This window comes from Ziziphus jujuba, chromosome 3 (assembly GCF_031755915.1).
Source record: "Ziziphus jujuba cultivar Dongzao chromosome 3, ASM3175591v1".
Classification (NCBI taxonomy): domain Eukaryota; kingdom Viridiplantae; phylum Streptophyta; class Magnoliopsida; order Rosales; family Rhamnaceae; genus Ziziphus; species Ziziphus jujuba.
The window spans coordinates 20,812,415-20,873,362 of NC_083381.1; the positions used below are offsets into that span (position 1 = coordinate 20,812,415).

At 32.0% G+C, this 60,948-nt stretch overlaps 5 protein-coding genes across 7 annotated transcripts; 1 reads left to right on the plus strand and 4 right to left on the minus strand.

The window, feature by feature from the left end:
• Positions 1-19,776: 19,776 nt before the first annotated feature.
• On the minus strand, positions 19,777-22,936 carry LOC107422467 (auxin-responsive protein IAA13). Its single transcript, XM_016031920.4, has 5 exons — positions 22,042-22,936; positions 21,054-21,376; positions 20,820-20,937; positions 20,421-20,482; positions 19,777-20,306 (listed from the first exon to the last, which is right to left on the minus strand). The coding sequence occupies exons 1-5, from the start codon at positions 22,476-22,478 to the stop codon at positions 20,257-20,259; spliced, it is 990 nt and encodes a 329-aa protein (XP_015887406.1). The 5' UTR covers positions 22,479-22,936; the 3' UTR covers positions 19,777-20,256.
• A 9,580-nt stretch (positions 22,937-32,516) lies between these two features.
• On the minus strand, positions 32,517-34,781 carry LOC107422469 (uncharacterized). The gene has a single exon (XM_016031923.4). The coding sequence runs from the start codon at positions 34,647-34,649 to the stop codon at positions 32,964-32,966; it is 1,686 nt and encodes a 561-aa protein (XP_015887409.3). The 5' UTR covers positions 34,650-34,781; the 3' UTR covers positions 32,517-32,963.
• Positions 34,782-34,786: 5 nt separating this feature from the next.
• LOC107422466 (uncharacterized) lies at positions 34,787-39,072 on the plus strand. Of its 2 annotated transcripts, none has more exons than XM_025075744.3 (7): positions 34,787-34,833; positions 35,753-36,581; positions 36,872-37,044; positions 37,233-37,308; positions 37,400-37,534; positions 38,264-38,436; positions 38,705-39,072. In XM_025075744.3, exons 1-7 carry the CDS (start codon positions 34,802-34,804, stop codon positions 38,796-38,798), a joined length of 1,512 nt encoding a protein of 503 aa, XP_024931512.3. In that variant the 5' UTR covers positions 34,787-34,801; the 3' UTR covers positions 38,799-39,072. The 2 variants fall into 2 exon arrangements, with proteins under 2 accessions (XP_024931512.3, XP_015887405.3); XM_016031919.4 differs by lacking the exon at positions 34,787-34,833 and adding an exon at positions 35,365-35,525.
• Positions 39,073-39,223: 151 nt separating this feature from the next.
• Positions 39,224-44,493, minus strand: LOC107422464 (nuclear transport factor 2). Of its 2 annotated transcripts, XM_048476663.2 has the most exons (10): positions 44,350-44,493; positions 44,017-44,120; positions 43,786-43,920; positions 41,929-42,241; positions 41,243-41,505; positions 40,922-41,129; positions 40,558-40,682; positions 40,385-40,450; positions 40,054-40,135; positions 39,224-39,842 (listed from the first exon to the last, which is right to left on the minus strand). In XM_048476663.2, the coding sequence occupies exons 2-10, from the start codon at positions 44,053-44,055 to the stop codon at positions 39,625-39,627; spliced, it is 1,449 nt and encodes a 482-aa protein (XP_048332620.2). In that variant the 5' UTR covers positions 44,056-44,120; positions 44,350-44,493; the 3' UTR covers positions 39,224-39,624. The 2 variants fall into 2 exon arrangements, with proteins under 2 accessions (XP_048332620.2, XP_060671205.1); XM_060815222.1 differs by lacking the exon at positions 44,350-44,493 and having other exon boundaries at positions 44,017-44,282.
• A 1,573-nt stretch (positions 44,494-46,066) lies between these two features.
• On the minus strand, positions 46,067-48,658 carry LOC107422473 (30 kDa ribonucleoprotein, chloroplastic). Its single transcript, XM_016031928.4, has 4 exons — positions 48,013-48,658; positions 46,985-47,086; positions 46,588-46,860; positions 46,067-46,476 (listed from the first exon to the last, which is right to left on the minus strand). Exons 1-4 carry the CDS (start codon positions 48,499-48,501, stop codon positions 46,423-46,425), a joined length of 918 nt encoding a protein of 305 aa, XP_015887414.3. The 5' UTR covers positions 48,502-48,658; the 3' UTR covers positions 46,067-46,422.
• Between the last annotated feature and the right edge of the window lie 12,290 nt (positions 48,659-60,948).

Consider the following 60,948-nt stretch of genomic DNA (forward strand, 5'->3'; position numbering starts at 1 on the left):
GCGGTTAGTAGATACATGGCGAACCCTGGTAAAGAACATTGGAAAGCAGTTCAGTGGATTTTCAGATACTTGCGTGGCTCTTCTGATGTTTGTTTGTAGTTTGGGAGGACTAGAGATGGAGTCATTGGGTATGTAGATTCTGATTTTGCTGGAGACTTGGATAAAAGAAGATCTCTCACTGGGTATGTGTTTACTATTGATGGCTGTGCTATTAGTTGGAAAGCTACTTTGCAGAATACAGTTGCATTGTCAACTACTGAGGCAGAGTACATGGCTATTACTGAAGCTTGTAAGGAAGCTATTTGGTTGAAAGGATTATTTGGTGAGCTTAGTGATGATTTGCAAATTACCACAGTATTTTGTGATAGTCAGAGTGCAATCTTTCTCACAAAAGATCAAATGTTTCATGAGAGGACAAAGCATATGGATGTTCGGTATCATTTTGTGCGTGATGTTATTGCTTGTGGTGATATTGCTGTTCGCAAGATGAGTACTCATGATAACCTGTTGACATGATGACTAAGACACTTCCAGTAGCTAAGATTGAGCATTGCTTGGACTTGGTTGGTGTTACTTGCTAAGCTTTGGTTTTGTGTGGAAAAGGATGGCAACTGTTATCGAAGATTGGAGTTTTGTGTGTTTTATTTCTTATATGGAATTCGTGTCAAGGTGGAAATTGTTAGAGTCGGTGATCCGAATTCTTGTTAACCCGATCCGATAGCTCGCGGTGCGACCCGTTTGATGAAATCTATTTTGAGAGAAAAAATGGGTTCTGTGGTGGTAGCGGAGGTCGAGGGCAGATAGGCCCGAGATTGTAGCGCACCACTGAACCCGACGGGGGTGCGGGGGCAGCGCCCCTACGGTACGGACCTTTCTAATTTTTAGTTTATTCCGTCCATACAATATATATATATATATTTCGGGGGTTTTTTTCGGTTGTATTTTTTAAGGTTTTAATCACTCTATTTTGCTCACCTTTTGTACCAATCTTTATTAACAAAAGTTTGCCTCTCTTTGCCTGTAGTTTTTTTCCCATCAAGGGTTTTCTACGTAAATCTGTGTGTTCTATTTTATTTTTCTATTGCTATTGTTTTATTTTATTTTTCGTAACACACACTTTATATTTCTTTGGGTTCTTTGCACCCGAGCAAATTCTGAAGCTACTCACTTCCTATTTCCTGGAAGATTGGACAGTCCACCTTTTCAACTCCCATTTTCCCCTCAATTGCCAAGAAGCAATTACATAATTCCTTGCCCACTCTACGGAACAAAATTCCCACATTGCTTACTACGTCAATTGTAGCATTAGAATTCAAAATCCAACTCAACTTGTCCATAGCTCCAATTACCACTTTTGATTTCCATGCCCATTAACGCAGTAAATTTATTCCATTCGCACCACAAACATTTAAAAAAATCACAGAAAATTCCCAAAAACCAACAAAGCAATTAGAAAAACATTGACCAAACATAAATTGGAAAAAAACAGAGCAAATAATACCCTGAGTTAGTGTAAACCCCAACAGACTTATACATTATATATTGACATTTGATAAAATCATATATGAAGTTACCAAAATATGTAGAAAATAATTACTATAAGAGTCTCTGCAGAATGAATTAATAGGTAGTTGTTCTATCTATTTAACAGTTCCACCTCAGCAGGAAGGAATCCACGCTGTAGAGTGAACAACCCCCGAATGATGGTTGTAGCCTCATTTTAAATTTTAAACAAGAACATCCAAGGACACAATGTGTAGAATAATTCTAATTTTCCTGCAAAAACAGTAAGGTTAAATACTTAATTCCATTCCCCATTGCCAATCATAAAGGCGATACGTAAGTCGGCAGTGAATGAAAAAAGACATGCAAAAAGCTTCATATATATATAAACTAACTTAGATGCCTATCGAGATGAGCCAAATACATAATTGTAGCACATTTATGCTACACAACTCACATACTCTGATTGCTAATAAGTAAATTGAATGAGGCGAATACCTCTTCAACAAAACCAGTTAGGAACTTCCACTAGATAACGAATGTACCTAAAAATTCATCCAAAAATGTTGCCTTTATTTAAAATGACAAACTGCAGGAACTCTTTTTTCTTATTCATGACAAATGCTCCATTACCTACTCTGTAAGTGGCATTTGCAGGAAGAGTATGATGACTTTAAAGAATCCAATATACAAGCAAAGAAATAATGATATCAATCACTAAATAATGGACTAACATGTAAATATAACTTGATTAATAATAAAATTCAAAAAAAAAAAAAAAAAAAGCTATAAACATGAGCTCTCGTGAATAATCATGAATTAATATACTAGTACATAAACCAAACCAAGACAACAAAATCAAAAAACCACAATATAGAATTAACAACATAGAATTCCATTTTGATAGAATTTTTCAAAAGAATTCCAAAAACCGATAAAGATTTAAGCAATTTTTTCCTGTATCTTCCAATGTTTTCCGGAGAAATATCTATATAGTACATCAGAAACCACAAACCCAACAATGGCATTGTATAATTAGCCAGAATATTAGCAAATTTTTCATTTTTCATCAACAGTCAAAGAAATCAGAGGGAGTAGAAACGAAATTCAAAGTGTAAAAAAGGGGAAAAAAAAGAAAAAAAAAAAAAAAAAGAACCTAGCTCGAAGAGAGAAGAAACAGAGACGCTCTGCTCTGGCGAAGATAGACTGTTGGACGGTTGTTGGATTGAGATTGATCGTACTAGGAGAGCGAGGAGGCGGTTTTGAAGGCTAAAGGTGTTGGAGTTATGGCGGATTTGATTGACCCGTCGACGAGTTCGAGCTTAAGGACCAAAGGAGAATGCGGTTTTTCTGGGCTTCTGAATTTGGGGAGGTGTGGAGGTGAGATGGTTGTCAAGGTGATGCGAAGAGATGGGTTTGAAATTCTTCATTGGATTTTCATAGGTTGGGGATACTGAAACCATGTCGTTTTGGACTTAAAACAAAATAGTTGCAAATTTGTTTTATTTTTTATTTTTTATTTTTTGTTATCACTGTTAGTGATTGATCGATCAACGTGGAAATTATCAGTGACAAATTGTAGCCGTTGGTCACAAATGGATAGAAAATAATTAGGGGGTGGGGGAATTGGCGCCAAAAAGTTTTCAAGTTTCCATGTCAATATCATGTGATGTGACAACATGAACACTGTCACTAAATATATGGTTAAAACGTAGGGATGTGCATGAAACCGGTAAAACCTGAAAAACCGACCGATCGACCTGCACCGATTGAAAGTTTTGGGTGACTGACTGCTGGTCGGTCGCTTAATCACCACTGAAGAGGAGAAGTCGGTCGGTATTGGTCTCCGATATTCCACTGACTGCTGGTCGGTCACTTAATCACCACTGAAGAGGAGAAGTCGGTCGGTATTGGTCTCCGATATTCCACAACCGACGGTCACTGAAACCAACCAATTCTCTTTCTCCCATATATATTTTTACCAAATATTGATTGCCTTTTGCTCAGCATCTTCGAGTATCATCAAAGAACACATTGATGCTCTGCATCTCTACAGCTAGGACTTAGAAAAGAGGACATGAATAGCACAAAAAAAAAAGGACTTGCGAATTTCATCAAAGAAAAAAACTGAATCGTGATAATGCTCTGCATCTCTGTTGAATTGCAGCTAGTATTGGCGATTCGTTACTGATCAGAAAAGGGTTGGATCGTGGCTGAGACTTGCATCTCTGTTTATCTGAAAAAGGGACTGATGATGCTCTGCACGTTGATCATCAAAGCTGAAAGAATTGTGACTTTGAATAGTGAGTCTGAAAGGAATCGTGATTTTGAAACGTATGAAAATCATCCTTTTGTTCGCAGTGGAGTTTTTATTTTGCAGTCAAAGAAGCACCATGAAAACCAGTGATTATCAATGATAATGAATATTACTATCTCGGTTGATGGATATTCAATGACAATTTTATTAATGTCAACTAAAAATTTGTAAGTATTGCGGGTTCTATTTGTAGTGCCTAAACTGCAATACATTTATACTAGAAATCTATATTGCGATAAATAGTAATTTAATATTTGTCAAATATTACGTTAGCTAAAAAATTTAATTGAATCAAAATATAATAAATTGAAATTTGAAAGTCAAAATAAAGACATATTTTAAATTTAAAAAACCGAAAAATGTAACTTTGCCAAAACTATAATACACTAAAATGTAATTAACCTTTTTTTTTTCTTTTCTTTGGAATAATATTATATGATCAAAGAGGAAAATATAGGAGTTTATTTAGGGACGCAATCTAAACTGAGGAATATCATCATTCAATAGGATCTTACATATCATCAAATCACAAGCAATATATTTAGATTATATAGCGTGAAAATATATATGGGTCAAAAGAAAAAAGAGTTCTAAATATAATATAGCATGCATTTTATTCGACTACCACATAATGAGACATGCACTTCCAATAGCGACTGCATATTGTCCGATGATATATCTGAATTGCTTCCTCGACTTTATTCTGAAATCATAATGACGGCCAAAAATATTATTAATCTTTTTATAGTTTTGAGAGAATAAATGGAACTCAAATTAATAAGGATGTTTTTCAACTGAAAACAAATATATATATATATATATACACACACACACATGTACTCCAACAATTCTAGATAATCAAGCATACTTATCCTCGGAGCCTGTATATAAATATATTTACTTAAGACCAAACAACCAATAAGCAAAAATTTTCTCTTCATATTGGATCAAATTCTTACTTAAGCCTAGATTGTAACTTTTAACTTACTAGTTTAGAACTGCGCCTAGAGCCTCCTTGCGTACTGGATCTGGTTAACTGAGAGGAACTTACCTGCATTAAAGCATCAATTTAGAAATAGCTCCATTGAGTGCTAAATTCAAAAACTATACAATTTAGAAAATTGTTATTTTTTTTCAACAGATTTTTTTTTCCTTTTTTTTATCACTTACAATAATTTTTCTTTTGGTGTTTTAAATCCATAAGCTAGGTGTGAATTACATATCAACTGAGTCAATTTTATTTACTTTAACAGAAGTTATAATTACTAATAGATTTTACAAGTTGGCATGCATGACAATTTAATTAAAAACTATTTGTTACTATCAATTATCATCACTTACGAAAATCACAGTATACCTATGTGACAACCTTATTATTTGGTTACTTTTATGAATCCACTTTTTTTATGTTTTTAATTTTAAAATCAAAACAAAATTAAATGCAACCAATTATAAATTATCAAGTCAGCAATAAATTTTACTATTATTAGATGACAAATAACAATGCTTATTGGGTTGTTTTTAGCTTTAGAGAAATGGAAAACTAATTAGTAAAGGTAGGTGTCAGTTCGATTCAATTCATTCTTTTACTTTTTTTTAGAAACCGAATCGAACCGAATTAATGAAGGAAATCAAACCAAACCAATCAAGTTTTGGACAATTTTTTTATTACTTTTTTTAGTATAAGTATTTTTTAAATAATTTGAATTGAATATTATTAATATTTTAAACTAAATAGTTAAAAATAATAAAAATATATATTTAAAATATAATTAATTATAATAAAAATATTAAAATTTATTTTTTTATGTATGGTTGATTCAATTTATTTAGGTTTGGGTAAAAATTTGTCCAAACCAAATCAAACAATTTGATTTAGTTGGTGTGGATCAGTTTATGTCTACTAATTAGTAGCAAAGAATCCCAACTCTAACCATTAATGACAAATAAGAATGCCTTATAAATAAAGCAATTTAGAATTTAATAAACATGTGAATGGTGAAAAAGATATATCGTACTTGTGTTTAACTTGCTCTGACCTTGTTATAACCTGCCATGCAACGCAACAACGTAAAATTATCCAAAAGTAATGCATGGTTATGGTGATAATTCTTGTTGTTGAAGCAGGAGGGGTAAAGATCATAAGTATTCTCCGGACCAGAGAAGCATTCGAGGCAAGAAAAATGGAGTCCCTTGAGAAAAGCTCCACATCCATGGCTGTCACAAAAGACCAGTCTCCCACTCGTTAAAAGATAGTACAAGCAAAGAAACTCCTCAAAATCAAGAATTCCATCTCCATTTCTATCAAGCTCCATGAAGAGGCTTGGCATGGAATTACATGATGAGAAGCCCAGCTGAACAAATTCTGAGTGTATTCGTCTAGGCTTACCTTCCCATCACCATTCAGATCTGTTGTGGAATTCAGAGAACTAAGAACAAAAACAGTAAAGAACACACAACACGATTTAACGAGGTTCAGCCAAAGAATTGCCTACGTCCTCGTGCTCAGGTTCTCTGAGCTTCTGCTATTTTATTATCTGTTGAGGAAATTACAAGCTTGCAGGTTCTCCAATGGTGATTCACACAGAGAACACCCAAAAACCAACCCGTTAGCCCCTTTCACACCCTCTCTCATATTATTCACAAGGTTTCACAAAGAAACTTCAATTGCCCTTACAGAACTCTTTCAGGAATTGAAACAACAAAGAAAGAACAGATCCTTCTCTCACAAACCCAGAAAATCAACTCACGAAGAAGGTTCTGCAACTCTGCATTTTTCTACTCTGTACTAAGAAGAAGAAGAAGTTAAAATCTGATGTGTATTAACCAACCTAACCACTGCACCTGTTTTGCACGTGTTTCAGTTAATTGAAAAACAAGCTCCTAAACGCCGTCATTCCTTTTGATATACTTAAAGTCATTAAAGAAACGATGCCGTTCCATCCTCTTCTTTCTTTATCTGAGAACACAGGTTCAATCTCTGAAGCATAGCTGGACTTTATTTCCTCAGCTCTCGAGGATTAATTCCTCACAAGATCCATTGATAGGAACATTTTATAGGCATTATGCTTTTGCTCTTCTGTCAAATTGTTGTAATATGCTATAGCAATTCTACGTATTTCTTCCATGTATATATTTGGAACTCTCTCTCTCTTCCCCTATATCTCCCTTAATTTCTCTTATAATGAGCAAGTATATGTCACTTTATTGAAGTATTTCTGCTGGAGTTTATAACCAATTTCCATGCATCATCTTATCATACATAATTAATATATATATATATATATATATGAAAAATGTAAGCAATAATTCTCTGTTATTTGGTTTGGAAGTTTATAATAGCTTGGGCATAAAATATAAATTAGTTATGTGATAATATTAAGAACAAATTTGCTTCTTAGATGGTAATTTGCCAACGAACTTCCATGATTTTGAAAATGTCTAACTAGAAAGTGTGTGGACTTTTCCAATTCGTAGAACATTAATTAAACTGCCTGGCCAGGAATAAATTTATAGTGTTGACTTAACAAGTATATAATATAAACCAACTTGTTAGATACTGTATTAGCGATAATTAAGCTAGCTAGGTAGACGTTAGATTAATAGTCATATTGACATTAATGTTTAATTACTTAATGTAGTTAAAACCAGAGACTTCTAAAATGTTAAAGTCAAAGGGTATCTTATATTAGGATATTATGCAGTTTGAAGTCTATTTTAATTAATTAGTTCAATGTGTTGATCTATTTTAAGTAAAATAATGATATATTTTGCCAAAATATCTCAATTATGTCGATCAATATTTGACCCATTAAAAGGTTACATTTCTACTCCATATTATTGATTTTTACCCTTATTTTTTTCAGAGCACGCTATCAAAATTGAAAGCAACTAACCTACTGTTTTACTCGTTTCTTCATTTATTTTGTATTTATGGTTCTTAATTTCAATGTCATAATTAACCATAGTCAAAATTTCGGAGTTTTGTATACATATATAGGAACCAAATTCGTGTGTCATGTCTATTGATCCTTATTTAGTATAACTTTTAATATATCAATGGGATAACTTAGTGGCAATGTTCACTCCTCTCTAAGATTTTGGGTTAAATCATTCAATAAACAATAATAAATAATAAATAACTTTTCATATGTACAGAAAATTAATTCATAACATAATTAATATCAAACCAAATTTAGATCAAGTTTATGTTCTTCCCAATTCTATCAACTCATCATCTACTTATATATCACGAAGAAATGAGAAACTAATAAATAAATATTAGATATTAACTTACGTGAGTACTATGCAATAACAATATTCCATTAGTATTAATAATAATAATAATAATAACAATAATAATAATAATAATAATAATAATAATAAAAAACTTAAAATAGAAAAACCATTAACAAAAAAGCATTTAATATATTAAAAAAAAAAAAAACATATATTACCAAGGATTAGGAACCATCCAAGAGGCTTAAGTTCCTATCTACCAACCCATCTTCAAAACCATATATACCCTAGTAATTTTTTTCTCTTCTTATAAATTCCAATAGAATCATCATCCGGAAATTGAATTTTCTTGCAATTTAATCTGGAGTTGATAGTGAAGTGGCTTCATTATCACCGATCAACAGGGCTCGATCTTTCAAATTTCGCAAACGTACACATCCTCTTATCTCATCTTGATCGTTCAATTTAAAGATGAAAAATCCAAATGTTGACAATCTCAAGTAAACATAACCAAGCGTTCTAGTATTTGATCTACTAAAGTTTACTTATCTTTTTCACAATCAAAATCTCACCAGATGATTCCACCAAATAATGTTTCCAACCTATACTGATCTTTTTCATAGTCAAAATCTCACCAGATGATTCCACCAAATAATGCTTCCAACCTTATCTGATTAGGCTCTAATAAGTTGCTCATGAGTTCAAATATTGCATTTACTACCAAGTCAAGATTTTCAATATCTATAAGTATCATCAAAGTTCCATATATATATATATATATATATATACCTTACATCTTCTTTGGGATAACGTATATATCCAACCACTGAGACATATAATATCTATGCTTATAAAATGCGAGTCGTCTATCTTTATCCTCATCATCGTATAACACCTTAGCTGAGAAATTATTAGATGGATCCAAAGAGAGGACTAGTTTGTAAATAGGATAGTGCAAGGTAGACCAAATATCAATTGAAGCACTTGAAATCAGATTAACAAGATAGGGTGCTTTTACTTCTAAGTCCAACATGGCCAACCAACCATATGAAAGTCTGATCATGGTGAGATGTCAACCGAGATCTGATGTCAACCGAGATCTGATGGTCTGAAGACATTGTTGAGTTGTAAACCTTGCAATTTTTTGCGAGATTGACGAAACAGCAACCTAAGCTTTTTGTTGTACATTCTGAAACTAGGAGCATGTTAGATTTATGTTCCAGAAGTAATCTAAACCATTGATCAAGAGCCTTAATTAATAATGGACAGTAAGATCCCCAAATTAGCTCATTAAATGACAGAGCACATTTAACTGATTATTAAGATACAAGAAAAAGCCCATTAACTGCGCTCAAGGTGTTATGAAACCATAGAAGGATTAGGGTTAGCAGTGTATAAATATACTGCTTACTAGCCTCCAAAAAAAAGTATGTTTTTAAGTATTATTTTCTATAGATTGAGAATCTCAGTAGAGAATCGAAAACACCTTGAGAGAAAAACAGAAACTGTGAGTTTCAGAGTGTTTTTTATATTAACCTTCTTGTATCTTTTATGATCAGGTACGCCCATATGCAGATCTATCACTAAAGAATAGTTTAGAAGGTCCTGCGCATAAAGGTTAGTAAAATAATGGATAGTGACATTATTTATCATATGCTTTATTTAGTATCGATCAGACTTCCGATGTGTATATGATATTAACAATTGGTATCAGAGCCGTGATTGAATCGGTGTGTGATAAATTGAATCCATTTTTTTTTACAGTTTTATTTTTCATGTATATGTGATGTATATTAGATATATGGCACCTAGGATTCTATTATTCATGTTATTTATAATTTTTTTTTTTTTGTATTATAAATGAATGATTTGGTTTTGGCCTTAATCCATGGTAGATTTTTGCTTGTACTTTTTTTTAGGATGTAACAAGGAGGCTAATCATAAGATTAGGGTTTCCTCCTTGATTGATTTACTTATTTATTTTTCCCACAATTTTTATTTGAATTTTTATATATAAATTTGGATTAATTGGAAAAATATGTAAAAGTACCCCAAAAAACTATATATACGTTGTTGTTCGTAATTTTTCGTGCAGATTGGAGCTGTGCCTTGACAAATAAACACCATAAGAAGTTGAAGGATACGAAGGAGGATCAGTGGAAGGATAATAGTGGTTGGAAACACTGTCACACTCCCCCACATGCCACCCAGAGTGATTGAGAGTGGGATTCACATGCTTTAATTCATCAGATGCGTGGAGATGTGTGCATAGTCGTAATTTAATGATTTTTGATGAGCTAATTCCTCCTTTGGGTATCTACCTCCTTGTAAAATTCATGGTGATCCGAGTTTTGTGTAGCGGCTGGCGGCGGTTTTGGTACTCGAGATCAATAGGGGACATGTTAGGATTTTGTGTTTTTTAGGCTAAAAACCCTAGAAACCAATTCTAACTTGGCCCACACCCCATAGACTTGCAAGACCTGAAGAAAAGAAGAAGTACAGACCAGATATCAAGTTGGGCCTCTTGGCCTTTTTGGGCTTGTAATTTTCTTTTCTAGGAAACCATGGATTAGAGCCTATTAATTATTATCTGTTTATAATTGTTTAAATTATATAAATATAACATGTGATATGTGCTTAACATGCCATTTAGAATAGATAGTGCCATATAATTGCATCATTTGATATATATATGTGCATAATAATATTTGTTTTATCTAGATAATATTATTATGGAAAACCGTAATTAATTAATGTAAAATATTGAATGGGTGAACGTTAAAAATTAATTCAATTAATTTGAAACCTGCGGGCTCCATTAAGGGTACAATAATAAAATAGTTATGTGATGCCCCAACGGATAAGCATGATCGGATTTTATTGAATTGAATCTAAAATAATTTCAAAATTTTAATAAGGTTGTACAACCCAACGTCGACAATGCTTAGATATTAAAGATAATTTTGAAATTAAAATTAATGGTTATTACATTCAATTTTAGTGACATTAATAATTCTCTCAACGAGGCTCTGTTAGTGTTATTAAAAGTTCAAAGATTATTGAAACAATGGTTGATTTTTAAAATTAATTTTGAATAATGTGTGTTTGTGTTATCTGAAAAGGCTCTGTCTAAGGAGGTAGATTTTTAAGGAGTCTTTGACCCACCTCACATTTCTTGGGAGCTGACTTGGTAGGACACTATACATATTGGGTTCAAAAGTTTTAATTTTTTTTGAGTGGTATGTGTTGGTGTTATCTAAGAAGGCTCTATCTAAGGAGGTAGGTTTTTAAGGAGTCTGAGACCCACCTCACATTTCCTGGGAGCTAACTTAGTAGGACATTAAAACATACCATGTTCAAAGTTTAATTTATTACAAATGTCTTACCTAACATAAGTATTTGTAATGGAAATTAAATTATTGTTGCAATAAACATTAATAATAAGTAGTTTAAGGGATCTACATATTTGTATGTTTGTTGTATTGATTACGTGTTAATATGTGTACATTTTAATTTTCAGAAAATGGCATCCTTTAATCTTCTAGCTACAATTTTGAATTAAAAATCATTGGATGGAAATAACTACGACCTATGGGAAACTAATCTCTACATTGTCCTTGATTTTGAGAGAATAAAATTCATTACAACAACTCCAAAATCCCAAGAGCCCACTACTAATGCTTCAGAGGAAACTAAGAAGCAATTTACAGATTGGTAACGGACGAATACAACAGCTTACTGTTATATTCTTGGCAACATTGCAGAACATTTACAGAAGCAACTTGATAGTCTGGAGTATGTATCGATTCAGACTCTAGATGGGATGTTTGCTAAAAGTAGCAGTACTGCTAGACAAGTAGCTATAGGAAAACTAATGAACACTCGTATGACTGGAGGAAGTGTGCGGGATCATTATCTAAAGATTATGGGGTCTAAGCTCAAACAAGAGATGAAGATAGACATGATCTTGGAATCTCTACCTGATCGCTTTAGTTAGTTCGAAATGAATTATAATATGAACAAACTGAAGTTCACTCCTGTTGAACTGATGCACGAGCTTGAGAGTGCTAAAAGGTCTCTCGGGAAGTAACGAAGTGCTTATCATGCTGAAAGTTCTTCAAAACCTAGAGGGAAACCTAAAAGTGGAAAGAAGAACAAGAAGCAAAAGGGAACAGGTCCAGCTGTCAAACTTGCTGCAATGAAGAAGTCGAAAGGCAGGTGCTTCAAGTGCGGACAGAAAGGTCATTGAAAGAAGGATTGCCCTATATCAGATATAGGTAGTCTAAATGTTGTTGAGGCTTGTTTAGTGAAGAATTACAATGATAAATGGATCATTGATTCAGGAGCCACTAACCATGTTTGTTATTATTCGCAGTGGTTCAAACAAAGCAACCCACTCAGTAAAGGACAAAGAAGCTTGAAGTTGAGAAATGAGGAATATGTTTTGATAATAAAATTTTAAGTTTATCAAACTGTTTATTTGTTCCAGATTTTAAGAGCAATTTGGTTTCTGTTAGTTGTTTAGTTGAACATGGTTTAACAGTTCAGTTTAATTCCTCAGTTTCAATAAAGAGTAATAATACTTTTATTTGTTCTGGATTATTGATGAATGGTCTATATTTTTTAACTCCTTTGTCTTATAGTATAAATGCCATTGAATATACCGACGATGAGCAACCTCCTTTATCTAAGAAAAGGAAGGTTTCAAATGAAAACCTATCTATGGCATTTGCAATTGGATCATATCAATTCTAGCAAAATTCATGGTTTAGTTAAAAGTGGAATTTTAAATTACTTAATCTTTGAACCTATACCAGTATATGAATCATATATAGAAGGTAAAATGAAAAAGAGGCCTTTCAAGACCAAAGGAGATCATACCATCATACAATTAGAATTGGTACATACTGATGTATGTGAACCAATGAGCATTCAAGCCAGAGATAAGTATGAGTATTTCATCACATTTACTGATGACTACGCAAGATATGGTTATGTTTACTTAATGCGCCATAAGTCTGAAGCTTTTGATAAATTTCGAGAGTATAAGACTAAGACAGAAAGGCAATTGGATGTCCATATCAAGCAACTTCGGTTTAACCAAGGTGGTGAATACTTGTCTGGAGAGTTCAAGTCTTACTTGGCTAAAGAGGACATAATTTCTCAGTTATCATCTCCACGAACGCTCCAACAAAATGGAGTCTCTGAAAGGAGAAATAGAACCCTTTTAGATATGATGAGGTCAATGCTTAATTATTCATCATTATCTAAATCATTCTGGGGATATGCCGTAGAAACAGTTGCGTACATACTAAACTTGATTCCATCCAAATCTATTTTAAAGACACCCACAGAATTATGGAAAAGGCACAAATCCAGTTTCAACCATATTCAATTTTGGGGTGCCCCAACACATGTCTTAGCACAGAAATCTCAAAAATTGAAATCTCGTACAGAAATGTGTATGTTTATTGACTACCCCAAGGGAACGAGAGGTGGAATATTTTATAATCCAAAGGAAAAAAAAAAAAAGTGATAGTGAGTACTCATGCCACTTTCTTAAAAAAGGAATATATGAACAATTTTAAACCTAAGAGTAAAGTGGTTCTTGAAAAGCTTGGCTTAGCTCAAGATCCACCAGAAACTTCTAGTTTTCCACCCATGTTTCCTATTGATGTTCAAAGAAGGAAAAATGTATAAAATGTACCCAAAGGTGAACAAACACAGGAAACAGCTCAGGACCAAATTCAAGAAATTCAAGAATAAGAATATAATGAAGAGATTGGTAATCCACCTGAACCACAAAACTTAGATCTTCCTATACATGTACAACAATCAGTGCAGCAAACTCGTAGTGGGAGACTGATACGTAAACCTACAAGGTATGCCTTGTTAGGAGTGTAACACCCCGCCCCAAAGTATGTCGGAATTTTTGCACATTGAGCGAGGTTGATCGTTGACCGAAAAGATCAAAATTTTGACTTTTGTTCTGGATGGAATTGCATTGACCAAGGCACCATTTCAAAGTACGTATCTTTCCGAGTTCATAAACTAGTAGCATGTCAAAATCGGAGCTACCGTTTGAAAGTTATGCGCAAGGCAAGTTGCGGTCTAAGTTGTCTAAGCGTGCCAAGTTTGACTTTTCATTTATGTAAAACTTTGATGTGACTCTTGTATATTTGTAAAGTACTCGTCATACGAGTCTATAGACTAGTGGCACGCCTAGTTTGGACACCGGATTAAAAAGTTATGGACTTGTAAAGTTTTTCGAATACCGTAATATTTTAATATATTTTGACTTGAGTGAACAGTGTGTGCCACATGTCGTGTTTTCAGCCAATCCCATAAGTGAACAATGTCACCTATGGGTGGCTTTTATTTTGGCCAAAACACATGTGGGCCAAGGGGGAAGAAAGAGAAAGAGGGGAGGAGAGAAAGAGGGAGAGAAGCCACCACCACTGGCCACCACCGTTGACCGTTGTCCGGTCATTTCTAAGCCACACGCACCACTCCGGCATGAAACCCACCTGAAAACCGACCAATCAGCCAAAAATCACGGCCAGATCGCCCGCGACGAGCCCGGATCGAGGAGTTTTCCGGTGAGTGGTGGATTTCCTTCTATAGCTAATATCTCCCAAACCAGACCTCTGTTTGTCTCACTGCCGATCCCATTGAGTTACCCATCACTAGATCTACCACTTCACCAAGTTTCACGGCCAATGGCCACCGGACGCGCCGTCGGAGGTGGGAGATTGTTGGATTTATGCTCGAGAAACAATCTAAACTGTTGATAAAGAGCCTTAATTAATAATGGACTATAGGATCCGCAAACTAGCTCATTAAATGACAGAGCCAATTTAACTGATTATTAAAATATAAAAAAGAGTCCATTAACTGGGCCCAAGGTGTTATGAAAACCTAGGAGAATTAGGATTAGCAGTGTATAAATACACTGTTTAGTAGCCTAAAAAAAAAAATACGTTTTTACGTATTATCTTCTAGAGATTGAGAATCTCAGTAGAGAATCGAAAACAGCTTGAGAGAAAAACAGAAACTATAAATTTCAAAGTGTTTTTCAGATTAACTTTCTTGTTTCTTTTGTGATCAGGTACGCCCACACGCAGATCTGTCACTAGAGAATAGTTTGAAAGGTCCTGCGCATAAAGGTTAGTAAAATAATAGATAGTGGTATTATTTATCACATGCTTTATTCAGTCTCGATCAGGCTTCCGCTATGTATATGATACCAACAATGCAACCACCAGGAATAAGCTGCAAGCCTTTTGAGGATTAGCTTTAGCAGTTCTCTTAGGAGTGCTGACCAATTTGCTGCCACGGCGACCATTGTAGTGGCTATAGAAGAAGAATAGAAAAGAAATTTCGATAAATAGATAACCAAATTCAAAAGCATAAATAAAAGAGAATTTATGAAATTGATTAAAATATTATTCCAAGTTAAAACCCTAATTGGACAGTGTCAAACATAAAGTTTTCTATTGGATTTTCAGTCAGGACATTTGTTATTATCTTTAAACTATTTTAAATGTTGAGATTAAAAAAAATTTATTGGACATCCTTAGTATTATTCTTGAATTTATATGAGTCTATCAAAATAATAAAACCCTAATAAGACACAAAAAACTCTATCAAAACTTATATATATTTTAAAATATATCTTTCAATCTCAACATTAAAAACATTCAATGGTTGGTAAAGAAAAATTTATGATTTTTATTCTGAATAGTCCTAATATGTGAATTATTTTATATATGCATATTAGGTTTTTAGTGTCTTATAAAATCAAGACAAACTTAAAAATTAACATGTAAAATTAAATGAATTAGTCAATATCATCAGGATAAACGGAAAGATAGTTTTCAAAAAAATCACACACACACACACATATATATATATATATATATATAATTTCTCTAAAGATATTAGAATTCTTCATTTTATTAAATAAGTTGTGTTTTTCATATTTGATTTAGAATTTTAGATTTAAATTTGAATAACTGGATAATGTGATAAACATCTAAGCATCCTAATTAAACAAAATTCAAGATGTGATAAAAGACTATGGTATTTTTACAAAATAATAATAATAATAATAATAATAATAATAATAATAATAGTCAAAATAGATTACTTGAAAAAGAAAGAGAAAAATGGCATCCCAATTAGATTGGCACACTTTACAAATTTGAATAAAATTAAAATAAAAAGGAATTACAAACCAATATTCATCTGGGGCAATTATAATCCTACCCAAATATCCCTAGCCTCATTAAAACATGTATGAAAAAAAAAAAAAAAAAAAAAAAAAAAAAAAAAAAAAAAAAAAACAGTGGGGCAAATTTCCAATAGTAAAAAGAGTACCAGATGAACAAAAAACCACACAAAAGAAAATAAATTACAAAACCACATCCAAAGAACAATGAGAAACCCCATACACTAATTACAGAAACGATATGCACAACCTCCCAATAAATCATCTAAATGCGCAAAACAACAAATATCTGGTATATCAAAACTCCGTCTAGAATTTGAATTGATTGTTGCCTTGGAAGGAATGTTGGCTACTGCAATTCCCTTTCCTGAAAATATGAGAAGCTTTGAAACTGATCCCAGAAATAAACTTCAAACAATTAGACCATCTGGCCTTTAGACGCATTGAACAGAAAGGGACTTAGCCTATAAAAGATTAACAACAGAAGATTAATAATAGATAATTATAATAATAAAAGACTACTATATTAAAGATGTGATATATATATATATATATATATCATTTCTATAGCTAGATCTGGCTAGCTGTATTACCCTTTTCTGTTCTCTTATTTTTTGGGTTTTAGGCTGCGCTAGTTTGGAGAATTTTTGCAGTAGGACTACGTTAATGTAATTCTTATACCTGATTTCTGACCTCGGCAAGTTGGTGTAGGTAATACACTAGAGTGAAATATATGGTTTCTCAAAATCTTTAATTATATCTAAGAATTCATGCAAGTTCAACTTGTAAATGAAGGTTAATATAAGCAAGATAGCTGGCTACTTAATTATGTTTGATTATGTTCACCTTTATAGAATAGTGATATGCATTAATTTTTTTAACACCTCCTAAGGAAACAAGCTATTAAGTTTACTTGTGAGAATAAAATGAGTTGATTAATGTAGATTGTAGTGTGTTTATTAGAACAATGACCCACAAATTAGATAATAATTAAAACAAACATTTTTTCTTGAATCTATTCAAAATTCTGGAATAAACAAGAAGGAATTTGTAGTTGAAGATGGCAGAGCGAGTGCTTGAAGATTCATATTTATTGGAAGTGCCCAACTAAGTAGCCCTTAATAGCAATTGATATCACCAAATTAACCAAGTTTACATAAATTATGAAAATTTAAATTCAGAATCGTTGTACAAGAAAATAGTAATTTTGCCTATGAACTAGTTTTCCAAAACGGCAAAATTTTTATACATATGTATAATTGAATTCACCTATACATATTTTATTTCTTTAGTATTGGTGATAACGTAAATAGTTATGAACCTTAATCATCACTTTTTATCGTGTGACTGCCCCCAGTGATCATTTACTAAATGGGTATAAGAGAGAGAAAAAAAATGTTTCTTTTTTTTTTTTTTTTTTGGGGGGGGGGGGGGTCTTTTCTATTACCTACAGAATGGAAATTGAAAAGAAAGTACCAAATGCACTTTTACTAGATGTAGATATCTCAGGCTCTCAGGTGCTCAATATGTGACTTATGTTTTTCTCTTCCACCCATTAAGAGCTTCCTAGGAGTGGAGTGGAATCCCAATATAAAAGGGCCCCAAAAAAAATAAAAAATAAAATAAAAACTACTATTTAGAGCTTTCCAGCTGTTGGGGTTCCAAAGCCACTATAAATGCTTTTTTCTTCAAGGCATGCAGAAGAAGGTAATTGATTGAAGTGAAGACTGAACGGTGATCTTTACTGGTGGTAATTTCAGTTATTCACTATCTTGGATAAAAATTGAAAAAGAAGTGAAAAAGATGTATAGAGAGTAAGTCATTGTTAGGTGCAACTTTTAAATAACTTTAGGATGTTCGAAATGGAAACCAGCAAGAATAGCATGCAAATCAAATCATAGAAAGTTGAACAGAGACTACCATGACATGAACTTCGTTCTGCAGTAATACACATGTACAGTTGTCCCACAATTAATTTTATAAAAGAAGATAATTATGCCAAAGGCAAATCACCACTTTCTATCAAATATTGGGTAGTAATTTGTAGTCAAAATTGTGATGATGGCATAAAATATATAGCCAAGTCTGTCCAATTTATCGTATAGCCAGCTTTAAACAAAGGGCACCCATTTATTAAGCCCCAACAACTTTTAAAAAATGTCTATTTCAGGATACATTAGGATAAAATTTTTATTTTCTAGAATAATAATTATGAATTTGAATCTCTACAATTTATTATATATATAAATAAAAAATTTAAAAAAAATTACGTTTGTTGAATAGAAAAGAAACAAATGACTAGAAAGCGATGATATAAATTTACAAGGGTATAAACCAAGTTCTTGCTATAAGTCGAGCTTTGTCTTGCCCTTTTTGTTATTTTATTTTATTTTATTAGCTGTGCCAACGGTGGTGTCGATGTTATCATGTTGAGCATTGATTTTCAATATTTGGTAATTGGTATATGATAACCGAATAGACACCTATAAGTAGGCACTAGGCAGGGATAGACTAAACACAGAACCTGCCTAAGAAGACAAATGGCAAATTCGAAAAGGCCATCTAAAGATTTGGCAGCATTATAATCTAACTTGTAAGCACAATGGGCATTGTCCAAGAGGAGACATAAATACTTGCAACAACATGATTGTCACATAAGACTCATCTAGTCTAATAAATAAACAAATCCTAATTCTTTATATCATAATGTGAAATTGACAATGAGTATTTAAATATGAATTTTTATTGCTTTTTACTGACAGGATGTGACAGTAGAGCAAAATATTATTATTTTTTTATAGGTAGTGATAAAACTTATATTTATGATAGACCCGACATGAAAAGTTGTTAAATTGAGCCCATCACCACATAAATATGTTACAAATAGTCGTTCACACAGCATAGCCAAAAGAAAAAAAAAATAGTCGTCCACACAATTCGTGATGTTATACATATGGCTAATCTTCCTTTGTTTTTTTTTTTAGCTGAAGTACATATGGCTAATATAATCTCAAAGGGTAAATTTTTTTTTTTTTTTTTTTTTTGGCTGAATAAGATTAAAGGTTTTTTGTTAATCAAAATTCCACTATGTTCATACATTTTGTGAGTCTTGTCATGTCAGAATGGATACATCAAATGGAAATGTCCCATTGATAGAATCCCTATTAAAATAGTAGTTGAAAAGATTGTGGCAAATATATATGAAAAGACAAAAAAACAAATAAATTCCCATAGATTTTTATGGAGTTGTGACCACTTGTTTCGAATGTCTCATGTCCATTATTTCCATTAAAATTTCTGCAAATTTACAAATTAATAAGAAAATGATCATATATGTGATGGGATGTATTTCACCACCAGAGAGTTTGCCATTGCTTTCTATGGAAAAACAACATTCAGATATACTTTTCCCAAAACATGAACATGGTTTTGCCAAGCCACCGAACAAAACGAATGTAATTGAATCTTAAAAGGTGAAAATAAAAGAGAGCATAAAGAAAACAAACACTTTAAAATAAAATTGAAAACATTATCAAAACCACACAACATTGTTTTTTTTTTTTCCTTCTTCTATCACCAAGAAAAACAGAGTCTACTACATTGCAGCAAACTTAAAAACACTCTAGATATCAAGTACTCCCATATTTACAGTATGAGAAAAAAGCAGGCAGCATTTAGCCAAAGTATGCAGGCCTTGTGTGCTAGTACACCTATATAAAAGAGTCCTAAAAACTAAAATTAAATGGCCCTAAAAGGAAAAAAAAAGAAAACAGCATGAACCAGAGAATGGTTTGGACCAAAAGAGCAAACAAAACCAGTGGAAGATCAATCTCAGCAAAACACTCTGCCTCTTCAAGTTCTCTCTACTTTTGCTTCTGTTGTCAAACTGTGGGTTTTTCTTCATCTTATGGGACTCCAAAATGGAAAACAAAAAAAGGTAAAAAAGGATAAGGGACAGCAGCAAATTCTAAATAGGCTTGCTTCTTAGTCTCTCATTCCTTTCTTGAAATCTTGGAGCTGCAATAAAAAAAGATTAACTAGAATTTAGAATTGACAAAGAAAGAGAAGGAAACTAAACAACAAGAAAACTGAAATCGAAACAGAACCAGGATTATTGCGAACTAGACATACCAAGTCCATTAGCCTCGGATGTTCTCATGATTCGAAGCCTTTTCACAGAGCCGAGGAACATCCTGAAATACAAATAATAGCAAACAGAATTTAAGCATTACATACAAAGACGATACTGAAAAAAATTAGTATAATGAAAGAGCCAAGCAGTTTCCTTTTTCTTTTTTCCTGAACTGCAAGAGCTAAAAGAGGTTAACATCATTTGTGCCTAACCCTCAAGAATAGAAGCTAAAACCAGAACCTATCCAGTATCAAAGTTTTCCTTAATCTATACTAAAATCACAAGCTCCTAAGTATATTATTCTTTGAGTTTGTCCTACTTAATGTAATTATTAATATATTTATGATAGCATTCTATCTTAGAACAACATTAAATGGAAGAAGCTTATGTATATATACCCCCAAGGAACATCTCCAACAAGCATCCAATCGCCCTCTTTATCTTCATAAGTAAGAACAAATTCAGAGTTTCCATCCAAAAGCTTAGAGGGTTTTGTTCCTTGTTCCTTATCTCCACCTGATAAAAAGCAGAAACATGAATATAAATTTTTGGTCACAAAAAACCAGTTGAGACACACACACAACAACAACAACAAACAAAAAAAGAGAGAGAGAGAGAGATAGAAAACTGACCAATTGAATTGACAGTTATGGTGGACCTGAAAAACATGTCCTCAAGGGTTTTCGCCAGAGTCTCATAGCAGGAGTGAGCATTCAAATCCACTTTCCTCCCAATTGCTATTCCATCCATATTCACTTTCACAAAACCAAGATGCCCTTTTTCTTTTGCAGGAGTAGTACTGGTTTTGTTGCCATTATTGATCTTCTTTGTCAAAGCATCTTTGGGTTTTTCTTTCTCGCTTGTTGCTTTTTCCTCTTCAGCTCTTTGAGTTTTTGCTTGGTTAACCAAGCAATTCATCCTGTGAGTTCTTATTGGAGGCCATCCCACAACCTGACTGCTTTCAAAAAAAAATTCAAAGAAATTAATTATCTAAAAAGCATCATTAGGATTACCCAAAGACATAGAAACAGAATCATACAGTTCTCAAAATTATTACAACCTATAGTTCTGCAGTAAAAGGTGACAGATAAAGACAGAAAACTACTAGAAATTTTGGGAATATCACACAGGCTTATTAATGGATAATTTCTTTACAATGAATAAGTATAATTATAATTAATACTATTAATAATCTCTGTTTCATTAAACAGATTCAAAATCACCCAGGAAGTAGTTTAATATGGGCCACACGCCGAAAATGTAAATTTTTTTCAAAAATAATAAAAAAGAAAAAATAAAGAAGGTAACAATAATTTCTAATTCTTGGTTTTTAGGAGAGAGAAAGGAATTTTTTTTTTCTTTTTTTTTGGGTTTGCACATTAGTTGGTTGGGACCCAAGAAATTAGAAAACTCCTTTCAACCAAACATGGCTTTCGTGAGTTTTTTCGATCCCATACTTTTAAACCATATCAACATCATATACTGCAAAAATAAGACTAAAAACCAAAAAAAAAAAATCCCACTTCAACTAATATTTTCTATCACTTTCTCACCAACCAAACACAATAAAAAAGAAGATAAAAATAAAATTATAAAAAAAAATTATTCTACGAATTATACCTCACACCAGTAGGAGATCCACTCTCATGGGAAAAAGAGTCGGCAGCTCTTTTAGTCCCAGAAACAGCAACACCAGAAGTATTATTATTATTACTAACTCTGTCTGAAGAGAACCGAGAAGGAGCTGAAGAACTTCCATCAGAAACAACAACAGAAGGGAAATCTTTAGCCATCAAGATTCTTCCACGCTCAGTACCCCACCCACATGGCTTGGATTTCTCTGCAACCAAACCACCAGACCCACCACCAAGGCTCAGGCCCAGACCAAGCTCAAGCTCTGCCTCTGATGGGTATGAAGAAGCATCAGAAGACATACCCACATAGTCTTGCTCAACAACAACCTCCACTTTAGACACTGTGGATTCATTTGAAGACCCACCAGAAGAACCACCACCACCACCACCACCACCACCAAGAAGACCCAGAGTTCCTTTCATTAGCACAAGATGTTGAAGAGAAAAAAACAGAGAGAAGGAACAGAGAGAGTGAAAAGTATTTGATTTTGGGAAGAGTGTTGTTAATAAGAACAAAAGAGGTGGAAGAAGAAGAAGAAGAGTGTATTTTCACACAGAGACAGAGAGAGAGAGAGAGAGAGAGAGAGAGAGGATGAGAGTTTACGAAGTTATTTGTTGTTTTTTCTTTGAGTATTGTAGGAATTAGAGCAATGGTATAGGAAAACCAAAAGCAAAGCAAAAAAGAAAGGAAAGGGGAAGAGGGGAAGGGTAGGTTCGGAGATGGTGGAGGAAGTGATGATGATGGGTCCCATATGTCTGCTAGTGCGCAAAGCACTCTTTCACCACCCAACACTCTCTCAATTTTTCTTGACATGATTCATATCCCTCAAGAATATGTTTTTCTCTCTTTTTTTGGTATATTAGAAAAAAGAAAAATCCAAAAAATATATATATAGATATATATTGTTAATATAAAGTGTTTAATAGTATAAGCATAAAGCAAATGTTCCTTGGGGTTCTTGTAATTTGTCTAATTAATTATATTTCTTGCTGATAAGAAGATTAGCTTTTGTTTCTCTAAAGAAATATTAAAAAATTTTAATGGAGGATAATGAAAACGATCCTTAGTTTCTTTGCTACAATGATGGTTCTTCTCTCTTTTTTTCTTTTATGTTCTTTTGCTATGATGAATATTTGATAATAATGAAAACTTTGAACACTTGTCGGAGCTTTTAACTTAGACACTGGCATGCATTTCAGTTGTTGTGTATAGTTATTTATATATATATATATATACACATTAACTGTAAAATCATGCAGTAAATCGAGAAATTGATGAAATCTTGCATTTTCACAACTGAAAAACAAATGTTTTTTTATCTTTCGTGGGCGTGACTATTGCATACGAGGAAGAAAATGTGTGATATTGTACTATCCATATCTCACAGGAAATTGGAAGGGGATATAAGAAAAATGGGACTTTTGGGGTCGTGAGGGAAAAAGTTATTTTGGTTAGCTTAATCCAGTAATGGTTCCAAAAGTAAATTAAATATTCTTTGGCAAAATACAAAAGTACATTCACAGTCACTGCCCAAGCACCATTCAAAGGGGTACATACTTTTGCTTGTGTCTGTTTGTGTTAATGGATAAAAGATTCAAAATCTACAGTATTTTCACTGCACCATTTTCAAGCTACCAGCTAAAAACAAAAGCATAGATAAAGGAGCTGAAAAAAGAAAGAGATTTGTTTTATAGATTTAATGGGATTCGTTAAGAGAATCCCAAGCCCTTAATTATAAAATAAAAATAATAATTAATACTATACTCAGCTATTAATTTTGCGATTAGGTGTCTCTTGAGATTTTGCTTTAGCATATAATAAAGCATAAGTTAAAAACTTAAAAGTCTAAAGGTTGAGTCTTTTATAAGCAAAAAAAATAAATAAATAATGCATTATTCTAATCTTTTACTTCTTAATACCACCAGACTTTCTTTTCTTCCTATGTGTTGTCCACTATTTAGAAGACAAACAGCACAAAACCTTGTTTTAGAAAGTTGAGACCTAAAGATGCATTGACAAATGGGTAGTGGGCCTTCCAGAAAAGAGGTGAAGGAAAATAAAAATTAAAACAAGAAAAGGAAAGCATACTGATTAGCCTTTAGAACTATAAGTTTTTATATATAATTACAAATTATATATATGTATCCAATTAGGGACCACAACTAAGCAATTTTTGTTTGGATGAGATGGTCTAATCAATTGATTGTTCAGGAAAGAAAGGACCAATTGTATTAGTAAATGCTGCAAACTTCTAATCTTTTTTTTTTTTTTTCTGTTTTTTAGGATAAAACCCTTGTATTTGGATATGTTTGTATGAATTTTTTTTCTTTGAGTTAATCCTTTGAAGATATTCTCTTATTAATTTAATCTATATGAAGCTGAAAATGACTTTGAACGGAGTGTTCAACTTTAGATTTATTGAAAACAAGAATTTCTACATTTTTTTTTTTTTGTTCTTTCTTTTTATGTGCATCTTATACTATTTTGTCAAAAAAAAAAAATCTTATACTATCTTACTATTTGTAAATGGTTTGAATTTTTATTAACAAAATAATGGCTTTCTGATCTTAAGGCTTTAGAAAAAAGTATATATGGACCTCTGAGATTCTCCAACATGGTTTGTCTTACTTTAGAGATAATCTTATCATTTAATGTTGACAGTATAACCAGATTAGAATAGCTTTTTCTTTTTTTTTTTATTTTACTTACATGATTATTTGTTTTTAATTTCAACTTGCAGAAATAATATATATATTTTCTAAACTTTCCATTGCGATTCTTAATTATATATAAAAAGATGACCTTATGAATATTATAATATTGTTCATATAAATGAGTGCTTGTTATATCCCTCTCTTGATTAGTTGGTAGTTGAACTTCACCGACTAAATACATCTATATATTGATTTTATTTCCTTTGCAAAGCCTCGTAATATAAAACATAACCCCCCACCCCACCCTCCAAAAAGAAAAAAGTGAAAAAAAAAAAAAAAAAACACACATTTTTGTTTTTAACCTTTTGACCTTGAAAGAGAAAACTTTTATTGTGTTCCCAACTTGATATTATCTTGACTCCCTTAATAAAATTATTTTTTGAAAATAATTAGAGGAAAAAGGTTGAAACAATATTTAAAGTTTAGCATTCACCAAAAAAATAAATAAATAAATGAAGTTTAGCATACTAACTTTAGTCAAAGTTTTGAGCTTCTAAATCAGGAGGAACATCTCTTTGACAACCTTACAAGAAAAATGGAAAAGAAAGGAATAAAAAACTTTCATCTTTAAACTTTAAATTTTATTTATTTATTTATTTATTTATTTTTTTAGTGAATCTTTAAACTTTAAGTATTGATTTATGATAATTCATCCCAATGCATTAAACCACCACACATCCAGATGTTACCCCCCCAAAAAAAAAAAAAAAAAAAAAAAAAAAAAAAAACACACACACACACACACATAAGCCAGAAAATTAGTATGTTCTTGAGCCAGAAATTTGGTGCTTTGATATCCACCAAAACAACACTATTTATATATATATATATATATTGCTAATTACTGTGCTACTTTTTAATTTGCTTTCTTATTAACTAAGTCGACGTATTTACTGCCAAAAATAAATAAATAAATAAAAAGAAGAAGGCGAAGAACTTTAGAGTAAAATGTAGAAGCTCTTTCATCAACAAGTTTTTAAAAATTGTCTTTTTCTAAAGGTTTGTTTAGCATGTCTTAAATTCCACCATATTCCCATTTAAAGGTTTGTAGGCAATACTTAGTAATCCATCACATTTATCAGTGAAAGTTGTAGATTTGAAATGCATAAGAATGGAGATTATTGTTCATATATATATATATATATATTCTTTTTACAATTTTAATTAGTTTTCTGAATTTTCAAAATTCTGCTTTTGTTTGTTTTTTTATTTATTTTTTTCCTCCCTGTTTTTATATTTTACTATTAGTTTTAGCATTAAAAAAATAAAAATAAAATAAAATAAAAAAAGATTGAAAGTGGGAATGCAGGTGTGAAATATCGCGAGATGAAGGACGATATTTTGGGGGGGTGTTGGGGGGAGGGAGTTATAACTGAAGTAGGGATCCAAAGGGTAAAAGGTTGTCGCTAAGAGGGACAAACAGACAAGGTGGGACCCAAGTCACGTGCCCCTAAGAGTCCCTTGAACGCCACGTAAGCCGACAGGGTACGCGGCTGACCGGGGGACCTGTAGTCCCCACTACACCAGACCTCTCTCTCTCTTTCTCATTTACGTTTTTTTAGTTTTAGTCCGGGACAGCTCGACACTTCCCTATGTGAACATTATTATACTTTACTTTTCTCACCACGCACGTCTTCTCACGCGCTACTCATCATCCCTCTCAAATTGGTCATTTATCTAATTTTTATTCAGTGAAAAAAATGAACGTTGGAAAAGTAGAAATTGACATAACGAATAATATAGGCGTATCTATACTTATAATTGTGCATGTATGATCATGATTCGTACTCAAAACTTTTTGATTTTTTGATAAAAAATCAAACATTATATTAACATTTTGGTTTAACCTTTTATCTAAAAGAAAAAAAAAATTTATTTAGTAATAACAAATATAAAAAAAATAAATTATTTTAACTTTTTTTATTATGAAATTATTTTAATTTATTAATAATTACATTTTGGCTTAAACCACAAATCCTAGCTAACTATAATGAAAGAATATTATTTTATTATATGATAACTTCTTAATTATGTTATTTTAGGAGAAAAAAATATAATTTTTAAGTAAGTTATTTGAATCGAATATTTATTTTGTATTTTTTAAAATATTAATGATAATTTAACAAAAAAGTATAAGATGGTTTATTTTTTGTTAAGTTTAGTTTAAATATGTAATTGTTCATAAAATTTTAATATTTTTTAATAATTTTTTATTTTAACCAAAAAAAAGGATTTTTTTTATTATTATTATTTTGTTTTGCGGATAGAAGAGAGATTATTTGGGTCGGTGTACTGCAGGAAACTAGGCAGCGCGTGGACGATTGGATGTTACCCGCTCCACTTTGTGTAGGGAAGAATATAGTACGGAAGTGGCATTGATAGGAGCACGGGACCCACAGGAGGTTTGAGTGTATATTCCCCATAATTGGATTTAGATTTAGACAGCTGCAAATCCGGGTTTTTTATTTTTATTTTTATTTTTATTTATTTGTTATTATTAGTGTTCTATGAATATTATTATTATTTTTTTGTTTCCTTTAGGCATTTAGTATCATTGTGTGTCTCCACGCACTCTTCTGCTTTTTCTCCCTTGTTTTCAAGCACAACAAATTAGCCCTTCAATTACCCCAAAAAAAAACAAATAATAATAATAAATAATAAATAACAATAATAAAAAGCAGAATCAGCTACTCTTTAATCTACCAACTTTCTTGACACTTTGTTCTTATTGTTATATAGAGAATTTAAGATCCATCTACCTATTTATTATTTATTTTTGTAATCTATTAATTAGTGTCTTTGAAATTATCTCAGAGGAAAATTTATTGTTGTTGTTGTTGATATTATTACTAATGAATGAAATTTTACTTTCTTTCACTTGGCTAGTTTTTTACCATATATATATATATATGAGATTTTATGTGGGATATTTGTTTATGAACATTTTCATTAATCATCCAATGTATAGAGTTAAAACATGAATGTCTAAATTTATCACTTAAAATCATTGTTACTACCAGTAAAAGAGTAATTTGAGGAAATTTAAAACAATGAGTGAATCAATTCATAAATTCTAAAACAACATAATAACTTTTTTATGCTACTATTCTCAAAGTTTAAGACGCAAGCATGTTAGTAAATTTCTTCCCTTGTTTTCTATATTAGGTTCTGGAAGGGTGAGTTAGGTTATATGTCTAGCTCAGGACCAGTTGGTTGGGGGAAAAAAAATGATTTTAGATTATGGCATTAATTAATTAATTATTATTTTGCTAACTTCAAGATCAAGTCCTAATGAATTGACCGTGATACTACCAGAATGTCTCTTAAAGGGCAAAACATATATATATGTTTTACTCGCTAAAATCGATTATTAGCCAGTTTCCTAAAAATCCCATTCTCAGCTTAGCAGAAAGCAAATTAGGAATTCACCCAAAAAAAAAAAAAAATGCAAATTAGGAATGAGGTAAGGATATGAGAAACTTTTCTACAATAGGCAAACGCCCACGAAGTAGTAGAGCTTATAAGTATGGATTATAACAGTGCTATTATCATCAAAATATTACTAAAAATATTTATCAGTATGTTTCAATGTATTAGTGATTAACATGTCCATATAATTTAAATAATAATATTTAAGATATCAAAAATTTAATCAAAATGTAAATTAAATGTTGTCAAAAAAAATATTACATATCATGTTCCAATATTTTAATTTATTTAGTGACATTTTAATGTAATCTATTATACTAAACTCTTAACTAAATAAATGTAATTAAGTAAAAGCTAATAAAATCTTAATGCACTTAGTATACATTTTGTTAAATTTATTTACTATCTCTAATTTTATTAATATTATAAATATGGATAAATAAATTTTAAAAATAATTAATTAAATATTTTCCATATCAATCACTATATTATTTGATAAAATTTTGTTAAGATTATCTTTTTAGAAACAAATAGTTCATTAAATATAATATTTTTAAGATTATATCACCCAATAATCTAATATTATTTTTTTAGTAACAAAGTTTTCCTATAATAACGCTTCTAGGATGCATTGAAAAAAGCAAAAACAGTATATTTCTATGTGATGAATTTTAATGTAGTGCAATTTTTTTTTTTTTTTTTTTTTTTTTGCTCTGCAATCTAGTACTATTTACTGTTAGTGTAACTGATGCTTGCATATGTATTAATCCATTAAATAATGAAAAAGCACAGCGTTAAATTACCGACACTACTATAGTAAAGCTTCTCCACAATCATATCAGAGACACATTTATTAATATTTTTTATTTTCACTTTGTTTTTGGCACACTCACCATTATAGATTCACATTGTACAAAGACAATCTTTTCATATCAAAATTTCTGTTTCCATTTTGTTTTCTTTTCGTTTATGCTCTTTCTTTTTCCATCTAAAATAAATAAATAAAAATCAGAACAAAAAAAAAAAAATGATTATAAAAGTTAAAGAACGACAGAGGGGATTGAAAACTGGTGGTTCTGATGGAGACAGCTGGTTGAGGGTTAATATATATAAGGAAGTCACTAGATGGGTTTTTAAAGAAAGAATCATTTCAGATTGTACAACAAAATTAACCATATATGGAACCATTCCTCATTTGTGTCTGAAAAATTACAAAATAGGAGACAGTGATTTTGTTGGTTTTGCAATTTTTGTTGGCTGTGTAGCCATCACTAATCACAAGTCACATACCCACTAGGCACAACAGGCAAATTTCAATCTTGAAGAAGCATGAAAAATTGAAAAATAAAATATCCATCCCCATATCAATTTAAAAAAAAAAAAAAAAAAAGTGTCAGATATGCTTTTATCAGCTGAAATTGTAAGAAAAAAGGAATTGAAAAAATGAATTTGCAAAAAGAATTTATGGTATATATCGAGTAATTTTTGAACCAGGTGACAGAAGTTTTTAGGGAAAACAAAAGGTGCAAAAGTACTGTTTCTATCATGAATATGGTTTACTGTATTGACATCACATTTTTGGATTCAGAGATAAAATTGGATCAAACCCAATTTGTTTTCATGAAATTAAACAGATCTGTTAATGAAAGTCATGTTTCCCTTTTCTTTTGTTTCTCTTTCTGTATTGTTCTCCAATATAATCTCAAAAAGAAAGTACATATATATTGGTCCTGCCTTTGAGATTCTTTCTAAATTTTTCCTAGAATGCACGACTTCTTTCTTGAAGTGATAAAAAAAAAAATAAATAAAAAAAAAAAAGACAAATGCACGCTCATTTAGGAGGGAAAAGAGAAACTGCCATAGGTAACCATGTAGCTAGGATGGATTTCTGCATATTTCTGTTCTGCAACTGTGGTAAATTTTTGTTGATAAGCTATCCTTGAGAGTCATTTGGCTCCAACTAAAACCATTCAAGAAAAAGCTATATAGACCATTTGAAGAACATTGCCTAAACATATATACATATATATCTATGTATTTGTATGCCAGCACTAGCAGTGTGAATATGTCACCAAAATTTGTCACTTTTCCTGATATCAATTCATGTAAAGAAGCTAATTTCTGATTTTTCATGTTTTTGTTAGACTCAAAGGCTCTTATGAAGAAGGTAGTAATGCACTAATGCTACGCGAAAATAGTAGGATGTGAAAACATTGACAGAAGTCAATGCCTAACTTTATACCGGTGAGAAATTTTGAATTATGCCTATGAAGTTATGCAGTGTAATGAGAGAAAAAGCCCAGAAAAGATATAAGGAATCTGATTAACAATGCCTAAGAGGAGAGAGAAGTTTGGGAATTTCAAGCATCTAAAACAACTTACATTGAAAAATAAATAAACATATTTAATCAGAAAGTTTGGGAATTTCAAGCATCTAAAACAACTAAAATTGAAAGCTCTGTTGAAAAATAAATAAACATATCTAATCAGAAATATACTATCAGTCTATCAGTAGATTCAACAGAGAAGCATGCTTTTACAAGATAAATTCCATTGGAGCTTTCCAGGAGTTAAGAGATATTTTCTTTAGACAAGATGCTACTTTTTTTTGCCAAGCTATTGCATATCCAACATTTGTCTTCAAAAATTTATTCTCATTTAAAAAGTTTATCTACTACAGATAAAGAATTACTTCATGACTTTCAGATATGAGAGATAGAGACCCAGTATTCCATAAGATATTATACATAGGATTGAAATTTACATAAATTCTTTGTTCTGATCTTGACCTGAAAGTCACAAGGTAGTGGGACCATGGCAGCACAATAAGATTCTGTTTATTCACAATAAATTTATATAAGCTGTCTTCAATGTTCAGCTAATATAGCACAAAGAAATGTGATTCTATAGTATTTCTTCTCATGGAAGTAGCTTGTTGAAGCATCACAGTAGAAAATTGATATAACCTGTTCTGATTCCCAAAGACCGGTGAGGAACTTCATTTCCAGATTCTGCTCAAAACCCGAACATAGAGACAAAATATATACAACCAGATGCTCAATTATAATGAGTTGCAGAAGGTCATCATACCAGCCATGTATAACAGTGATTAAGCTTGATTTCACTTGGAGAAGACCAATGAAGTAAAACAATAATAATAAAAAAAAATTCAGAGGTGGTAGATAATGCTTGAATAGCTATCCTTAAGATAATTTTGCTCCAACAGAAACAAGCTAGGCCATTTAACTACTCTATAAATCCTAAAAATTTTAACATGGTTCTTGATACTGACTCTCATGCAGTTGGTATCTGTATATCAAGCACAGGAGCTCAGATTGGAGACAGTGATGACATGTGGAAGAGAATGATGTGAAAGCATTGACAGAATTGAGAGTATAGTTTTAAGATCACAAAGATGCATGCGTATAATATTTCCTATTAAGTTAATAAAATTGGATGGAAAAAAAAAAAAGAAAAGAAAAAAGAAGGAATCTGGTTAAAAAAGCCTAAGAGGAGAGATGGAAGTTTGGCAGTGAAAGCATCTTCAACACAAAAATGACAGCTTTAATAGAAAAATAGCTAGACATGTATAGTTAATTCAAAAGATTCCATTCAGGAGATTCATAAGGGGGACAAACTTTGATAGAAAAAATTCCCCTGAAGCCTTTCCAGAACTTCCTGGGGTAGCAGCATTAACAATCTAAAGTTAAGAGGATCAAGATGCTACTTTGTCAAGCTATGCATATCCAACATCTGTCTTCAAAATTTATTCTCATTTTTAATAAAGTTTTTATATTACAAAATACTTCATATGACTTCAGATTTACAGACAGAGACCTATTATTCCATAAGATATTAGGATTTGAAATTTACATAAATTCCTTGTTCTGATCTTGAATTGGAGACCTTGGCACAATAATATCATAGCATTAGTTTCAAATATTTCCTAGATTCTTCTTAGTCTAACTTCAACTTCAAGACTGATATTGTACTCCATTTCCAGCTTTTGCCCATCAAAACCAGAGAGACATATTACAAATACAACCAAATTTCTCAACTCTATTAAGTTATAAATTACTAGGGTCAATGTATACCATCCATGAAGATATATAAGCTTTAATTGATTTGCAAAAAAAAAAAAATTTGAGCCTTTGGAAACATGGCATAGCCATTAACTATACCCATTTGAATGTTACTGATTACCTTTGGATGGTCATTGGGCCTGGGGCTTCTTAAATTTTGTTATCAGATTTAATTTCTTACATCATTTGGAAGCTACCCATATTAGAGATTTCTCTTGAAGATAAAATAAACAAATGAAAAATCCAAATTTCCCACATCATATTATTAATATTTTGTAATTACATGAAAGTGTTCATGGTGATATATATTCTACAATCACCAATAGCAAATCAGAAATGTAACTTTCATTTTTTCTCTCTTTTATAGCTTTCTTTTTTTTCTTTTTTCAAGTCACGCAAAGGATATATATGAAATATCAGAGACTCATGAATTTACAAACCAAAAAGATATAATTAAAAAAAAAAAAAACAAAAAAGGAAAAAAAAGGAAAGGGAAGAAAGAAGAATGGCCTAACCGATAGCAACCCCTTATCCTGCACCTCGGCGTATTTTAGCAAAGAACCAAACGGTTAGTTCAATTCCTCATTGTCCTTTTTTGTTTTTTTCTTTCTTTCTCGTATTCACAGCACTCAAAGGCCCCAAAAAAACCCGACTCAGAATCTTATTGTAACTCGGATCGGACTCACAGGTAGCTGATTTTGTCCGCGGATGGGCTACGGCGGATCCGAGTGGACCCTTTCTTCGGAGCACCGCAGACGATGGAGCACTGGCAGCCGCAGATGTTGCTGAAGCAAGAGAAGAGTCCTCCGCCACCGTCGGTGTTCCTCCGAGCATGACGGGACTCCGACGGAAACGTGGACGTCTCGCCGCGATCGTACACCGGCGGGAGCTCCGTCCGCCATCTCTCCAGCTTCGACTGCAAGCCTTCCACGCTCTCGTCGACACTCCAAGCTCCGATGATCGAGCTCTCTGCATCATCGTTCGCTGCTCGGTTGTTCGCTATCTCCGCGGCGACCTCCGAAGGCGACGGACCGAGCTCCGATTCCGTCAAATACAGCTGGCCTCTTACTGATTTCCTTGGCGTACCGTACTCGTATGGCGACGGGAAGTGAAGCTTATGGAACGGAGATTTTCCTTGCAAAGGAGACTTTCCATGCAACGGCGTGCCTCTACGCGCCTGATCCAAGTTCATTCTCGGCGACGGCATTACTTTCGGCGATTGCATCGCCTTCGCCACGGGCGACGGCATAACTTTCGGTGATGCTCGAATTTTATCTCCGGCGGCTTTCTTCTTCGGAACCTCAGCTTCCACGGCGTTGATTATGGGATTCGGCTTTCCATTTTTGCCGTTCTTCGTTATCTCGGCTGTTACTTCGACGCCATTGACGATTGAGCTCGGTTTTCCTTTCTTCTTTGGCGTGTCCACCATAATTTCCGAGAAACTGAGAACGGAACTTGATCTTCCCGTTTTGCCCTTCAAAACCTCTGACCCACTGAGTAACGAACTTGATCTTCCTATTTTACCCTTCTTCGGTGTATTCAAAATTTCCGACCCATTAATCACCGAGCTAGCTTTTCCTCCTCTCTTAACAATTTCCGACCCACTAACCACAGAGCTAGCTTTCGACCGACCTTTCTTTCTATTCTTATTATTGGAAACCTCAGAGCCATTAACCATGGAGCTTGATTTTCCCTTTTGCCCCTTTTCCATGAAACCCTGTGCTCTGAGCTCTGTTCCAAGAAGCGAACTGCTATCGCTCATGGTTCTTCGAAGCCCAGGGTTTCCGAGAGAGAAATGGTGGTTATGATTTGCTGCTGTAGACGTATTGCTATTGCGATTGTGATTATGATGATGTGGTTCTTCTTCACCCATCAGCTGTTTATATCCAACGGCGGAGGTACTCAATTGAGAATATAGAGGCATGCTTCTCATGGCGCTGTGTAACAACGCAACCCCAATATTCAAAATCCCCTGAGGTCGACCCGACGGTCTACGGACCTGAAGAGCTACGAACCGCATACCGAGCTGCGGGTACGGGTTCCGAAATGTTCGCGGCGGCGTCGGGATTAGATTCCCGACGAGAACTCGAATCGTTCCGACGTGGACGTCTCTGAACCAATGGAGAGCGTAGATCTCTATCATGACCGCCGATGTATCTGCGTGGAGAAACTCCTCGTCGACTCGGAAGACGAACTTGTCATTCCACGTCGGGTTGTTGTGGCCGTGGGTATCGACCCGGGTCGAGAGCTTCCGGTCCGGGTGGACCCATGCGACCGCGTAGGTCCGCATGGATCTGGATACGGGTGCCAAATCCTGAGCGGAGATGACATTCAGCTCCAGAAGCTGAAATGGTGCTAAAATTGACATTTTCGTTTTTTTTTTTTTGGATTTTTCAGTTTTTTTTTTTTTAAATTTAAATTTAAATTTAAAGATTTATGAGAGAAAATGAGGAATGAAGGAAGAGAATCAGAAAATGGGTCCCTTCGTCGCCGTCCGACAGGAAGACGACGAGGGGTGGCATGAAGGAAGAGAAGGAGGAAGAAGAAGAAGGGTGAGAAGCATATTTTTTTTTTTTTTTTTTTTTTTTGGTACGAAAAAATTGGATTAAAAAAGCGAGAGAGAAAGGGAATGGAAATAGTTAGTTAAGAAATGAAGAAAACAGTTATTTTGTCATTGTTTGTTGGACAGGTCAGAGTTTTTGTGACTAATTTAGGTCGCTTTCAGAGGAAGAGGATTTTAAAAAGTTAGTTAGTTAAGGGGGGGTCACCGCGTTGACTTAATAACTATATTTGAAATATATGAAACAGCGAACTTTTCACGTATATTTTGTTTCAGGTTCTAGACTTTAATAGTTTCTAGTAATTCATTCTGGAAGAGTAGTGAGTTTTTGGGCTCATTTGGATTTTGATTTGGACTTGTTGAGTTGTTTGAATTGGGCCTTCCAGAATTCATGGCCCAATTATGAAAGTGGAAGCTTTGTTGTTTCTGCATCATGTGAGTAGAGCAAGTTTAATTCTTTCATGGGTATTAATTACATTAGTTCAATCTGAACACTATATATGTTTGTCAATATTAAGAGGAAAAAAGAAAAAAATACAAAAATACAAAACTTTGCTTAGTGGCTTCCCCATAAATCATGTGATCTTGTTTGCTTTAAATAGGGTGTGGAATTGCAGAGCACTCGTGTGATTGATGGTTCTCTTTACTTGGAAATTATATGGAATTCAGTTCACATGCCCCTTTGTACATGGCTTTGGACCTTTTCAATCAAACCCACATGATATTCTATATGTTATTCGCTTATTAGCTTCCTTTGTCTGAAAAAGAGTCATAGTTTATTATTTCAGAAAAAAATAAAAATAAAAAAATTATTGGTTTCAATTCATAAGCAACTTGGGATTTTTATATTTCAAGGCTTGAAAATTGATCCACTGTTTTTTAACTTTCTGAAATGGGATTTTTATTCACAGATCGAGGGCACGAGTCACAAGGCAACTATTTAAAGCTTGTCTTTGGGTCGATATGCAACTTAGAACCTCATCAACGACGCTCAATTGTGGAACCGATCTACTTTCAAACTGCACCACAAACTCACATTTCCATGTTCCTCACCAATCCACCAAGCTCTCCTTTTATCATCCTCTCCACCGCTTGAACTTCACTTCACCCTCATGCAACTCTAACCCTTCTTCTTCTTCTTCTTCTTCTTCTTCAATCTCTCACTCTGCTTCTGAGCTCGGAGATTTCAATCAAGAATCCAAAACCAATGATTTAAACTTGAAAGGAATAGCTCGAAGCTTGACTGATATAGAGGAGTCCAGAAACTCAAAAACAGTAAGAGAGTCATCATATTGCAAGTATAACAGATCAATGATTCCCAAAGCACCATCTTTTTCGATATATAATTCGGCCTGGAATGAGACTCATGATGGTGATCAAAACCCAGAAGAAGAAATGAATCAAGAAGGGCTAGAGAGGACTGTGACGATAGGAGATAGCATAGAAGCCATTGATGGGTCTAAGTTAAGCTGTGGGAAGAAAAGTATGGGGTTGATTGAGGAAGAACAAGGTGCAGAAGAACAAGATGGGATTCGGAATTTAGATGTTAAAGATGAATTAGCTCGACCAGTTAGTCCTCCTCTGCATCTTGCTACAGGGCTTGGGGTTGATTCACCCGGTTTTGGTTTTGATGGTGATGATATTGATTTGTCTAGGAATGTTGAAGGGTATTATAAGAGCATGGTTGATGTTCATCCTTTCAACCCTTTAGTTCTTCGGAACTATGCTCAGTTTCTACAGGTGAGTTTTTTTTCCAAGGAAAATTTCCTGCTTACCAGGATTATTAATTTTATAAAGTTTCTCTCCTAATTTTGCTTAATTAAGAAATAGAAGAGCCAGTTAAGGAATTGTTGAGAAAGTTTCTGTAAATTGTAGCCATTTAAGTTTTGATTTTCCAAATTGGGTATTAAAGAAAACTGTTTTTTTGAACTAAACAAAGATGTTTGCATAAACTTCTAGGATGAATATATTGTTGCATAAATTCAACACCCTTTGGTTTTGGAATTTTGTTTAATGTGTTTTGATGACAGTCAAATGGTGACCTTCATGGAGCAGAAGAATACTATTCTCGAGCTGTACTAGCAGATCCTGAAGATGGTGAAGTGATGGCAAAGTATGCTAAACTGATCTGGACCCTCCATCGCGACAAAGAACGAGCTTTGAGTTACTTTAAACGTGCAGCAGAAACCGCTCTTCAAGATAGGTTTGTGCATTTTTTGCTTTCATTTTGGGTTCGGTTAGAGAATATAGCTGTCTATTTTCTCCAAAAACGTAGACTTTCCTCTTCGAGCAGCATAAAATTAACACGAGGAAGGAGTTGGACAGATACATAATCAATATATTCTGTACAACATATCAAAATATTTGATTGTCTGTTTCTCTTGTTTTCAGCCATGTTCAAGCAGCATATGCTAGCTTCCTCTGGGAAATAGAGGATGATGAAGAAGAAGAGGAATATCACCAAAAGGTCTGTTTTTCTGGCTGAAGATGACAGTGCTTTTTGAAAATACTTCGAAAAAAGTTAGAAAGGTTTTAATGTCTTAGTTTGTTGCTATCAGCTCGCTCAGAATCAAAGTATAGACGCATTGGACATCTCAAACGGTGATAATATTGAAGAAAATTATAGGAAAATGGTCGAAAGTAATCCCACTCAACCTTTGTCTCTAAAGAATTATGCTCAGTTCCTGTATCAGGTTAGTTGGTGTATTCTGTTCTCTAGTTTCTCTTCATAGAAAGTTTTGCCTTGCTTGATTTCTAACAATATGAACATGAAGCAAACTTTAAAATGGGTTTCAATATAAAATCATCAATGGATGGGCTTGGTTACACCATATGCCTTGTTGATTTAACTACTGTTTAAGTTGAATGGTTCAACGTAGATGGGGAAAAAACTCATTTTAGGCGAAGCATGGAAAATAACATTTAACCATAGGTTCGGATTGATGGTTTTGCCATGTACATAGCGAAATTACATGACTTACTAATAGGTATTCATTTTAGAGGGAAACTTGTTCAAAAAATGTAAAACACAAATGCGGTTTCCAGGAGACTTTTAAGTTCTGCTTTGTTGGATTTGCTGAACTAGTTGGAATATATGCAGTACTCGTTCTTATAGCTTTTGCAAGGTACAAACTTTTTTCTAAGTTTTTAGTTATATGAGCATTTTACTCTAGAAAATTCCACTTTCTTGCCCATTTTGTAGACATATCTGACGATATTCATGTTACAATTTTTCCTTAAACTAAAGAAATCTTTTAGTTGGTATGATAGTGGAAACATTGAGAAGAGGTATGCTCAAGTTATGTTGATTTGTTCCATGTTTTAAGCATTTGACATTATCGCATAGTGCCCTTTTTCTCTGAACCAAGTTGGTTCTGTTTTACTGTTGTGGAGAAATATAACTATCATGTTTGCGTGCACAGATCAAGGAAGACCCCCAAAGTGCAGAGCAGTACTATTCCCGTGCCATACAAGCAGATCCTGAGGATGCAGAAACAATGGTAGAATATGCTAGACTGGTGTGGCAACTACATCATGACAGCGATAAGGCCTCATCTTACTTCGAACAAGCAGTCCAAGCTGCCCCCAGCAACAGGTACATAATTTGTTTTTTTCCAATATTCTCCTTGATCTTGAAACATGTACTTTTACAGCTTTCCAAACGAAACTCAAAAATAAAAATAAGGGGTAACAGGTTTTGATGTTGGACATGATGATCTATAGAGATCCTGCTCCTGAAACCAACTTTGTTTAGATCACCATTTACTCTTTTAGTACAGATATGAGCGGTAAAGTTACATATTGCAAAGAAAATAATGTTGGTGTCATTGACATATTAATGCCTTCTATTTCCTTGTTTCCAGTGATGTTGTTGCAGCTTATGCTCACTTTCTCTGGGAAATTGAAGAGGAGGAGGATAATGTAAAGCAAGATGACCAAATAGAGGTGCATGCTTGAGCAGAAAATATGTGACCTGTAGAAGTACAATTTCTTTTGGTCGTTGTTCAAGCTTAATCTTAGTATTTTGCTTTTCAATGTTATACCCTGTGTTTAGTAGGAATGAGAGCAAAGGAGGAAGAATAACAAGAGGGATGAGAGTTAGAAACTCATCCCCAATAGGCAGCTCTGTTAAAAATACACAAAATAAAATAAAATAAACTCATGTTTTATCAATTTGGTTAATAGGCAAAGGTAATAAGCATATAAACAAATTTGGTCTTCAATCAATCAATTTTGATGATGTTATCTGACAGGATGTTTCGACTATGAACAAAAACCAGAAATAGAAGCACCTTAATAATTGATATTATTGAGGTAGTAATTGGAAGTACCTCAATAATTTAAGCAGTTATTGGAATTTAAAAATGGGATAAGTACCTCAATAATTGAAATAAGATGTCCTTTTCTTTCGTTTTTATTTCATACGAATGCCTCCTTAGTCTTTGTGTACAAGCAGCATTGGCTTGAAATGTCAAATCTATAATTGAATAATAAAATGAATCCAACTCAACCGACTGAAACATGTTGAATAATAAGATTTCACTAAATATAGGAATAAATGAACTCAAAATTGCTAGCACATCTTAAACTATAATGTTTTGGTAGGAAAAAGAAAACGGGGATTCCCTTTCTAGAGAAAAGAATGTGATTCATTTCTTTCAAACACTTCTAGGTTAAACAAACTCTAGAAAAAATCACTATATGGTTCTTGAAACCAATTGAGGTGAACTGCTAGTAAGTTGAATTGGCTGGACTAAAAACTTTCTTTGTTTAGTAGAATAGTCTAATTTGTCAACTCTGATGGATTTGTTCCACTTCGGGATGCTTGGTAACCTGAATTGCCCCTGTCTTGTCGCAGACTTGGTCTATAGAAACCATTCCCTCTTATTCTGTTGTAATCTCGGTCTCCACCATCATGGCCAATCCCCCGTCCAAAACTCCGAGAGCCAAAACGACCTCTTGGAGCCTCTGATTGGTAGCTAGCCCTTCCTCTACCCCTCCCTGTTCATGGAAATTTATTCATATAAATTCACAATGTATTGCTTAATAGCAGATTCTGACGAGAACTAGTTTTCTATCTAATTTCTCAGGAAAACCTCAGATATGTCTGTTCTTATTCCACTTTCTGCAACTATTCTCAAGTAAATGCAATCATCCACCAAATAAACATGGTTTTCCCATTTTAGTAAATTTCAAAGAGAATGAAACATACTTCCTAATCGAGATGGGATGTTACTGTTCGGTCTCCGCTCTTCAATGTATACTTGTCGTCCAGCAATCTGAACAGTAGCCACCTACAGATGTAGAGAAGGAAATTGAAAGATGATCCAGTACACAACCACAAAACCATGGTCATATACAAACATGAGTTCCATTACAAAACCTAAGAAAAGAGTTCTTAAAGCAAAGAGATAATAACCAAACAGATAGTAGGATAGTTGATCAGGATTCAAATGTGAACAGATAAGTTGCAATGAGTTTTTTTTTTTAAAAAAGAAAAAAAAAAATGTAAATGGAAGAGATGAAAGAAAATGAATTTGCACCTTGACTGCATTCTGAACACCACTAATATCTTCGAATTCGACAAATGCATAGCATACGCCAACATCCTGCACATAATCGAAACATTTAGCTTGATAAATTTAGGCAGATGTACAGTGATAACAAAAGGGAGAGGCACAAAAAGAAACAAACAAAAAAAGCCAAGAACATTGACCTTCCGACTCCGAATAACCACGCCTTCAGGGTACTTGAGTTTACCAAAATTCTTAAATTCCTCCTCAATTTCAGAAACAGAAACAGCAGGTGGCAAGTTTCTCACATAAACAGATTTTATCTCACCTGAAAGCATTCACAAATAAAATCATTCACGTTATAAAATTAATGTTCCAATAAAAATATTGTTAAATATATTTAAAACCTCCCCACAAAATACTAAACCAAAAGATATCAAATTGGCTGAAACACCAAAGACATAGAAGTTCACAATAATATTCCACTGGGGGAAAAAAAAAGAGGAAGTATCTTTCTCAGAACTCATTTAATACATTAAGTGACAAAGTGACAGGAATTAAGCTAACCATCATCTTCAAGAGGGGAAACCTCATCTGCTGCCTCTGCCACAGACCTTTCAGTCGCATTTGATGACACAATGGGATGTTGAGTGGCCGACTGCAGAGAATGATTCCAGTCTGAAGCCAATGAAGCATTCTTGTTAACAGAATGCAGAGGAGCTACAGCAGCTGCAGGAGCTCCAGAAGGTGCAGGTTGTCCTTTAACAACACGCAACTACCAGGAAGAAATAAGCAGAGAAAATCAGTCATGTAGGTGAAGATACCATAATCATACAATAGATAAATGGTAAAAACATATAGCTAGCAAATTAGAAGGTTAGTTCATACAATAGATGCATAAGTTTGCTTTTGGGGCTCTCCAACAGGTTCTTCAACAGATGAAGGTAGGTGATCTTGTACAGAATTTACTGTATTCTGAAGTGAACCATTTGACTGATCTGCAGCATTTTCCTCCAGGATATTTTCAGACTCAGAAACTTGCTGCAATCGTTGCTCCACAAAACCATAATTGTCTACTGGACCATTGTCTTTGACATCAGGAGGCACAAAGTCTCTTGTGTGGATTTCTCCACCAAGCAAATAATTGGACACTAGAAAAACATTAGTTATATTAGTAACATTATGAAGGAAAAACACTGCTATTAGATATCCCAAATCAGAAACTCGACTTATTTCTCAGAAAAGACAATTTATTATAACAGCAAGAGAAGTTTCTCTTGTCAAATCCTAAGCATGCACAAGCATGGCTACAGAGTAAATAATTATTTGACTCCTAAACATTGAGTGACACTGTAAAATCGAAGCATTCTACTGTACTTAATTCAGCCTCATTAATGCACACAAGATCAATTCAGTTTAAGGATCAGGTTTTATGTAAAAGAACACAAAAGTAAACAGATTCCATGGCCTTATGTAGTAACATAGACATTTATTTCTCCATACTTTGCAGGGCAATAAATTTTATAACATTGATAAAAAAGAGAATCCTAGTGATTCATCAAAAATTAGGTTACCTGGCTCATGGATTGTGGTTGAAGCATTTAACTTGGAGTCAAGATTGCTATGGGCTAACATCACTGCTGGATGTGGATGATGATGAATTGGTTCCTCATCAATGAAATGGAAAATATCATTAAGTACAAAATACCCTTTCTCCTGGGGTGCAAGGAAAAAAGTTTGCATAAATTTCCTCCTCGTAGTGAAATCCTTCATTTGCACAGAGCCTGAAACCATTACCAGTACTCCTCCATTCCAAGATTCCAGGGAATGTGCAGTCTTGATCTCAATTCCGGTATAATTGAGTGACATAACAAGTGTATGGATTTGCTGTTACACACAAAAGATTAGAAAACCAAGTGTCAATCACAAGACATAGAAACAGAGGGAAAATTTGGAACTGTTGCTCCAGAAGCATTTCAGGAACAGCATAAGTTAACAAAGCAAATTAGTAAGCACAAAAGCCATCTGTCCACCACATGCACAAAGATCATCTTGGCTATATTAAGACAGATAACTAGACTGACGAAGATGAACAACATTAACCATAGGAACCCAGCATGGTTTTTGAAGAAGTTAATATCAATTAGCATATATAGTAAAAGTATAATTACAATAAATGCATCGATGTGAATGTGAATGCTAGAGAAAATAACCTAAATAACCTAGCATTTGCTAAATTCCTAGATCTAATAAAGCAACAAAAGGCATAGTTCTAAACAATTAATAAATGCAGACAATTATTCAACATTGTTTAAGAAGCAGCACGGTTGATAAGTTTAAAAATCTACCATATTGCTTGCTACTTATAAGATATACTAAATACATATACCAATCTTAAATTGACAACAAAAGAAGATAAATGGCTGGAGAGTTATCAAGACTTCACGAGGGTTAAAATTGAAATTCTAAACTACTAAAATTTAATTTTCATTATGTCTTTGGTACAACCGCATCATCTGATCCATTTTACTCTGGGTTCAATAAAATGTAAGAGGTTGATAGTTACTTGTCCAACCAGCAATACTGGTCAGATAGTTTTAAATTTTAATTACTACAACTCATATGATCCATTTATTAGTACATTTACTTTGAAAAATGCATGAACTTTTATCATAAAGTCAAATTTTATCAAAATGCTTAGATGTTATTTCTCTTTTCTTCCATCACAGGTAGACATAGTATCCTATAGATATCATATTTAAGAATGTAAGCAACACACATTCTGAGAACACCTATCACATTCTAAAGAATTAAATTCCTAAAAGATATGGGTTGGCAAGAGCATACCAAATTACATGAGTCAAAAGACTAAGAAAGGTTTTAATTTACGGAACTTAAATTACAAAACATGTTTAAAATGACAGAGGCTGGAGTTACAAGAAAACATATGTCAGGGGTCTAATAGAGAATATCCTGTAGCCTTTTGTGCAGCTGAGTGATTGTAACGTATAACCAAATACCAGATTTAACTTAAGATGGGATTAAGGAATTAAATGGTCAAGATTGTTTTAACTAACACAGTTGACTTCATACCAAATCCAAAAGAGAGAAGAACGAAAAAGCTATCAACCAATCAAAGCATTTCACATTCCCAACAACCAATCATATCCAAATTGCACCAACGCATTCCACCCAATAACATTTCATTCATACTAAAAATACAGGAAATTTAACACAATCTCAAACAACATCATTATCTAAACCCATAAAAAAGGAAAAAATAAATAAATACAAATATAGCAAAATATCTTATCTATTCGGCAACAACCCACGATTAAATTATTAGAAAGTTCATCAAACGTATACTTCATTGGTCATTTCTCTTTCTAAAATAATTAACAAATAAAATAACTTTGAAATTCGAAAAATACCAGCATAGCAGTGGCAGTCTCTCTGGTGTTGCCATCGATGCGAAGCATGGTGCTGGCATCGGAGTAGAACTGATAAACAAAATCCGGCTGTTGCTGAAGAACCTGATAGTATTGCCCCACGAAGTACGTCCCAACCTGAAAACCAAAAAGGGTTTTCTCAGATAGATAGAGAAGAGAGAGTATAGAGAGAAGGAGAAGCTAGAGAGAGAGAGAGAGAGAGGGAATGGGAACCTGAGCGGCAGTAACCGGAATGGGAAAGGGCGTGGTCATGGCGGAAATCCCCCCTAAAACCCTACCCTAAAACAAAACCCTAGATCTGCAAATGCCCCTCAAATCTGCCAAGCCAACCAAAAACCCAGATAAGATATCCACTGAGGAAGAGAAAAAATATGAACTTTCATTCATTCATACATACATATATATATATATATATATATATATAGAAAACGCATGGAAGTATATAAAAGAGATCTGCGAAATGATGTTTGTTTTTTTGAGACCAAAACCATGGGCCTTTTCAGAGATAAAAAGAGAGAAAAAAAGAAAGAGAGAAAGATAGACCACCTTTGAGATGGATTTGGGGGTAGAAGGCAGGATCTTCTCCACTGGTTTTGTTTTTTGTTTTTGATTTTGGTTTTTATTTTATTTTATTTTATTTTAATTCTTTGGTTTTGTTTTTGGAAAAAAATTAAACACGTCAGGAGGCCTGGGATGGCTTTTTTCAAATTTCAAATTTATTTTTGTCCCTCATGTAAAATTGTAAAATCCTTTAATTACCCTACTTATTTGTAAATTGTATTTCTGTGTCCTTATTGTCTATGTTTTCATTAGAACAGTTTTTTGTTTTTGTTTTTGTTTTTTTTTTCTCTTTTTATTTTTTAATGTAAATAAAGTTTTCTTCATTGACAAACTCATATAATATGTATTTAAGAGGCCTTGAACCAATCAGTGGTCATTACAAGAGCTTATCCAAGGAAAAAAAAAAAAAACTATAAAATAATATTATATATATGATTTTTTCAGAGGATATAGAGTGTTTTATGTACCAATATTGATGATTAATATTTTTGACAAATCATTTTAATGTAAAATTATTAGTTGAAATCGGTTATGAACACTTTTTTTTTTTTTTCACCGTTAGATTAGATTATTGGTATCTAAAGCCTTGACTCTATATATATATATATATATATATATACATATGACAATGAAATGAAATAATTTGTTAAATTAACTAAAGATAATTAACTTAACAAAAAATGTTTTTACTTTTTGAAATAAAAATTAATAAATCTTCAAACTATAAATTTTTAAAAGAACACACTTTAACCTTTTGTTATTTGTGTGCATTTGTTCATGGCATAAAAACAATTTTTCACAATATTCATTTTTTCTATTAGTTTATAAGATGTGTCGGTTTTAAATTTAGAAAGAGAAATGAAATTTTAAATGTATTATATTTCTTTTGTATATTTAAAGAGTGAGAAAAAATAAATATAAAGAGATTAATAAAATTAGAGAAATTAGGGATGCATGCTATTACAGTTTTACTTAGTTTTTTAAAATAAAAATTAATTTTTAAAAGAGAAACTAAACATATGTGTAATTTCATTTATCTTTTTTATTTGAAATTTTTAAGTTACACTATTGGCATAATGTTAAACTCAAATTCAAATTCATTTCATGATTAACATAATTTTGTCCAAAATAGTTTATGTTTTTAGCAATTTAAAATAATTCCTAACAAGTTTTTAGCCTCATTATTAAAGAGTAATATTATAGATACAATCTAACTTATCAATAAATATTATATACGTTTTATTATTTAAATGGTTTATATTTAATAGCATTTGTTTTTTTAAGAGTTCATTTATTAATTTTTAAGTTACATTTTACCTAATCAAATAGTAATACATACAATTTTGATAAATTTATTAATAGACTACATGATGTTTATAACATTATTCATTATTAAAATCCTTATACAAAATGTAACATTTTTTACACATTGTTTATGAAAATCCATGTTGCAAATGGTCATTGAATTTTGTTGTAATTGGTTTCCAGCTACATGAAACTTGGCCTGTTCAGAGCTAAAAAAAAAGTATTCAGCAAAACAGAAAGAAAGTGCTTCAAATATAAGACAACTTTGCCAATCTTCTCTCAATTTGTTCGTTTTTAAGGCATAGGACTGAACTAGCCATGAATTTTGTTGTAATTGGTTTCCAGCTACATGAAACTTGGCCTGTTCAGAGCTAAAAAAAAGTATTCAGCAAAACAGAAAGAAAGTGCTTCAAATATAAGAAAACTTTGCCAATCTTCTCTCAATTTGTTCGTTTTTAAGGCATAGGACTGAACTAGCCATGAACATTCCAATGCTCTACAACATTGTTAGTAAGAAAGACTTGGTAGTGAATACAAAGAACAATAATTTTGCAGAACAATAGGAAAGTAAAATAATCTTCAACTATTGTGCTCAAAGAGTTCCAGACAACGAGAAAAATGGAAGGGACTTCCAAGTTGCTTATGTGATTGCATTTGACATTGGCTGATAAATATGTCCGCCAATATTTCTTCGCTGCCATTGATCTTGATCTTGGTCTGCAACCCCATAACTTATATTTGCAGTTTATGATCCTACGAACGTTTCCCTTGAGCCAAACTAACACGCATTGCTCGCCCTTCTAGTTCCTGAAAAACAAAAAAAAAGTTTTTGTTACTTAATTAGAAATTAGAAATGTCTAAGAATGTGCACAGAAAAAAGTAAGACAAATTGGGGAGTAGAGGGAAATCTTTTTATACCATTCCATCAAGAGACTGCAATGCAATGTCCATCTCCGATTTTGTGGCGTAGCATACGAAACCATAACCCCGAGACCTTCCTGTCTCTCCATCATATAGAACCCTTGCTCCAACCACATTTCCATATTCTTGAAAAGCTTGTGTCAAACTTTCAGATGTGACAGACCAAGATAAATTACCAACAAAGAGTTTGTATTCAGTTTCTGGGTATAGAGGTAATTTAGGCTTAGGCTTGTCCGAAAAATTCACCCTTAAAGTTCGTCCCATATGATGCTGCATGTAAAAAAAAATAATAATAATAATAATAAAGTATGAATTTTGTAGCTAATTGTATAAAAATTGTATTTATAAATATATATATATATATATATAGTGAGAGAAAGAGAGTTTTTCTTACACTTCCATCAAGATTTTCAATAACTTTATTGCAATCTTTAATAGTACTCATAGTCACAAATGCAAAGCCTCTACTTCTTCCAGTTTCTCTATCATAAAGAACCTACAAAACCAAAATTTGCCTTACCTCAACAATTCTTTGATTGGAAAAACAGAAGCAGCAAAAAGAGTACACAGACTGCATATGACTAAAACAGGCTTATATATATTGTTGGATTTGGTGTCTGTTTGAACTATAAGATACTTTCAAATTACACAATGAAAAGCATCGAGGAATCCAAGATTTCGGTAATCATTTTCTCCAAAAACTGTGCTTCCTCTACATGGTGTTTGGATGACATGTTCGGATTATTGAATGCTAACAAGTAAACTATAGCAGATTGTTATGAATGTTTTATGGAATAGATCCATCAGTTGAACGAAAACAGAAGGGATTTTATATGGAGTCGGCAATTGCTGAACTTGACCCCGGATCAAGCTTGAGAAACTCATTAAAATCTCAATGAGTTTACATAATCCGGTTCAAGTAACCTTTACATAATCCGGTTCAAGTAACCAGCCTCAGTCTTATTCACAACCATGAACTTAAAAACCAAATTAGGTAAATCCCAATTTCACAGAGTGCTAGAGCTCTTCAATGGTCCATACTAATTAAAATATATAGTCTTTCCCATTCCGAAAAGCTGAAAAAGCCTAATTTGATCCTTAACCATATCCCATTGAACTATGCTAGCACCATACAGCAATTTGCTCTGCCTGAAATACTCTAGTCCAATGAATAATGCTAATAAGCTAATTATGTTTTAGCAATTTCCTTAATAAGCAATCAAGCTTCATATCAATCGTCCTAGTTCTAATATTCACCATTCTGGACAATTTTATTACACAGTACAGCAATGAATCATGATTAAAGTAGAATATAAATAAATAAATAAATAAATAAAAGTCCAAAACTTTCTAAAGAGATTTTCTGATCCAAGCAAGAAAATTTTCAAAGGGAAAGATAACAAAAAGAAACAGAACACCCACCTCCACAAGTTCAGGACTTGCAAAGTCCTGAATGAGACCGGCAAGCTGAGCACTGTCAACACTATAAGGAAGGTTCCCAAAGTAGAGCTTTGTATTCACAGAAACTCCATCACCACCAGCCACAGTTTTATCTCCTTCCCTACCCACCACTACTTGTTCTTCTTCAACCTTCTCTTCCTCCTCTTGTTGATCCTCCTCCTTCTCCTCCTCCACCATCTTTTCTTCTTCTTCAACCTCAGCCGTGACAGCCACCTCTTCTTGTGCAACAGCAGCAGTTATCCTCATGACTCGCCATTTCTGCGAAGCAGCAGCGATAGAGAGCGGTTCGAGATTGAAAGAGTGTGATGGGGATGATGCCAATATCCTGGTTGGTGGGGTAATTCTGAGGTGAAGATCAGAAGGCAAGAGATTGGATCGAATGCATTTGAGGGTGTTGATTGATGATGAGGAGACTGATGAGGCCACAGCTGCAGCAGCAGTGGCAGCCATTTGTGTGATTATGGAGGTTTTTGGAGATGTTGGTTGTGGTGGGGTGGTGGTGATGGTGGTTTTTTTCAGTTAAGAATGGAGATGTAAAGGAGCGAGGAGGGAGGGAAGAAAAATAGAGGAAGGTATCAGGTATGGGGAGTTTGGAAAAGTGGAAAGCATCTAAGCTGACGTGGGCAGATTGTGTCCAGTGGGATTGGAGAAGGATATATGGTGAGGGATAAGGTGTCCTTTTTTTTTTAAAAAAAAAAAAAAAAAGAGATTAAATCTTGCTTTTAAATTTTGATTTTTTGTTTGGCTATTTGAGTGGAGTTGTAGAAGAAATTGCTTCTTAATGCTTTCTTATATTATTAAATTTATTAATGACTATAGCTATTTATATTTTTGTTCTAGTTTTTTGCTGGGGTTTATGCTTATGGTATGATTGCATTTTTCTTTTTATAAATTTATGTACTTCAAAAGGAAGTAAATGACTCTAAAAAAAATAAAAATAAAAAAAAATAAAAAAAAGAAGCAAAGGAAGTAAAGGGTGCTAGTTGTTGCTTTAAATATCCGTCCTTTTCCTTTTGTTTTTTGGGCTGAGAAAAAGTTTGTTTCAGTTTTTTTTTTATTTGTTTTTAAATTTCCATTTTTAAGTTGGATAGGAATCTATTTTAAAAAAATGAAGAAGTAAAACATAGGAATAAATTCATTGTACATATAAAATTCGTTAGGTATTCGTTAGGTATGCAATATTGGATTATATTAGTATGAATTGTATTATATTGAATTTTATTGGAATATATTATATTACACCCATACTATATTGTATTTGGTGTAGGATTGTATAAAATAATACCTTATTCGCAACAACAATATATTGTATGTATTATTTTTTATTATTTATTATTTAATAAATTATTACTATTAAAAAAAATAAATATTACAAAAATATCATATTTTTCTCTTTCCATTTTGTATATTATTATAACTCATCACAAATAAAGAGAGGGAGAAGGAAGAGAATTTAGTGTTAAATTGAACTTCTACTCTTGCCATAATAAATTATGATGGATGGAAGGTAGTGATCGAAGATAAAGAAATTAAGGAGCTAATTGGAGCTCTGCAATTTTTGCTAATCAAAACAGCATATAATATAAGCTTGTGATCCAAAAAGGAAAAAAAAAAAAAAGTATAAGCTTCACTATATTTTTAAAAAAAAAATTCAAATTATTTTTAAGTCAGTTTTTTTTAAAAATATTTTAGTTAATTAAGATATCTAAAAAAAAAACTTTAATTAACATTAATTAATATTTGAAAGAAACAAACTACACACAGTTAAATAGAAAAACATAAAAAACCAAAACTTAAGGCTGTTGTAAAATTGAACGAGACCTTATTAATTAATTTGTTTCAAAAGCATGCAATTCAGTTGATTCACAAAAAAAAAAAAAAGAAAAAAAAAGAAAAATTGCAATTCAGTCTTCTTTTCATGTCATTAGGGGGAAAAGAAAAAAAAAAGAAAAAGAAAAAGAAAAAGTCTTCTTTTGTTTCTTGGAAGTTGCAACGCTATGTGAAAAGTATTTTTCCAAGTAATTCCAAATAATTTAATAAATTAAGTTGGTATTATTATTATTATTGTTATTATTATTATTATTATGTTGCTAATATTTGAGGAAATATGATATAACGGTTAAAAGTCCCAGGAAAGCCATTGGAGAGCGAAGGTATGCGGAACAGAGGCACATGTACCTAGCCCCAAGGTGCAACGATCATAATATATATATATATATATATATATTATTTATAGAGCTGGAAGGTTTTTGATCTGGCCCTTTGCAACCATGTTTGGGTTTTGCTTAGCATAATTTTTGTTTTTACTTCTTTTTGCTATCTTTCTTTCTTTCTTTCTTTCTTTTTTTATTTTTTTTATTTTTTTATTTTTTTCATTTTTAGAAGTGTTTTACGCAACTTTTTATTGATTTTAGTTAAAAGGCTTTTTTTAAGAGATCTGAAGTACTTTCTAAAAAATTGTTCAAATATTTGCAAAAGTAACTTTTGAGTAAAAGATATGCCAAACTTGCTAAAATCTATTGCATGTAATTTTTTTACTGTAATTTTTTTTTTCTAAATTAATCATTTATCAAGTCAACATATTAAAAGAACTGTATATTGATCTGGCGCTAGAAGGAGTAAAAAAAAAAAGACTGAGCCTTACAATTGGATGTACGACTGTCATGCTCTTTAAAATAAGGTTTAAAATATTTGATATTTTTTTTAAAATTTTTTTTAAAATTTTTATTTTTTGAAAAGCTCGAAATAAAAATGGATAAAACTTCTATAATATCTATTGAAATTTTAGACATTTTGCCAAAATTTTCATGAAAATTTCTGTAAAATATCCATATCAAATCCTTAATGATTTGGTTAAAAAATTTATAATTTCCATGGAAATGTTTGAAATTTCTACTGAATTTCAAAAATATCTATGAAATTTTTTATTTTTTTTTAAAAATTCATAAATATTATTGGTAGTTAGTAAAATTTTTTATTAAATTAACTTCATTAATAATTTTTTTTTTACCCTTTAATTGCTTTTAAACATTCAGTAATAAAAGGAAAATAGAATGAATTAAATTGAATAACATTAATAAGTTCTACTTATTGAATATTAATAAAGCAAAAATACAAAGATTGTGGATTATATTTTTGAATAAGGTAAATGTTATGGTCGGGAATATCTGTTTTACAAATATGTATGAATAGATGAAATATATACATGTGAAATAATAATGTTTGTTTGAAAAAAAAAAAATTCCTGACAATTCACAATTTTTTTTTATTACATTTTTTAAGAAGAAAATTGTTCAAAATATATTCCTTATGATAGGTTTTATTTTTCATTTTCTTTAAAGAAGAAGACAATATATCATTCAATTATATCAATCAACAAAATACTCTCCACGAGTTTTTTATGCCATGGATCATCTTACAATAGAAGGGAATCATAATCCAAAAATTGCTTAACAAGCTAAAAAAGAGGGAATAAATGTTCAAAAAGTGATTGCTGAAAAAGTAAATTATAGTAGTAGTGATTCATTTCAAAGGCTTATGAGAGAGTCAACTAGAACTATTGGTGCTTCAGCTCCATCAGGTGGTACACATTCACAATTTGAGACTCTTAGTAATCACTCTAGCTCCAGTGTGATAAAGATAACTTCAATAAATTATCTGAATTATAAGTTAGAAGAGATAGTGGTCAAAGGAAATCACCAAGTCGAGAAGTTGGATTAAGCTCATTTGTTGGTGAACAATATTACACACATACTATAAAAGATGAAGATCATGGGAGTAGAGATGCATGTCAAGGATTTGGTGCTGTTAGAAAAGACTATATACGTAAAGATAAATCTATAATAGAAATGTCACAACAAAAAGAAGATTCGATTTCTATGAATTTTGGATCTATGAGGGTTGGAAATCATTTTCATAACCCTTATTCAATTGATATTTATGGAATGTCATCAAATAGTAACTCATGGGTACCATCTCAAACTCAACCATCAGAGAGTAGTAATTATGTACATAGTCAACTAATAATGTAAGAGCCATATGGTTGGCATATTAATCATTATATGCAAAATTTTCAAGGAGATATATCTTTTTATACCTATTTCTCATATTTCACATCTCAAAATTAAAATGAGGAAGAAACCCAGAAGTTCTATGTGGTATTAAGATGACATTTATGAATTACAATATAATTGTAATAATCATTTTATATATTTTAGTTGATAAATAATTTTATCATATCTATATTTTTTTGACATATTTTTATTAATAATAATTCATCTATGGTCATTAATACTTATTATAAATCAATTCACTAAAAAGAATATAACATCCATTCAATATTTTAGGAAGTTTTATAATCAATTTGATAATTGATGGATTAAATAAACTAATTCTAAAGTTTCAATAAAACTTTTTATTTTTTAAAACAAATTTCTATTATTTTTTATAAATTTTTATTGATATTTGATATTTTTTGATATTTCTATGGAAAATTTCGTATCTTAAACTCTCGATATTTTTATTAATATCGATTTTTTGAACCTTGTTTTAAAAGTATAAATGAAAAGAAAATGAATATAAAAGTTCATAAGCAAAACAACATGATTGTTATGTAAAATTTTCAAAATGTGTTAATTTGACTTGTTCCATTGCTGACGCTTTTTTGGTTGTATTTAATATCTATATTATATATAAAAGTTTGATTGTGAATTTTTTTTTATTATTTTTACATGATATCAATAGATTTATTTGGTTTCCTTTAAAAAATTATAAAAAAAAAGTGTAAAACTAATTTATTTATTTAGGTTTATTTATCTAATATTTTTTACAATTACTTCTTAAATATTAATTAATTACCATTTATGTAGATATTTTATTACTTTTAAAAATATATCATCTTAACTAAGTGAAAGAAATAATAACAAATTATGAAAAAAATACTTTCCATATAAAAAATTAAAATATTAATAAATTAAAAAAATTACATAGATAAAGAATACTACATCATATAATTTACCAAACAAACTACCTTATACACAATATTGACATTAAACATGCACAAGTTAGTTAATCAGTAATTTTAAATTTTAAAATTTAAAATTTAAAATTTAAAAGTGTTGATCTATATAAATATTTTATTTTTATAAATTATGAAATTAATTATCTATATTGAATGCCTATTAATTTAAAATTTTAAAACTTGACTCATATAAATTATTTATGAACATTATTTACCAATAATAAATAGTTTATTATGGATAGTTTCAATATAAACTTATTCAAATTTTAAATTGTACATATTATCACAATGAGTAATTAATATAGATAATTAAAAAAGATCATATTGAAATATCAGTTTGTGATATTGAGATGTTAAAGTTTCAATTTGAAAATTTTCTTCCTAAACGAATATTATTAATCTCAAAGCTTGAAAAATGATATTTTTAACCAAGTAAAAATTAAGAATATAAACTATGTACAAACATTCTCCAATTAATAAATTAAAAAAAATTCAATTACTTTATAAATATTGATTAAATACCATTTATGTTTCGTTAATATTACGATTGATAATTAAACTGTATTTAATTTTATTGGGGTTTTTAAATATGGAAAAAAATAAACATAAAGGTAGCCAACTATTTAAGGCATATTGATCCAAAATACTCAAACTATATTTTTTTTCTTCCTAAATATCCAAATTATGATTTTTAAATAGTAATAATAAATTTGAGAATTGGAAATTAAAAGAACCTACATAAAGTTATTTTTAATTCTTAGAAGGTACTAAATGATCTGAATAAGACAAATAATTCTCTTTTTAAATAATAATTATTTTTTTGGAACAAATGAGACTTGAATAAATCTAATTATTTAGTTTCATTTTGAAATTAAATAATTTTTTCCTTGAATTAATGAGGGCATGAATAAGGCTAGGTTTATATATTCAGATTGAGAAGGTGATAACTATACATGATCATTTTTCAAATTAATTCAAAATATGAAGGAAATAATTTTTTATTTGAAATAATGGAGAAAATTTGCATTTATTATTCAAAACAATATTTATATTCTTATATAGTTCTGAATGTCTTCATTTATAAATAGGTAATAGAGTTAGTTATTTTTAAACTCCCAATCAATTAGACATACAATTATTGAATAATATTTACTCCTTAATTTTAATTTTTATTATAATGTTATTATATTTAATTTTCTAAAAGTTATTATTACTTTTTGGTCTTTTACTTAGTTGATTAAATTTATATTTAAAGTACCTTTTATTATAAGGCATTTAAAAATCTTTAATTTGTTTGTTCTCTGTAAATTAGTATAATCGTTTGATTTTTATTAAATTTATTTTGCATAATTTTTATTATTTTATTATTTTTCTAACTGAATTTAGGGTGGCAATTCTGCGCCCATTGAAAAGACATCAAATTGTTTAATTTCTACAAAATTACCAAACAATTCAATGAAAATTGTACAAACCATCCATTGTTCTTTAGTTTTTACTCATAACAAATAACATAATTAATTAATTAATTTGATTTGAATAGAATTAATTATTATAAATTATTCTTGAAATCATTTATTGTGGCATATATCATACATGGCATAGGATCGATACTAGTTTATTCAATAAAATGACAAAAACAGGCCTTAAAAAAATGTAAAGAAAATGTATGTAATTATGAATTTTATCTGCGTCATAGATTAAGGCAGTTACATTAATAAACTGAATTTATTTCAGAAAATTAATTGCAATTGAAATTTGTTGGATTGGTTCCAAGCGATTTTTGATTGGACATCTACAAAGAGAATGGGCCACATCTCTTTTCTAAGGTTTTGGGCTTACAAATTTGATTCAACAAACTTTTGGAAGGTTAGCGTGGTCTGCATTTTGATGGGTCTCTAGCCCATCCAGAATTGTAGCTTGTAACTTTAACAGAAAGTATTCAAGCGAAAAAAAAAACTTTAACAGAAAGTACTCGAGCAAAAACAAATTTAACAGAAAGTACTCAAACTTGATTCCTCTCTCCTTTTTCTTTTTCTTTTTCACTTTTTATTTTTATTTTTTGCGTATTAAACCAAAGAGAATTTCAAGCTTCAAATGTATCGGATACAGTTGTCCCATTGAATCATGAATCTTAATATCATGAACATTGTTTTCATTGTTTTCTATTCTTTACATATTCATTTTAGTCCAAAATCTTCTAATTCTCATCTAAAAGTTTTTCGTACAATTTCACACATTTTTCCTTCCCTAGTGGATATTGTCCTCTCTGGTTTACTTTTATGGACATAATTCAACTTCATCTTTTCTTAATTAGCTGTAAATAAGCTTTAGTTAGTCCAATTACTTTTCAATATTGGTTTTTTCATGATTTCGTCTTCCACATGACAAGTAAACACAATTCAAGCCACAATGACCAATATTTGGTCTTTAGTATTAGGATATATAAATGGATTCAAATAAGGCCTGTAATTGGAATATCAACCCTTTTTGAGTTTAGCATATGTCCATAAAAAATTATAATGATTTCAAAATATCATTTGCTGTACAGGTTAATGGCAATGTCTGTATTTTTTCATATGTGAAATTTTAGATTTGAGTAAACTTAATCATAAAAAATATGTATATATATTGTTTGCGAAGTACTTAAAACAATTGGGAATTGTTAGAGTTAGTGACCCGAATTCTTGTTGACCCGACCCGAAAAGCTCGCGGTGCGACCCATTTGGTGAAACTAAATTTTGGAGAAAAATTTGGGGCTCTGTGGTGGAAGCGGAGGTCTTGGGCCGAGGGCAGCGCCCCCGCGGTACGGACCTGTTCAATTTTAGGGTTTCTTCTGTACTATATATATTCTTTTGGGGTTTTTCGGCTGTAATTAGGGTTTGAAGGTATCGTGCAATTCGGCTCACCTTTGTACCAATTTTTCGATATTGGATTTGCTTCTCCCTGCCCGTGGTTTTTCCCGTCAAGGGTTTCCACGTAAATGTGTGTTTGTTCTTCGCTTTCTTTGTTTCCGTTGCTATTTGTTTTTCTCCCAATTCCGTAACAGGAATATATAAATATTATATATTAAAATTTTTTTTTTAAAAAAGAGGAAACAAAAAGGAGTAAATTGGTAAAAAAAAAAAAAAAAAAAATAACTCAGTACATATGCATGAACGGATGGTACATGTAAGGAGAAAAGGTAAAATGAGAGAAGGTTTGCCAAATTTTAAGTGTGAAATTAAACTTCAGCCCTATGGAAAATATTTCGAGTACTCCAGTTGCATCAAAAGGAAACATTGATTTTATTGTTGGGCCAGTCTAAACCCTAATAATGTTAATTATGTCTTTGTTTCGTTTTGTTTTTTTCTTTCGTTTTTTATAAATTAGAAAGGGGGATTTTAATATGCCAGCTTTGCTCAAAATTTGGACGTGGGGTTATTAGCAGCAGTTGGTGCCATTCCAAAGGGACTAATTATGTCTTTGTAGCTCACGGTAATAAAGTATTTAACACATTTTTTGATCATAAAGTATTTAACAAGTTTGTTATTGTAATATTATGCTAATATCTTACATCATGTTAATTTATATATTGTATTTGCGAAAGAAAATATAAACTTTGCACATAAAGTCAATAATGGCCGGTGGTAATCACCACTGTATATTGGTTTATAATATATATATATATATATATTATATGTATAGTTTTGCTGTAAAGAGAATCAGAATAAGAATTTAACATTGAACAACATTTTATACAGCTAGTCTTGCTTTAGAGTGGCCACTTTATCATATAACATATTTAAAGAGTGGATCTATTCATTCTGGAGCATAACTGACCTCCCAAAATTTTGTTGACCTCTTAAAATATTGTTCATCGTAGGTTCTTATGCTATAGGGTAAACCTGATCTTTTTTTATAGTAAAATTATATATATATATATATATATATATATATATATAACATAGAAAAATGTATTATTCAAAAAATTATTTTCTAAATGACGATTAGAGAAGATAATATCTATGCCTGCACTGCACGTCTTGTCTTTTCATGAAGTAAAGGCCGCACAAGCAATTTCATTGAACGGCCAATTAATAATTGTTTTAAATATTTTTATTTTATATAGATTCTGATATGATCGTGACAAAATTGTTAGTTTGACGTCTTCCAACTTCTATTTCTCTTTGTTAGCGTAGATAAATAATCACAGCGGTAACTTTTGAGCTTATTTAATTTTATCCTTATCTCATGTGATATATCTTGTATACTTAGCTATCAGGTAGTTGTATCAAAGTCATCAATCATCAACTCTACTGTATATATAAGCATTTAGTATACATCTGTTGTTGAATTAAATTAATATTTGTGGACTTGGCATAATCAATTACTCACTTACAGGGCCTATTTATACCATTAATGGGACTGGTTTATTTTATTATTTTGTAGTAAGGCCTTTGGTCACACACTCTATATAAGACTCCAGTTGGCCCATTGGACTGGAGGACCAACTCTCTTTATAAGCCCATTGACTTATCCATATTTTTCCTAGTATAATTATATTATCAAATTATTATTATTTTATATGTGTCAAAATTAATGGATAAGTGTGATTTGCAGAGACTATAAAAGGTCTAAGGCAAGCAAACAAACATATGCCATACGGTATTTTGATATTAAGGTTTTCAGAAATCTGAGAGTGGTTTGAGAGTAGTGTGTCCATAGGCACTACTTTACGTTGTTTCTATTTTGCAGGAATAAAGATCTAATTTATCAATGGCTGCGTTTGGAGGTTAGTAATTTATGATTTATGAAATTTATTATGTATATTTAGATCCATAAAATTTCTAGCAATTGGTATCAGAGCACATGGTTAATATGCATAGTAAATTTCTTTGTAGTTTATCGTAGTTAGCATGTGAATATTGATATGTGTTTTGGCCGTTATTATCAGTGTTCTAGATATATATATATATATATATATATATACGTTGCTTTACATTAATTCTTCTTTTCTTTTCTTTTCTTGAATTGTGTACATATGTAAATTTTGAGATTCAAGATTATGTATTCTATTAAACATATTTACGTATATATATACTCATGGTCGATTTTTGTTTGTTCTAAAAAAAAAAAAAAATAATAATAAAAATATAAATATAAATATAAAAAAAACAAAAAAAAAAAAAACTGGGTTTTCGGCCATTGAATTTCACATGCTAATTTTTTGGGTTTTGGACCAAATTGATTTGGGGAAAAAGTTTTCCAAGAATACACGAAACAAACGGCACCAATTTTGCCTAAAATTTGCTGGAATTTCTTGTGTTTCCATAGGTGTTTGTTTGTGTTTTGGCCAAATATAAACCTTGCTTGGATGTTTATTTTGGGTTGATTTTGAATCAAATTGATTTGTGGGAAACGTTGCCCAAGGGAACATGAAACTAACGCCGCTGGTATCGTCGAAAACGGTGACCGAAACAGTAAGTTATGGCAGGGTAAGACTAGCGGGTCGCGTGACCCGTTTGGACTGGAACGGGTCACCCGTGACCCGGTTGGGTGAAGAATAAGAGAGAAACGACGTGTCGTTTTGGGTGACTGCTGACGTCAACACGACACGTCGTTTGCTGACGTCAGCAGATGACGTCAGCAGGCCAAAAAAAATTTTTTTTTTATTGATTTATTTGTTGTTTATTTATTAATTAATTTAGTGATTCAATAGTTCAATTTATTATTTATTGTTTATTTATTTGTTTAATTATCACATTCCAATTTTATTAAATTAAATTAAATATTTGTAGTTGGAAAATTGGATTGTGTGAGCTTACCCAAAGAGGCTTTGTGCCTAGTTGGTATAGTAGTGTGGGATTTTAGGTACTCACCTGTCGTGAGACTTATTTTATCTGCATTATGTGTACCAATGTAATGTATATTGGCATACTGGATGGGATGTTTTATATTTGCCTATTTCATGAAATTGCCAATATGTTATTTTTCTCCCACTTATTAACCAGGGTCTATGCGGGTAATTAAGCTACCCTGTCGGTAGTTCTAGTTGCTTTGTATGACGCCTGGAATGGCAGTGGAAGTTAATTAAATGCCATGTATTGCAGGTTCTGAGTTGCCCTATCGGTGATTTTGTTCAATGTATTTGATTATGGTTATTTAGTTGATTGTCCCTGGCTCGCATAAGGGTATCTTTAGTGCTACAAAGACCCTAAGCAATATTTATGTTTATGTTTTTGTGTTGAGGGGCTGGAAAATAGTAATTGAATTGTCTTAAATTTTTTGAATGTCTTGTTGTTTACTATTTTTACAGCTAGTAGCACCCCAAACCTTCTGCCCATGACTGCCATGATGAAATTGGATGGGACAAATTATCAGAAATGGAAGAAAACCTTAGTTATGAATTTGACTTTCATGAAATTGGATTTGGCTTTGGAGATAGATCCACCAGAGATTCCGACTGATGAGAGTACTGTAGCAGCTAAGAAACTTTATGAGGATTGGAAGTACTCTAATAAGTGCTGTATGATGATGATGGAGAATTACATGGATGAGGCCATATATGCTAGTATTCCTAAAGTGGATACTGCAAAGGGACTTCTTGAGGAGATAGGAAAGAAGTTTATCAAATTTGATATGAATGAGAAGCATCATTATTTGGACCTATTGAACAATACCAAGTATGATGGTATTAAAGGAGTAAGAGACCATATTATGCTACTTTCCTCCTATTATAATAAGCTGAAGGATCTTAAGATGGACATTGGAGATGAGTTCTTGACCTATTCTATAATGAGGAGTCTTCCATCATAGTTTGATAGTATAAGGTCGAGTTTGAATACTAAGAAAGAAGGTTGTAGTTTGGAGGAATTGACTACTATCCTTGTCAAGGAAGAGGATGATATTAAATTAAGTAAGTCTAGGTCTGTTGCTATGGTTTCACATCAGGTAGATAAGTCCAAGAAGTTTTTCCAAAAGAAGGGACAAGGATTCAAGCCAGGACAAGGTTTCAAGCCTGGGCAAGGTTTTAACCCCAATAGGAAGAAGTTTTCTGGTATGAAGCCTAAAGGGCCGAGGGATGGTGGTTTTCAGATTAGAGAAAGGAAAGAGTACTTCAATGGAAGGTGTGGATACTGCAATAAAGTTGGGCACAAGAAGATAGACTGTTGGACCTTAAAGGGAAAGCAAGAGAAGAAATGTAATATTTTAATGATTGAGACCAATATTATCGATGTGCCTATGAATTCTTAGTGGTTAGATACTGGAGCAACAATTCATGTTACTAATTCATTGCAGGGGATGATAAGCCGAAGGGGCCCAACCAATCTTGAGCAGCATGTTTATATGGGAGATAGCTCAAGAGTGAAGGTGGACATTGTGGGAACAATCAAGTTGAAGCTTGCCACTGGATATGCTTTGGAGTTGCAAGAAGTTTCTTATGTACCTTCAATAAGAAGAAACTTGTATCTGTTTTTGTTTTGGATAGTCAAGGTTATAGTTTTTTGTTTGGAAATAACAAAGTTGAATTATTTAAGGATGGTAAAGTTGTTGGTTTTGGAACTTTATGTGGCAATTTATATAAGCTTGATTTATTTAATAATGGTCTCAATTTCTCTGTTAATTCTATTGTTGCTTCCAAACGCCCAAGAGTTAATGACAATTCCTCAATGTTATGGCATAAACGTTTGGGACATATTTCTAGGCACAGAATGGAAAGGTTAGTGAAGGATGGGATACTTCCTAATCTTGATTTCTCTGATCTGTTGAGTTGTCTTGAATGTGTGAAAGGGAAGTTAACTGCCAAGGTAAGAAAGGATAAGTTAGCTAGGTGTGGAGATGTTTTGGAGTTAATCCACACTGACATATGTGGACCTTTTACACCAACTGCTTTGGGT

Coding starts and splice junctions, on each gene's coding strand:
- LOC107422467 (XM_016031920.4), bottom strand. CDS start 22,478: ATGAAAGGAACTCTGGGTCTTCTTGGTGGTGGTGGTGGTGGTGGTGGT. Junction 20,938..21,053: donor CATAACTGTCAATTCAATTG/GTCAGTTTTCTA, acceptor GCTTTTTATCAG/GTGGAGATAAGGAACAAGGA. Junction 20,307..20,420: donor ATCCGAGGCTAATGGACTTG/GTATGTCTAGTT, acceptor TTTTTATTGCAG/CTCCAAGATTTCAAGAAAGG.
- LOC107422469 (XM_016031923.4), bottom strand. CDS start 34,649: ATGTCAATTTTAGCACCATTTCAGCTTCTGGAGCTGAATGTCATCTCC.
- LOC107422466 (XM_025075744.3), top strand. CDS start 34,802: ATGAAGGAAGAGAAGGAGGAAGAAGAAGAAGG. Junction 34,834..35,752: donor AAGGAGGAAGAAGAAGAAGG/GTGAGAAGCATA, acceptor TTTTATTCACAG/ATCGAGGGCACGAGTCACAA. Junction 37,309..37,399: donor AAGAGGAATATCACCAAAAG/GTCTGTTTTTCT, acceptor TGTTGCTATCAG/CTCGCTCAGAATCAAAGTAT.
- LOC107422464 (XM_048476663.2), bottom strand. CDS start 44,055: ATGACCACGCCCTTTCCCATTCCGGTTACTGCCGCTCAG. Junction 43,921..44,016: donor TTCCGGTTACTGCCGCTCAG/GTTCCCATTCCC, acceptor TTTGGTTTTCAG/GTTGGGACGTACTTCGTGGG. Junction 40,451..40,557: donor TGGTTATTCGGAGTCGGAAG/GTCAATGTTCTT, acceptor GATTATGTGCAG/GATGTTGGCGTATGCTATGC.
- LOC107422473 (XM_016031928.4), bottom strand. CDS start 48,501: ATGGCTGCCACTGCTGCTGCAGCTGTGGCCTCATCAGTCTCCTCATCA. Junction 47,087..48,012: donor CAAGTCCTGAACTTGTGGAG/GTGGGTGTTCTG, acceptor TTGGTTTTGTAG/GTTCTTTATGATAGAGAAAC. Junction 46,861..46,984: donor TTGAAAATCTTGATGGAAGT/GTAAGAAAAACT, acceptor TTTTACATGCAG/CATCATATGGGACGAACTTT.